The 72,089-nt window shown below is 33.7% G+C and overlaps 1 protein-coding gene across 1 annotated transcript; it reads right to left on the minus strand.

Moving 5' to 3' along the window:
* Positions 1-37,913: 37,913 nt before the first annotated feature.
* LOC105749560 (E3 ubiquitin-protein ligase Topors-like) lies at positions 37,914-41,396 on the minus strand. Its single transcript, XM_012543388.2, has 2 exons — positions 41,313-41,396; positions 37,914-40,474 (listed from the first exon to the last, which is right to left on the minus strand). The coding sequence occupies exon 2, from the start codon at positions 40,338-40,340 to the stop codon at positions 37,998-38,000; it is 2,343 nt and encodes a 780-aa protein (XP_012398842.1). The 5' UTR covers positions 40,341-40,474; positions 41,313-41,396; the 3' UTR covers positions 37,914-37,997.
* Positions 41,397-72,089: the final 30,693 nt, after the last annotated feature.

The following is a 72,089-nucleotide window of genomic DNA, read 5'->3' on the forward strand; positions in this document are numbered from 1 at the left end:
TTGATTGTTTTTTTTTCCTTTCTCTGATTTCTTTTTCCTTTTGATCTGACTTTTCTTATGCAGCATAATGGATATAGAAATATGTTTAGAAGAGCTGCACATATTTAGCCAATAGTGAATTGCTTGCTGTCTACAGGAAGTATAGAGGGCTGAAACTCCAAAAAGGTATGCTTGAATCAGACAACTGAGCACTTAAGGCTAATTACCTATTTGATGTGAGATAATGGCTCTATATACATATTTAGATGAGATGGTGATGTGATGGCTCCCCTCACCATTGGTACTTGCTGAATGTTTGGTGTTGAGATAATCATAGGCAAGGATTGGAGGTCTGGGAGAGAGAAGTCAGAGTCAGAGTCACTTGGTGGCAGGTGGCAGGAGGAAACAGGCTGGAGACTCTGGATTCCAGAATCCAGGATATATCTTTGACAAACCACATGGCAGCTTGCCTGCCTTCTTCATTTCTCCTCCTAAAGACCAAGGACTTTGATTTATCCTGACGCCGGTTGATCCTGAGGCCCTCCAGTGAGCTAGCCAATACTTTACAGGAAAGGATGGGAGGAGGGAGAAAAATTTGGAACACAAGTTTTTACAAAAGGGAATGTTGAAAACTATTTTTGCATGTATTTGGAAAAATAAAAACTATTAAAAATAAAGTGACCAAAAATATTCTATCAGTATTAGGAATATAGATAAAGATTAGATAATGAGATAAATATAGAGATGGAGATATATTTAAGCAATTCTTTTGTAGTGAAGAAAATAATATATTTTATAATAATAATAAATTTATATTATTATATATTGTGATATATTATGTTAATATAATATGTAATTATTATAATATAACATAATAACATATAGTAAATATACCAGATCTATATTATACATTGACTAGATTCTGAAGAAAGATCCCTTTTGAGGAGTCTCTTGACATGAGTCAATCTTAAACTCTCAAGTTTGTTGTTGTTCTTCCCCTTCCCTCAACAAATTCTGAGATGGTAGCATAATAAGTCAAAGAGTGTGAGAAAATTTGATCTCCTTGCTTTTTTACTGAGCTCTCACAAGACAGGATCCAGTCTCCATAAGTCCAGAACTAATGTCTTAGAGTAAGAGATGGTACATCTATTCTGTATTTGGGATGTTACATAAAAAGCTTAATAGTCAACAAATGTATTTTATATGTCACTTTCTCTGATGAGGGGACCTGAGATGGAAGGTGAGCCCCTTCCATGTGTAGGAAACATTCAGCCCCTAGACTTGATCTCCTACCATCCTATTCTTTAGTCCTTGGACACATTTTCTTGCCTTTGCCCCATCTCCTCTCACTTCCCGGAATTATAGTGGAGTCTCTGGGAGGTGAGGGCTTTTGCAATGTTTATTAAATTAACTAGAGATCTGCTTATTAGAACATGTTTCCCTTGTGATACAGTCAGGCAGCCCCACAAGCTCTGACTTGTCTCACTACAAAAAATAAAAAAGTCTTTTTGAAATAGTTTTCCATTTTCTTGTGCTGCTAGAATGGAAAACTGTAACTTAGAGAGAAAACTATTATAAAATATTGATATGGTTGGAGCCAAACGACATAAATGGGAACATCATAAATGGAAAACTACTTGTAACTGTCATTCATGCTCCTTGCAGGGTGATGCATGACAGTGGATTTGAAATGAGTATGACAAGGTACTAAGCATATGCCAAGCAATGCGGCTAATGGCTAAATAGCCTGCTTATTTTCCTCTGCAAAATAGTAACTGTTTTGAAGCTTAATTACAATGGGGAAAAAGACATAGGCTTTATATGTGTGCTTTGCTTTTTCAGTAAATAATGCTTTAGTCTAAAGAACCTTAAAAAGGAGCTGTTATTTAGCAGTGAACTTTATGGCATTGTATATGATAAAAGGCTTAGAAACAAGAACAACAAAAATATATGTTATTTCCCCCTCAAAAAAAAAAAAAAAGATTCAACAATTCTAGCCTTTTGCTGTAGCCAAATATTTTACTATTTACAGTATCTTTCTCTTTTTTGCTATGATTTAGTTATTGAACATGTAGGTTGTTTTTTTTTAAATTCATGTCCTGTTTCCTAAGAGAAATTGATAGGAAAAAGCTACTAAATACAACATTAGTTGCTCTTTAGAAGCATCAGCAATGGAGAGGTGGATGAAAGGAAATGTGTTTTCCCCAACTTAGTTTTGGAAAATAGGTATTCATTTGCTTTCAGCTCTGAGATTACTAGTCTCCTCTGCCTACTCCCTTCTCATTAAATTACTTAATTGATTGATTTATACATATGTAATACATAGCAGAAGAAACAACAAAAAAATGTTAAAATAGTATTCTTTTTTATTATAACTTTTTATTGACAGAACCCATGCCAGGGTAATTTTTTACAACATTATCCCTTGTACTCACTTCTGTTTTGACTTTTCCCTTGCCTCCCTCCACCTCCTCCCCTAGATGGCAAGCAGTCCTATACATGTTAAATATGTTACAGTATGTCCTAGATATAATATACGTGTGCAGAACCGAACAGTTCTCTTGTTGCACAGGAAGAATTGGATTCAGAAGTTAAAAATAACCAGGGAAGAAAAACAAAAATGCAAACAGTTTACATTCATTTCCCAGTGTTCCTTCTCTGAGTGTAGCTAATTCTGTCCATCATTGATCAATTGGAACTGAATTAAATTTTCTCTTTGTCGAAGAAATCCACTTCGATCAGACTACATCCTCATACAGTATCGTTGTTGAGGTATATGATGATCTCCTGGTTCTGCTCATTTCACTCAGTATCAGTTCATATAAGCCTTTCCAAGTCTCTCTGTATGCATCTTACAGAACAATAATATTCCATAACATTCATACGCCACAATTTACCCAACCATTGTCCAAATGATGGGCATCCATTCAGTTTCCAGTTTTTAGCCAGTACAAAAAGGGCTGCCACAAACATTTTGGCACATACAGGTTCCTTTCCCTTCTTGAGTATCTCTTTGGGGTATAAGCCCAGTAATAACACTGCTGGATCAAAGGGTATGCACAGTTTGATAACTTTTTGAGCATAGTTCCAAATCGCTCTCCAGAATGGCTGGATGTGTTCACAATTCCACCAACAATGCATCAGTGTCCCAGTTTTCCTACATCCCCTCCAACATTCATCATTATTTTTTCCTGTCATCTTAGCCAATCTGACAGGTAGGTAGTGGTATCTCAGAGATGCCTTAATTTGCATAAAATCGTATTCTTTGGTTTGCAGTCAGATCTCTGGATGTAGATAGCATTTTCCATCATGATGTTTTATTATATTTTTTTGCTTCCTTTGGTTCATTTTATTGATAAGAAAAGCTAAGCCAATCATAGTTGACCATTTCATAAGATTGCTTTTACTGTATACAGTATTCTGCATATAATTCTTTCCAGGTTTTTTCTAAATTCTGCCTACTTACCATTTTTTATTGCATAACAGTATTCCATTATATTCATATACCACAATTTGTTCAGACACTCCCCAATTGATGGACATCCCTTCAGTTTCCAATTTGTTACCACCATTAAAATAGTTGCTATAAATATTTTTGCACATGTAGGTCCTTCCCCTTTTTGATAGTATCTTTGGGATACAGACCTAGTAATGTTATTGCTGGGTTAAAAGGTATGCATAGTTTGCCCTTTGAGCATAGTTCCAATTGCTGAGCAGAATAGTTAGATCAGTTTACAGCTTTACCAACAATGCATTTTTTTCTTCTAAATTTATCTTTGTTTTTTTTTCTTTTTCTTTCACATTAGCCAATCTGATAGGTGTGATGTGATACCTCAGAAATGCTTTAATTTTCATTTCTTTAATCAATAGTAATTTAGAGCATTTCTCTTATGACCACAGATAGTTTCAACTTCTTCATTTAAAAATTGCCTGTTCATACCATTGATCAATTGGGAATGACTTGCAGTCTCATTGATTTGACTCAGTTCTCTACATATTTTTAAAATGTGGCCCTTATCAGGAATACTGCCTGGACAAAACAAATGTTTGCCAGTTTTCTGCTTTCGTTCTAATCTTCATTGCATTAGTTTTGTTTGTGTAAAACATTTTTTAATTTTAAATTTAAAGTAATCAATTTTTACCCATTTTTGCATTTCATAATGTTCTCTCTCTTATTTTGTCATATAGTTTCCCCTTATCTATATACAATACCTCAATTTGCTTATGGTATCACTCTTTATGTCTAAATTATATATCCATTTTTAACTTATCTTGGTATTCAGTGAGAGATGTGGATCTATACTTAGTTTCTGCCATACTATTTTCCAATTAGACCAGCAATTTTTATCTAATACTGAATTCTTCTCTCAAAGCAGGACTTTGGATTTTATCAAACAGTAGATAACTATAACCATTTGTTACTGTATCTTGCAAACCTAATCTATTTCATTCCTCTACCATCCTATTTCTTAGCCAGTACTACATAGTTTTAATGATCACCACTTTATGATTTCATATCTGGTATAGCTAGGCCACTTTACTTTGCATTTTTCTTGTTCATTAATTCCCTTTTTGTTCTTGAAATTTTATACTTCCAGATACATTTTGTTATGATTTTTTTCTACGTCCCTAAAATATTTTTGGTACTTTGATTTATATGACACTGAATAAGTAAATGTATTTAGATAGAATTGTCATTTTAATTATATTAACTCAACCTAACCATGGGCAGCTGAAATTTTTTGAATTGTTTATATCTGACTTTATTTATATAAATAGATTTTTGTGATTGTGTTCATATAGTTCCTGGGTTTGCTTGGCAGATAGACTTGCAAATTTTTTATATTTTCTAGTTATTTTATGTGAAATTTCTCTATTTCTTCTTATTGAGCTTTGTTGGTAATTTATAGCAATGCTGGTAGTGTGTTTTTATTTTATCTCTTACAACTTTGTAATTATTTCAAGTAATCTTTTAATTGATTCTCTAAAATACTCTAAGCATGCTATCATATCCTTTACAAAGAGTGATAGTTTTAAATTTTTGTTGCCTATTTTAATTCTTTCAAATTCTTTTTCTTCCCTTAAAGTTGAAGTTAATATTTTAGTACAATATTAAATAATAATGGCAATAATGAGCATCTTTGTTTCTCTCCTGATCATACTGGGAAGGCATTTGGCTTATCTCCTTTATAGATAATGCTTGTTGATGGTTTCATATAGATATTACTTATCATTTCATGGTAAACTTCATTTATTCTTATACTCTGTAGTGTTTTAATAGGAATGGATGCTCTATTTTGTCAAAATATTTTTTGCATCTATGACTTTAGTTGGTTTTTTCATTGATTTGATCAATTATGCTTATAATTTTCCCAATATTGAACCTACCCTACATTCCTAGTATAAATTCTACTTGGTCATAACGTATTATTGTCATGATAAATTGTACACTTTTTGTTAATATTTTGTTTTAAATTTTACATCAATATTCATTAGGAAAATTGCTCTTTAATTTTCCCTCTCTGATTTGGCTTTTTCTAGTTTATGTATCAGCACTATATTTGTGTCATAAAAAGGAATTTGGTAGAACTCTAGTTTTTAAAGTACTTTTTATGTTTATAAAGTCAGACTTAAACATTGGAAAAATATTAATTGCTTATGAATAGGCCAAGATAATATAATAAAAATGACAATTCTATCTAAATTAGTCTTCTTTAGTGTCATACTCCTTAAATAGCCCCAAACTTACTTTATAGAGCTAGAAAAAATTAATAACAAAATTCATCTGGAAGAACAAAAGGTCAAGAAAATCAAGGAAAGTAATGAAGACGAAATGAAGGTGGCCTAGCTGTAACAGACCTAAAGCCCTATTATAAAGTAGCAGTCATCAAGACTATATTGGCTAAGAAATAGAGAGGTGGATCAGTGGAATAGATTGGGTTCATGAGACACAAAGTTAATGACAACAGTAATCTAGTGTTTGATAAACCCAGACTTCAGTTTCTGAGATTAGAACTCACTCATTTGACAAAAATTATGAAATGTGGAAAATAGTATGGCAGAAACTAGGCATAGACCAACTTTTACCAAGATAACATCAAAATAGGTTCATTATTTAGGATGATACTATAAACAAATTAGGAGAGTAAGGGATAGTCTGTCTACCTATTGGATTTGTGAAGAAGGAAGGAATTTGTGGCCAAAGAAGAACTAGACAACATTATGAAATGCAAAATTGATAATTTGATGACATTAAATCAAAAAAGTTTTTGCACAGTCAATATACCTAAGATTAGAAGAGAAGCAGAAAGCTGGAAAAAATTAATTTACAGCCAGTATATCTGATAAAGGCCTCATTTCTAAATATATAGAAAAACAAGTCATTTCCTAATTGATAAATGGTCAAAGGATGTGAAAAGAAAATTTTCAGATGAAGAAATTAAAATTTTTTCTCATCATAAGAAAAAATGGTCTAAATAACTATTGATTAGAGAAATGAAAATTAAGACTGAGTTATCACCTCACACCTCTCAGATTGACTACAAGGACAGGAAAATATAACTGATACATTGTTAGTGGAGTTGTGAACTGATCCAATCATTCTGGAGAGCAACTTGGAACTGCACTCAAAGAGCTATAAAACTGTGCATACCCTTTGATCCATCAATCTCACTACTTGGTCTGTATCCCAAAGATATAATAAAAAAGGGACAAATATATACAAAAATGTTTGTACCAGCTCTTTTTGTAGTGGCAAGGAACTAGAAATTGAGTAGATGCCCATTAAACGGGGAATGGTTACATAGTTATGACAAATGAAGGTAATGAGATATTATCATCCTTAAGAAATGATGGGCAGGCTTATTTCAGAAAACCCAAAAAGACTTTTTTTTTTTTTTTTTTTTTTACTAATTTTACTAAATGAAGTGAGCAGAACCAGGAGAACTTTGTTCTTGGAGGAGTAGGGGTTGTCTAGATTTTTTTTTTATTAAAGTTTTTTTTTATTTTCAAAATATATGCATAGATAATTTTCAACATTCCCTTTTGCAAAACCTTGTGTTCCAAATTTTACTTTGTACCCAGTAACAATAAGATTATTATGATGAACTGTTAAGAATTTAGCTCTGCTCAACAATTCAGTGATTCAAGTCAATTATATTTAGAATGCAAATGCCAAAGATATCCAGAGATCCAGAGATATCAAGACTGAATATGGATCAAAGTATAGTATTTTCATATTTTGATTTTTCTTTCTCATATTTTTCCCCTTTGGTTTGTTTTTCTTGCCCAATATGACAAGTATAGAACCATGTTTAAAAGGACTGGATATATTTAACTGACATTAGATTGCTTGCTATCTTGGGGAGGGGGTGCATAAGGGAGGGAGTGAGAAAAGTTTACAACACAAAGTTTTACAAAAATGAATGTTAAAAAACATCTTTACATGTATTTGGACAAATTTAAAAAAATTGAAAAAAAGAAAAGGAAAGCAAAATAATAATAATCACATCAAAATGAGGAGTATTGTACTCTAGTACAGCCAGGTCCATACTAGCCTAGACCAAGCCACAGTAAACCAGGAAAAGTCCTCAAAGTTATTGAATTAATGACGATATTGGTGATTTCCAGACTCCTAAATCCATAGATGCTAAGGTGATCAGAAAATGGATCAGAAAGAGATTTATAATTGTTCTTTTGCTGGCACCAGGAATAAGACTCGTGTTGCTTCTACTAAGATCTGGGTTGCAGTCCTGGGTAGCAGTCCCAGAGTGAATAGGGCCATTAGCATATTAGTGTTTGTAACTACAATGGAACAAGAACACTGAGCACAGTTCCAAGGTAGAAAAGAATCAATCACAGTAGCAATAGTAAACACGTTTCTCCCAATGTCATATATTCCATATATCATACCATCTTGCAAGAGCCAAAACTTACAGGTCTCCTGAATTATCTTTGAAAACAGCTGCAGAAATCCCCTGAAGGTTGGGAAAGTAACCCCTGCACTTGGGAAGTATAGATGCATTTCAGCATAGAGTTAAAAGGAAGTAATAGGCTGGAAATAGCAAACAAAAAGAAAAAATTAATTCTGATCATAGAAAGTTCCTATCATGACAAAGAAAATCAAACACTGAAGAAAACAACAAAATCAAAGCTCCTACATCCAAAGCCTCAGAGGGAAGTATGAGTTGCTCTTGTGCTGTGGAAGAGCTCAAAAGGTAATTTAAAAATCAAGTAAGAAAGATAAAGCACAAATGGCAAAGAAAAATAAGAGTGATATAAAAAGTCCTTTGAAAAATTCAACAGTAAAGGAAACCCATACATACACAACCACACACACACACACACACACACACACACACACACACACACATACAAAAAAAAAAAAAAACCCTGAAGAAAATCATACTTAAAATAAAAAACAAACAAACGCAAAATGGTAAAAATGGGCAAAAATATCCAATGAAAAGTAGAATTCCTTGAAAAACAAAATTGGCTAAATTGGGGGAAGTGAAGATATGCAGATATGCAAAAATCACTGAAGGGAAGACCTCCTTAAAAATGACATTGGCTAAGTGGGACAGGAGGTACAAAAACTCACTGAAGAAAATAATTCCTTCAAAATTAAAACTGGGCAAATGGAAGCTAATGTCTTTATAAAACATCAATAAGTAATCAAACAAAATCAAAAGAATGAAAAATAGAAAAACAAATGACGTAGAAAAATAGATTCAGGAAAGATAACTTAGGAATTATCAGACAAACATGAAAATCATGATCATAAAAAGAACCTAAACATCATCTTTCAAGAAATTATTAAGAAAAACTGCTTAAATATGCTAGAACTAAGGGGAAAATTGAAATTGAAAGAATCCATCAATCACCTCTTGAAAGAGATACCAAAATCAAAATACTCAGAAAATTTATATCTAAATTCCAGACTCACAAATCAAGGAGAAAATATTACAATACACAAAAAAGAAACAACTTATAAGTATTGTGAACTCAGTCATGATAATACAAGATTTAGCATTTTCTATCTTAAAAGATCAAAGGGCTTGGAATATTATATTCCAAAGGGAAAAAGGAGCTAGGATTACAACCAAGAATTAGTTATCCAGTAAAACTGAGGAGAATTTTGGAAAGGGGAAGGAAGAGAAATATGACATTCAATGAATTTGAGGACTTTCAAATATTTCTGATGAAAATACCAGAGCTGAATAGAAAATTTAACTTTTGAATACAAGTTGCAAAGAAGCATTAAAAAGTTAAATGGGAAACAGAAATCATAATGTTTAAATTCCTACATGGAGAAATGATATTTATAACTCCTGAAAATTTTCTTATTCTTAGGACATTTAAAATGAGTATATATAGACAGAAAGCAGATGTGTGACTTAAATATGATGGCATGATTAGCTTTAAAAAAAAAAAAGAAAATTAAGAGATAAGAAAGAAGAATGCATTTGGATCAGCTGAAAGGGAGATGTAGAATGGGATAAATTATCTGAAATAAAAGGGGCCTAGAAGACATTTTACAGTAGAGGAGGAAATGGGAGAAGTTGAGAGGGGAACATATGTATCTTATTCTCATTGGAATTGGCTCAAAGATGACTAATATATACATTCAAATGAGTGTAGAAACCTATCTTGCCACACAGGAGAGTAGAAAAGGAAGGGAAAAACTGAAGGGAGAAGGAGGTACCTGATAGAGAGTAAGGTAGTTTTGGTGAGGTAAAAATTGTTGAGAATGGACAGGATAAAAGGAAAGAATTAGAGGGACAAATAGGGGGGAAAAGGAATACATGATTGGTAATTATCATTGTGAAAAATATTACAATGATTTGCTCTGATAAAGACTTCAGTTCTCAAATATATAGAAAACTGAATCAAATTTGTAGGAATAAGCACTATTTCTCAATTAATAAATGGTCAAACACTATGAAGAGGCAGTTTTCAGACTGAATCAAAGCTATTTATAGTCATATGGAAAAAATGCTCTAATTTTTGATAAAAGAAATGCAAATTAAAACAACTCTTAGGTACTACCTTTCACCTGCTAGATTGGCTAATAAGACAGAAAAAGAAAATAATAAATATTGAGGATATATGGGAAAACTAAAAGATCAATATGCTATGATTCACTATGGTGAAATCATATATTAATTCAATAATTCTGGAGAGCAATTTCGATCTATGCTCAAAAGACTATCTTTTGATATGCATACCCTTCGACCATATCCCAAAAAGAGAAAACACAAAAAGGAAAAGGGTCTATGTGTCCATAAATACTTATAGCAGCTCTTTTAGTGATGGCAAAGTATTGGAAATTGAGATGTCCATCAATTGGGAAATGACTGAACAAGTTGTTATATATGATTGTGATGGAATATTCTTCTCCTTTAAGAAATGATGAACAGGATATTCTCAGGAAAAATATGGAAAGATTTACATGAATTGATGAAAAATGAAGTAAATAGAACAAGGAAAACATTATGTACAATGTACAAAAAATTATGTACAATATTGAATGATGAATGTTGAATGATGAATAACAACTATTCTTAGCAATACAATGATTAAAAGCATTTCTTAAAATAAAAGGAGCTGTCCATCCCCAGAGAAAGAAGTGGTAGAGCCTAATATATATCAGAGATACTTTTTCTTTATTTTTCTTGTTTGCTTTTTTTCTGTTGTCTTTTGGAGAATGACTTATATGAAAATGATTTTGCATGTATACATGTATGACATGTCAAATTGTTTGCCTTCTCAATGAGGGGGTGGAAAAAATGGAGAGAATTTGGAACTAATTAAAAAATAATGTTAAAATTATTTTTACATGTAATTGGAAAAGAATAAAATGTGAAATAAGATTTTAACAAGAAGATATGTAAGTATAAGGAAATCCAGGAAATAGTAGGGAGTAGTAATAGAGGATGGGAACTGTGTGGAAGTCATTTGAATATGGCTCGAGGGAAAAGCAGACATAATGTTGTCATGAAAATACTAAAGACCAGTTGGAGAGAGGGGAAATTACATGGGGAGTTTGGGAAACATCACAAGTCTGGCATGGAAACATGATTTAATAGAGTTGTGGGACTTCAGTTCTCTGGACATCTGCTGGAATTCTCTCTTTGCCCAAAGTACTATTGTTGATAAATGTTTGACTTGCCTTGTATGTAGTATTTGGTACAGGTTTGATTAGATAATGAATGATAATTAAATACTTTGAAAAGTAAAACAAAAAACAAAAAGGAAACTGATATTCTAGATATCATTTTAACTGTGGGAATACAGCAAGCTAGGTTTTTCACTGGTCAAAATGTTGCATTAGAGTAGCTTGTTGTGCTGCTTACAAATATACATAAGAATAATAGGAATGTAGGCTAGGTAAAAACAGAAATGTCTTCCTTCACTTGTTTTTAATTGTAGTTTAGATTATGTTGTAAATTCTGAGAAAATTTTGCAAATTTAAACTTTAAATCAGATATATAACCAGACTTATGTTAACTGACCCTGGTTATGGCTTAAAGTGTCAGTTTGCCCTTCTGTGGGAATTTCTTTTTTCAATGATTACATGAGAATTCCAGTACTGAGATATATAGTAGGTGCCCTGAATACATGAAGCCAAGAAGTTATCAATCATGAGAACTCCTCCACAAAGACTAGCTGTGGTAGGAACAATGGTGAATAGGTAAGCCCAGTTGAAAGAGTAAGAGATGGAAAGCAGCAAAGGTATGACACTCTTTGGGGAAAAGACATAATGAAGATAAAGAATAATTAGAGAGAAGTAGTCAGGAAGCAAAAAAGAGCTAACAGAAATATGCTGGAATCATCCTGAATAGCCTAGGAGAGTCTTAATTACTGAATGGGCAAACTTCATACTAATTGAGATCTGGGAAAGACCTTTGCTTAAAAAGACCAAGGTCACCCATTGCATCTGGGGCCATCTCCAATTGTCCTAACATATGTCTTTCCATTTAACCCAGATGACTCTAAGTAAAGGATAAAACTGGTGACTTTGCACAGCCCTGTCTCACTTAAATCCTATTCACTTACAAATCAAGATATTATGTCCTGATGTCATTGGTCTTCTTTAAGAATGAAGGACAAACAAGAATCTGAGTAATTGTAGCTGCCCCACTGAGTAAAAAATTGTAGCTACCCCATTGAGTAATTGTAGCTAGTTTCAGTTAGGAAATGCTATTTCTCCCTCCCTCCCTTTCTTCCTTCCTTCCTTCCTCCCTTTCTTCCTTCCTTCCTTCCTTCCTTCCTTCCTTCCTTCCTTCCTTCCTTCCTTTCTTCCTTCCTTCCTTCCTTCCTTCTGTCCTTTCTTCCTTCCTTCCTTTCTTCCTTCCTTCCTTCTTTCCTCCCTCCCTCCCTTCCTCCTTTCCTCCTTTCTTCCCTCCCTCCTTTTCTTCTTCTCTCCCTCCCTCCTTTCCTTCCTTCCTTCCTTCCTTCTTTTCTTTCTTCCTTTTGAGTGATTCATACTGTAATGCATCTCAGTCTCAAGCTGCATTGAGTACACAATCATCTGTGAATAAAAAGTCACAGACCAACTCTCCCTCCACTTCAATCTTGGATTGTAGCCTTTTCAAATTAGCTTACTTCTATGTAGTAGCTGACTTTGATGCCATTTTTGTCCTTATTGAAGGTGTCTGACAGTATCACATAAAACATCACACTAAAAGCAAGGAAGTAAGCACATTCCTTCTTCACTCTGCTGGTGACTGGGAAAGCAAGAGAACATTATCCTTCATTCAGAACCCTCACAAATATGCCTGAAACTGGCATATAATACTTAGGAACTCTCTGAACTGCCAAATTTTACCATGATATTGTGCAAGCTCTCTGACTGACAATATCAAAGGCCTTAGGTAGATCAGAGAACATTGTGTATACACCAGGTTCTGCACTTGATATTTTTCCTGGAGTTATAGTGCAGAAAACACCACACCAATCATTCCTCAGCCCTACCTAAACTACATCTACTCTGGTAGATGATCATCTTCCAGGTGAAACATCAGGCTATCAAGGAGGACTCTGGAAAGAATCTGGACAGCATTGCCTAAGAGATAGATCCTCCTGTGACTGTCACAGGACAACATATTTCCTTTTCCTTTGCAGGGGTCCTCAAACTTTTAAAACAGGGGGCAGTTCACTGTCCCTCAGATTGTTGGAGGGCCGGACTATAGTAAAAACAAAAACTTTTTTTGTGGGCCTTTAAATAAAGAAACTTCATAGCCCTGGGTGAGGGGGATAAACGTCCTCAGCTGCCGCATCTGGCCAGTGGGCTGTAGTTTGAGGACCCCTGTTTTATAGGAATAGACAATGGAGAAATATATCATTGATCTCTTAACATGTAATCCAGACAAATTTAGTCAAATACCATATGAACTATGGACCCCTTGCCTTGTGGATCCCTGCTGGAATAGAATCAGCATCAAGTGTATTGCTGCTCAAAAAGATTCTAATGGCATTCAAAATCTGAAGTTCGGCTAGATAAGTATTGATTACCACTTGGGGCATATGGTCAATAGCTTCAACAGTCACAGTGTCATGAGAATACTATGAAAGCGTTCAGTCCACTTCTCCTGAATCATGCTTTATCATTGATCAATGTGGCTCCATCAGCACTGAATAGTTTACATGCACCAGAGGACTTTGAACCATAAATAGCCTTCAAAACATCATAAATTGTTTATTTGGATTGTTGCTATTGACATAAACTTAAATTTCATCTACCATTTTTTACTGATCCAGGAATCCTGAATCTCTCTAAGCTTCCTTTGTACTTTAAATTTGATGTAGTTAAATATTGTGCTTTTGGAGACAGATGAGGCATTTAGAAAATCCCAAAGAGTTCTCATTTCTCATTTAGCAGCTTTTGGACTTCATCATTTTCACTAAACTAAATATGATTCTTACAAGTGCTCCTTTCCAAATGAGCAAATGGGGTACTGCACCTCAAATTTCTGAAAGATCCTTTTTTGTTGTTTCACTACTGCTGTATACTGACTGAACTTTCCTTCCAGTTAGCAATGAACTGCCCATGCAGGCAGAAACATACTAATCTTTGGATGATGAGTCTCCTGATGTTTGTCTTTCTTTGGGGTCACCACTTTTGTTGAATAAATACAGTTAGCCTTGAGATGGTGAGTGTATGACTAGTCTAGCATTGCAGCACATATAACAGTTATTGCTCTCATATCCTATCTCATTTGACAATTATGTAATCTATTAAAATGTCAGTACTTGTTGTGTGGGTACCACCATAGTGTTTTATTGCATGTAGGTAAATGGAAGACTTAGTTGGTGATGAGAAGATTGTGAGATACACAAGTAATCAGTACTAAGTGATTGTTCTTGCAGCTGCATCTAACTCTTTTCCTCCCAAAGACTCCCTGTCATGGCTGAGGTCTGTGCCACTTTTGGCATTAAAGTCATCCAGAATTACAAGCTTGTCCTTTTTTAGCACACTAATGATGAGGGTCTCCAATTCTTCAGAAAATTTTCTTTGAATTCATCAGGTTCATTTTGGTGGGAACATATACACTGATAATAGTAGCATGGCTTTTCCCATAAGTAGCAGTCACATTGCATTGAGCCTTGACTCACTACTTTTCAGATACACAAAACTTGGGGATTTGGTTAGATCAGATTGTAAAACATGTCCAGCTTCATAGCACTCCTTATTACAGTGGCCACTTTTGAAAAAAATATATATCTGGCTTTGACTTTAATAATCTTCCCTTTATTTGACAATCTTATTTCACCTTGGTTTACTGTTTGAATGAAGTGTTTACTAATTTTTTTTCCAAAAGAGCTATAATTTGGTGCTGTTGTCTACTCTTTTTTTTCCTAAGAAGAAAAATGATTATAGGATGTCTTGACTTGTGCATGAATTGTAGTTAAATGAAGCAGAGTCTCACAAAACTGTCAGCCTAATTTTCTCTTCCAAAGTCATTAAAGTCCAGTTGCAGGATACAAGTCAACATAACTGATGATATCCTAGGATACAGATAATGACCTTGGCATCATTGATATGCAATGTCATGTGTAATTAAAACAGAAAAATGTCCTGGAGTGAAATTTTGAAGGTTAAGCTAAGTACTTAACATTTCATCTTAGAGGCAATAGGGAGCCAAAGAAAAATCATGAGTTGTTCCAGGGGCAGAGTCAAGATAGCAGAGTAAAGTCAGGAAGCTGCTTGAGCTCTCCCAGTTTCCCCCCAAAATCACATGAAACCCAGCCTCTGAACAGAGTCTAACAGAATGAAACTGCTCTCCAGCTCAAGACAGATTGGAACAACTTCACGAATGGGCAGTCTCACTGGGGTAAAATAGGTATTCAGCTCAGTCCGGGAAATCCAGTGACAGGGTCTTAATCATAGCAGACCAGCACCTAAAATCCTTGATACTGGCTCAGTAGAGGAGGAGATATAGATGGATGGATGGATGGATGGATAGATGGATGGATGGATAGATAGACAGATAGATACACAGATAGATGATTGATAGATATAGATAGATGGATGGATGGAGATTTTTTACATATAAATATATAGGTGTATGCATGTTTGTATTTATTTTATCTATATAAAGTATTTTGTAAACTTTACTATGTAAATGCCAATAGTTAAGATTGTGATTTTCATCAACAGTCTAAACAAGAGGTGATAAGGTTCTGAATTAATATGATGTTCATGGGAGTGAAGAGAACAGATGTAAGAGCTGTTGTGGAGGCAAATTGGCAGAACTTGGCAACTTCAACATCCCTAAAGCTTCCTTTCTAATTGAGCTAGTTCTCTCCTCCAGAACAACCTGACCCCAATTAGTTTTAATTATTTTCTATTGTGGAGTTTTTAAGTATATTGACTTAGTTAAAGCTGCTTTGAAGTGATGAGGGAAAAGTGCCTCTTATTTCCTTATTATAATACAGTACTGTGATAAATATGTCTTCATAGCCACTTGAAAAACTTCCTGAGGGATTTTTTTTGCCTGATAATTTAATTCTAGTAGAATATAAGCAGGTACCATGCTGGGGTGTCTTAGACCTGTAGCCATCTGCAGGCCAGAGGCTAAGGAATATAGCAACATCTCAGCCATTAGCTCCCTGAATAACACTTTCATGGGTGACAGTTTTATTGAACTGTGGGAAAGAAAAAAGAGTTGGAAGATTCACTTTGATAGTCTTTCAATAGTACATTTAAAAAAAAAATTTAAAACACAAATTTCTTTTCAGTTTTATTGAGGCTGGGCAGTTGTACTTATTTGTACATAAAGTGTTTTAGTGGCAAAGTTCTGGAAAGGCACAAACCTACTCAGACCACACTATAATATGGTTTACACTTCCCATGAACTCTCTCCAATAAACACTTCATTTAAATTTAATAAAGCAGTTCATAAAGCCATAAAGGTTAATTACTAGTTGAGAAAAAAATATGATTTCACTTTGGTAAGCATGTGAGAAATGAATCGACTTGCTTTTGTAGTTAACCCCAGATGATATAGGTGATAAAACCAGATTATGATTTCAATATATTAATTCTCAAAAGATAAAATGTTAATCTTCTGAAATATGTGATTTATCATTAATCTATTTGGTGTGAATCCAGACAGCACTAATCAAGGATTAAATCACTTGGTCATAATGTAGATGTGATCTATCACTCAAAATGAGATCAATGTGATTTTTCATTGAGGTAGAAGCATAAACACCTTACTGTAATATGAAAATTTGGGAAGAGGAAATTGAGGGGATCAATTAATCTGTATTCTGATTCTGACAAAATAAATGGGTTCTAATTTTACTTGATGATTCTGTCAAAAGCTAACCTTTACCAGTATTTTTATGTCAAAATTGCTGTCTAATATTATAATTCAACTTTTCTCAACAATCATGAAATCCCAGCATTGTAAGGGACCTCAGAAGTCTTCTAGTTCTGTCCATAAGTGAATCAAAATCCTCTGCCCCAAGCAATCTCTGACAAGCAATCATCCATTCATCTTTGAAGACTTTTTAAAAAGCCATAGAGAGACCATTATATTTTTGCAGATTTTTATTAGGAAATTTTATTTATATTGAGTATAAAACTTTCTTACTCCAATCATTACTTAGTACTCCCAATTTTTCTCTCCACAAACAAGCAGAATAAATCTTTTTTTTTTTTTTTTTTTTTTTTGCATGAAAACCTTTCAAATAACTGATGCTCAATTTATCTCTTCTCTGGACTGAATATGACTAGTTATTTCAGTTGATCCAAGATCCCCCTTACTATTCTAATCCCCCTTCTTTGGCCATGCTATAGCTTAATGATAATTCCATTTGTGAGACAACAATAACAACTTTTTTTGGTCCTTCTTACAAATAGATTTCAGGTATAAAGGATTCTGATTATTTCATCCAATTACATGTTTAGTATTTAAAAACAAAGAAAACTACTGAGTTTCTCAACTGAGATGCCCTTATGTTAACCAGTATAAAATAATTGTATTTAATAAGTTCTGATTTGTCATGTGGTTCTTTAAATATAATTATCTAGATTAAAAGAATAATATTGAATGAGAGAGACTAGGTTCAGTTATCATTTATCATCCTCTGATCAAATTGGCATTTCAGAGTACAAATAGATCACTGTTTATTTATTTTTTTTATTTATTTGTGAATAAATGAGATACCTGCTTACCTGATCACCCTGGGAGAACTGACAAAACCTCTGAGCAGTCACCATTAAACTTCTTGGGCTAGGGGGGTGGGGGGAGCTCCTTGAGAGCAGGGACTTCCTTTTTTTCTTGTAATCTTGTAACACAATTCCTGGCACATAGTGGATGCTTAATAAATCTTATTTACTGTCTTGAGTAGACCTGAGAAATAGTGAATCTGCAGAGATTTCACAAAGGTAATGCCTTCCCTAAAGGCTATCTTGAATAGCCAGAGATAGATGAATCTGCACCTATATTTCAGTTTCTTTCTCTTCCAAGAACATTTTAATAGCCACATGTACAGATTACCTTTTAAAACAGTTACAACAATTCTCAAAAAATGCTTTGTAAATGATTGTTGCAACTTGAGCACAAAATGAGGAAAGACATGAAAAAGATTTAGTACCCTGCTGTTTTTGTTTGACTATATCAGCAGTTTAACTATCACTTAAAGGTCTCAGCAGCTTAAATCAATTGATCAACAAATATAGCATCCCAGAATGTCAGGGCTGGCAGGAACCTTAGGGATCATCTATTTTAATTCCCTCCTAGGATTCTAGATTTAGAACTGAAGGGATCTATATAAGCTATCTACCAAACTCTTTCATTTTACAGAGGAATTGAGGCATAAAGAGGAATACCTTGTGTAACCCATTATACAAGTAATATGTGGGTAATATTTGGAAGACTGAGAATTTGAATCCAGGTCTTTTGATACCAAATCAAGGACACTTGCCACATCTTAATGTTATCTCATTTGTTCAGAGGAGGACAATGAGATGCAAAGAATAGAAGATGCTAGTCAAAGATTAGGCTATTGTTTAGAGTATTTTGAAGTAGAAATTGAAAGTAAAGTGAGTAGAAATGTTAAGAAGAAATAATTTCTGTGACTTGGTGCCTAATTGAAGATATAGCACAATGGGAACAAGTTATAGGATTCTCAGTGTGTATGACTGATCTAGTTTCAATAACAGAAAGCTGGAAAGAAGAAAGGGAGGAAGGGAAGAAAAGAGGGAAGTAAGGAGAGATTTTTGGTCCATACTTGCAGGATGATCACTGGGCTAAGCCTTAATTTCTTTATAAAACTATTCATGTTGGTGGGGTAAATTTCTTTCTCTTCTTCAAATTCCTTTTTTTTTAAATTACTACCTTATTTCCCTCAGTTATGTGTAAAAATAATTTTTAATATTAAAAAAATGTTCTACAATTTCTCCTGTCCTCCTTCCCCACTCCTCCTCATTGAGAAGAAAAGTAAGCTGATAGAAGTTATACATATAGTCACATAAAACATTTCCATAATTATCATGTTGTGAAATAAATTAAAAATACCCATTAAAATAATTCCATCAAGAAAATTAAAGTGAAAAAGTATGTTTCAATCTGTATTTAGACACAATAAGTTCTTTGAGTGAGGATGGATACCATTGTTCATCATAAGTCCTTCACTTGGATCATTGTATTGCTGAAAATAGCTACCTTTCACAGTTGATAATCACATAATGTTACTATTAATTTGTATTTAGTGCATTTCACTTTTCATGAGCTCATGGAAGTTTTTCCAGGTTTTTCTGAAAGTATCCTGTTCATCATTTCTTATAGCACAATAGTATCCCATCATGGTCACATACCACAATCTGTTTAGTTATTCTCCAATTGAGAGGCATCTAAAATTCTTTGCCCCCAGGAAAAAAAAATCTGCTATGAATATTTTTTCTACATGTAGATATTTATCCTTTTTTTAATTTTTTTTAATTTTTTTTTATTTTTTTATTTAATAGCCTTTTATTTACAGGTTATATACATGGGTAACTTTACAGCATTAACAATTGCCAAACCTCTTGATTCCATTTTCACCCTTACCCACCCCTCCCTAGATGGCAGGATGACTAGTAGATGTTAAATATATTAAAATATAAATTAGATACACAATAAGTATACATGACAAAACGTTATTTTGCTGTAGAAAAGAATCAGACTCTGAAATATTGTACAATTAGCTTGTGAAGGAAATCAAAATGCAGGTGTGCATAAATATAGGGATTAGAATTCAATGATAATGGTTTTAGTCATCTCCCAGAGTTCTTTTTCTGGGCATAGCTAGTTCAGTTCATTACTGCTCCATTAGAAATGATTTGGTTGATCTCTCGTTGCTGAGGAGGGCCTGATCCATCAGAACTGGTCATCATATAGTATTGTTGTTGAAGTATATAATGATCTCCTGGTCCTGCTCATTTCACTCAGCATCAGTTCATGTAAGTCTCTCAGGCCTTTCTGAAATTATCCTGTTGGTCATTTCTTACAGAACAGTAATATTCCATAATTTTCATATACCACAATTTATTCAACCATTCTCAACTGATGGACATCCATTCAGTTTCCAATTTTTAGCCACTACAAAAAGGGCTGCCACAAACATTCGTGCACATACAGGTCCCTTTCCCTTCTTTATAATCTCTTTGGGATATAATCCCAGTAGTAACACTGCTGGATCAAAGGGTATGCACAGTTTGATAACTTTTTGAGCATAGTTCCAAACTACTCTCCAAAATGGTTGGATTAGATTCACAACTCCACCAACAATGCATCAATGTCCCAGTTTTCCGCATCCCTCAACAATCATCATTATATTTTTCCTGTCATTTTAGCCAATCTGACAGGTGTGTAGATCAGTATCTTAGAGTTGTCTTAATTTGCATTTCTCTGATTAATAATGACTTGGAGCATCTTTTCATATGACTAGAAATAGTTTCAATTTCTTCATCTGAAATTGTCTGTTCATATCCTTTGACCATTTTTCAATTGGAGAATGGCTTGATTTTTTATAAATTAGAGTTAATTCTCTATATATTTTGGAAATGAGGCCTTTATCAGAACCTGTGACTGTAAAAATATTTTCCCAGTTTATTGCTTCCCTTCTAATCTTGTCTGCATTAGTTTTGTTTGTACAAAAACTTTTCAGTTTGGTATAATCGAAATTTTCTATTTTGTGATCAGTAATGATCTCTAGTTCTGCTTTGGTCATAAAGACCTTCCCCTTCCACAGGTCTGAGAGGTAAATTATCCTATGTTCCTCTAATTTATTAATAATTTCATTCTTTATGCCTAGGTCATGAACCCATTTTGACCTTATCTTGGTGTACGGCGTTAAGTATGGATCAATGCCTAGTTTCTGCCATATTAGTTTCCAATTTTCCCAGCAATTTTATCAAACAGTAAGTTCTTATCCCAAAAGCTGGGATCTTTGGGTTTGTCAAAGACTAGGTTGTTATATTTGTTGACTGTTTTAACCCTTGAACCTAATCTATTCCACTGATCAACTAATCTATTCCTTAGCCAATACCAAATAGTTTTGGTAACTGCTGCTCTATAATATAATTTTAGATCTGGTACAGCTAAGCCACCATCATTTGATTTTTTTTTTCATTAATTCCCTTGAAATTCTTGACCTTTTGTTTTTCCACATGAACTTTGTTGTTATTTTTTCTAGGTCATTAAAATAGTTTTTTGGGAGTCTGATTGGTATAGCGCTAAATAAATAGATTAGTTTAGGTAAAATTGTCATCTTTATTATATATTTGCTCGCCCTATCCAAGAGCATTTAATATTTTTCCAATTGGTTAGATCAGACTTAATTTGTGTGAAAAGTGGTCTGTAATTTTGCTCATAAAGTTTCTGATTTTCCCTTGGCAGATAGATTCCTAAATATTTTATATTATCAGTAGTTACTTTAAATGGAATTTCTCTTTGTAACTCCTGACTGTTGGATTTTGTTAGTGATATATAAGAATGCTGATGACTTATGTGGGTTTATTTTATAACCAGCAACTTTGCTAAAGTTGTGGATTATTTCTAATAACTTTTTAGCAGAATCTCTGGGGTTCTCTAAGTATACCATCATGTCATCGGCAAAGAGTGATAATTTGGCTTCCTCATTGCCTATTCTTATTCCTTTAATCTCTTTCTCAGCTCTTATTGCTATAGCTAGCGTTTCTAATACAATATTAAATAGTAACTTGGTGATAGTAGGCAACCTTGTTTCCCTCAGATCTTATTGAGGAATGGTTGCAGTTTGTCTCTATTACCATATGATGCTTACTGATGGTTTTTAAATAGATGCTGCTGATTATTTTAAGGAAAAGTCCATTTATTCCTATATTCTCAAGTGTTTTTAATAGTAATGGATGTTGGATTTTATCAAATGCTTTTTCTGCATCTATTGAGATGATCATATGGTTTTTGTTAATTTGGTTATTAACATGGCCAATTATATTGATAGTTTTCCTAATATTGAACCAGCCCTGCATTCCTGGTATAAATCCTACTTGATCATAGTGTATTATCTTGGAGATGATTTTCTGTAGTCTTTTTGCTAATATCTTATTTAAGATTTTACCATCAATATTCATTAGGGAGATTGGTCTATAATTTTCTTTCTCTGTTTTCAACCTACCTGGTTTAGGTATCAGTACCATGTCTGTGTCATAGAAGGAATTTGGTAGGACTCCTTCATTCCCTATTTTATCAAATAATTTATATAGCATTGGGGCCAATGATATTTTTCCTTTTAAAAAAATTTTTTTTTGGGGTATACAGACCTAGTCCTAGTATTTCTAGGTGAAAGGGTATCCAAGGTTTTATAACCCTTTGGGTATAATTTCCAATTGTTCTACAGAATGGTTGAATCAGTTCACAACTTCACCAACAGTACACTAATGTTTCATTTTTCACAAATCTCCTCTATCAATTGTCATTTTCCTTTTCTGTCCCATTAGCTAATCTAATAAGTATGAGATAGAACCTCAGAATTATTTAACTTTGCATTTCTCCAATAAATAGTGAGATTATTTTTTAATATGGCTATAGATACCTCTTTTATGCCCCGGCCTTTCAGGTAGTCTGATAATTTTTAAACTATCTCTCCTTGAATCATTTTTAGGTCAGTTGTTTTTCCAATAGGATATTTCACATTGCTTTCTATTTTTTTTCTTTTCATTTAGTTTTATTGTTTCTTGATTTCCCAGCTTCTGCCTTAGCATCATTTTGCTCAATTCTAATTTTTAAGGAATTGTTTCCACTAGTGAAGCTGTTCCATTTGGCCAATTCTGCTGTTTTGTTTTATTTTTTTCTTTAGTGCTTCTTTGTGCTTCTTTGTCTATTTGACCAATTCTATGCTTTTTAAGGTATATGGCAACTTCTTACCCTTTTGTACTCCCTTTCTCGTTTGGCATGGTCTATTTTTTTCCCTGAAGCAATAGGGGTTAAGTGACTTGCCCACATAACACACACAGAGAAAGTATTAAGTGTCTGAGCACACATTTGAACTCAGGTCCACTTGACTCCAGGCTTTGTGCTCTATCCACTGCACCACCTAGCTGTCCCTGGTCTATTTTTTAAGATGTTATTTTCTTCAGTATTTTTTGTGTGTTTCCTGTACCAAAATGTTGGCTTGTTTTTCATTATTTTCTTGCATTCCTTTCATTCCTCTTCTCAAGTTTTCCTCTATCTTTTTTACTTAATTTTCAAAATTCCTTTTGAGCTCTTCCATGGCCTGAGACCAATTCTTATTTTTCTTGGAGGCTTTACATATAGGAGCTTTAACTTTGTTCTTTCCTTCTAAATATGTTTCGATCTCCTTTGTCATCATTAACTTTCTATGATTTGAATTTTTTTCCTGTTTTTTCTTCATTTTCCTTATTTACTTTTGATTCTTTGTTAAAGCATGGCTTTGCTTTCAGGAAATCCCAAGCTTCAAGAGTTTTGTTGCCCTTCTTTTCAGAAATGCTTCTAGGGGCCTATAAGTTTTCAGTTCTTCCAAGGTGGTATGATTTAAGGAGAGGTATTTTCTCCTCGCCTAGCCTGTGATTTAGTCTGGGAGTGACCACAAGCACTTTTTTTTTTTTTTTTTTTTTTTTTTTTGGCACAGAACTGTGAGAAGGATCCCTGCTCCACTGTCTTCTCAAACTTGATGCACTAGTGCTTCTCTTCACTTTGGGAGTGTTTCTGCAGCCCAGATCTAAGTATGGGCAAAGCAGCATATTCATTTCGTGGGTTCAGCCATTACAGGATTTGTTTAGAATTATTATTTAAAGGCATTTGAAGGGGTTTGGGGAGAGCTTGGGGGAGTCCCTGTCTTTACCATGCCATCTTGGGTACTGCCCCTGCAGGGATCAATTTCTACACTAATAGCTCCATACAGCAATGAAAGCATAGGTTCAGAAGGGGAGCAATAGCCAGAATTAAATATAAACTCCTACCACTTAAGAATTTACCAGACTTCTCATCATTTTTCTTATCCCTATCAGCTTATTTCCTATCTAAGCTGGGCTCCGGGGAGTTTGTCAATTACCTAAGGTGTCCCAGAGTTTCAAGGTCATGACTGAAAAAGACAGTTTAGGTTTCCTGGATCCTTGTCTGCAGCTCCATCCATCACATCATTCTTAAAGGGAAAAATGTGTGTACTGAAGCATATATTGAAAATCAGTCACCTGCTTGCTCCCAGCTGGCATAGATGAGCCCCATCTGTATTGAAAGGGCAATTCAGGGTGAACATGTAAATGAGAAATTGTCTTCCCCTCCCTTTAAATAAAAATAGCTTCTTATCATATTATCTTTTATAGTTAGTTAAATTATCATCCTGACTTGGAAATTCATAGCACGATTAGTCAATAGATGAGGAACTAAGTTAACAATTAAGAGCAGGGAAGACATCTGTGTTAGATCTGAAAAATTCCTTAAAAATGGAGCATGCTATATGAATTCTAAGCATACCTACATCGCATTGCTCTCGTGTACAGCAAATTTCTGTGGAACTTGAAATGCTCTTAGAGTTTATATAATCCAATTGCTATTGGGCAGAATATAATAATACTTCCTTAACTTCAGAAAAGAAAGATGTCCTTGAAAGATATATTGAGTATTAGAGTAGTTCACCAGGAGAAAAGGACTGACTATGGAATAAGGAAAAAAGAGGAAATGGGGAAAGAAAGAAGGAAGGTTAAGAATTCGACAAAGAGAATGAAAACATGGATAAATAAAAGTAGGAGAAGAATGGTAAGGATGCATTTTTTTTTAAGTTAAATTTAAGTTTGATATTGGAATGGGAGATTCCTAATAATTAAAGATATTCAGTAAAATTACCTCCTCTTTACAGATATCTTCAAAGAGAAATTAAACAATAATTTGTTTGGTATATCATACCAGGGATTTTTTTCAGCTGTGCATTGTACTACATAATTGCTGCTGTCCTCTTTTAACTTTGAAGTTGTTATTCTAGGAGGTTTGTAAATTACTATTAAGGAAACTATAATGTGCCAGATTTTAAAATCAAAACCAAAGATAATCATGCCCTTTCTCAGAGAGTACAAGACTTAAATCCTTAATAAAAGACTACTGATTTATATGGCTTTGTTTCTCATCTCTTATGCAAATCTCCATGTTATTTCCCTACTTTTGATCAGAAGATAATTATCTACTTGGGAATGAAGGCCACACAGTGAAATAACCACAATTTCCTTTCTTTTCTTCATCCCCATTCTATTTTTCCCAGCATTCAGCCTCCATGATATCCTATCTTCCTTAATCTAATCTAATCTCTCATTTTTGGTCCCCTGATCTTTAAAATAATTGATTCAATGGGCAGGGTCTGCTTTCCCACTCAAGACAATGTTGTTTTTTATGGGCAAATTCAATTTTATATTTTAGAAGTATGGAAGGAATTTATTTTCATTGGTCACTTAGAGAAATAACTTCATTCAGGATATATGAACCAAAAAATCCAATGTTATGGACATATGTTTAACCTTTTTTAAATGTAAAATTGTAACATAGAAAATGAATAAAAGCTGTTTCAAGGGGAAAATGAGATAACACACACAAGAGGGTCTTGTACCATTACTAGTAAATTACTTCAACTACCCTCTAGTCAACTGATAGGTGCTTAACTCCCTCACTTTTAGAATAATAGCCCTGTTGAAGATAAATGAGTTTTCATGATAGGTATGCTGCTATTCTCTGAAATTTTTATTTGGAAACTCTCCCTATAGGCACTTGGTCCTCTGAATTTATTATTGTTCAGAAATTTGAGGGGACTCCCTATGGTGAATAGAACCAAAGGATGGGATGATATAGTTCTATATTTTTCATTTAAGAAAAAGTTTCATTTCTTTAGCTAAAAGATAGTTTGTTATATCCTATAGTCCAATCTTCTACCTTATCCACTGGTCCTCTAAGAATCTGAGGGGGCAATTAATCATGAAACTTGATGCCAAGTATAAATGAAATGAAAAAAATATATCAAAAACATTCTATAGCTTTTGGATGTGTCCAACAGAAATTAGTACATATTGTATGTGGATGAGGGGATAATTATAGTTTCTGAAAAGGCTTTATATAAGACAAAGACCATTGTTCCTTGCTTCAGAATGACAACTTAGAAATCCTAATTATCTCTTGTTCCAACCAAAAGATATTTGATTCATTCATACACATACACACACACACACACCCCTTAATGACATTATTTCTTGAAAACCCTTCACAAGGTAAGTTTCTTAAAGAAGGGCATCAGATTTTAATTTTTTTTCTTTGCTGAATATGCTGGTCTCCACTAATTATCTCTGATGGCTCATCATAATTTGAAAATGACTTCATATTCTTGAAGGTTTATAGCAGGGGGAGATATACTTCCAGGTCCCACAAAGTTAGAAATATTTCAGTAAAGGTTGTTGAGAAATGATGTCAATTGTCTGAGAATCTGCTTAGCTAATGGACTGTCATCACCAGAAACTTTTTTTTTTATTCTAGTAACACATGCCATATTACTTTCTACTGTTAACTGACAGAAAATATTTAATCTTTTAAGGATTTTCAAGTGAGATACTGCTGTATGATAGAAGATAGATGCAGTGTTCTTCATTAGTTTAAAATTTAGGTTTAAAAATGGCAATCCATTTTTTTGGTCTCTAATACAAACAATTATAATATGACTTAGGTTTATTACTTTTAGTCATTTGTTTTATCTCTAAAATCAAACATTCTATAAATTCTATAATGGATTAGCAGTGACAAGTGATAAGTGAGGAGGGAAGGGAGGAGATATTTATAGTCCTTTAAACTTGTATACTTCTTTCTATTTACATTATTCATTGCAAACTTTGTTTCACAAATCATCCAGTCATTCATAAGATTCTATTCAATCATCTAGCCTTCTGTTATCTCCTTTCTGTTCTCACTAAATTCTACCTTCCAAACTTAAATTCCAGGGATCTTTTCCTTTCTTCTCCCCATACCAATTACATTATAGGGAGTCAGTTTGGGTATTTAGCTCTGGAGCTAAACTATCCTAATTATTGTTTAGTGAAAATTCACCTAATGCATTCTCTTACCTGCACTAGACCATGCTTCATATTCCACCTGCTATCTATGACGACACTAAGGCCGAACCAATCGCAACATCTTGCCATTTGCCTTCCATGAGCCCCAGCCCCAGCTCCAGCAAAGCTAGAATGAACCTGGGGGCCTCTGATTCAGCACTAACACTGAGCCTTTCCAAACTCTCAGCCCAGAGACACAAAAGACCTTTTGCAAGATCAGCAGGAAAGATTTGTTCATAGGGTGAGAAGGCCTTGGGAAACTAGTCAACAAGAATCAACATCGGCAGTGGTGACAATGGTAGCATCTGGAGGTCTCAGCTCCCAGAAGGTCTCTTTCCTAGCACTGAGGGAGGACTCTTGCTTCACCACACTAGATCTTACAGCTTCAGTGGGGCAGGGACATTCCTAATAGCTTCAGGGCAATAAAGAATGCTTATGGTCAGACTCCTAGAAGGGCTTCTGAAAACAGCTCTCTGAGAGAGAGAGAGAGAGAATTGGGAGTAGTACATAAAGAAATGCAGAAAGGTAATAAGGGAAAGAATTCCTTAAAAAACAAAATTGGCCAAATGGCAAAGGAAGTACAAAAGCTCACTGGGAAAAATAATTCCTTAAAAATTAGAATTGAATAAATGGAAACTAATGACTTTATGAGAAATTAAGATACAATAAACAAAACCAAAAGAAAGAAAAATATTTTAAAAATATGAAATATCTCATTGGAAAAAACTGACCTGGGGGAAAAAAAAAAGATCCAGAGAAATATTTTTAAAATTATTGGTCTAATTGAAAATAATGAGCAAAAAAAGATCCTGGATATTATGGATATGATTTTTCAAGAAATTATGAAGGAAAACTATCCTGATATTCTAAAATCAGAGAGTAAAATAGAAATTAAGCAAATTCACTAATCACCTCCTAAGATCCCAAAATTAAAAACTCCTAGGAATATGATAGCCAAATTCCAGAACTCCCAGGTCAAGAAGAAAATATTGCAAACATCCAGAAAGAAAAAAATCAAGCATAGTGGAATTATAGTCAAGATGACACAAGATTGAACAGCTTCCATATTAAAGGACCATTAAAGGCTTGGAATATGATATTCTGAAGAGCAATGGATTTACGATTACAACCAAGAATCACCTCCCTAGAAAAAATGAATATAATCTTTCAGAGAAAAAAGTGGTCAGTCAATGAAATAGAGGAATTTTACTCATTTGTGATGGAAAGAACAGACAGAGCTAAATGGAAAATTAGATTTTTAAATATGGGACTCAGGAGAAGTATAAGGAGGTAATCAGGAAAGGATTATCATAAGGAACTTAGTAATGTTTATCTGTTTACATTCCTCCATGGAAAGATGATACTTATAACTCATGAGAACTTCTTATTGTGGCAGCTAGAAGAATCAGATACATAAATAGATGATATATAGATAGAGATAGATAAATAGATATAGATAGATATATAGATTATATAAAGATATCTCTATAGATAGAGCACTGATGTGAGTTAAATATGAAGGGATAATATCTATAAAAACAAAATTAAGGGGTGAGAGAGAAATGTCCTGGGAGAAAAGGAAAGGGAGAAGTAAAGAATGGTGTGAATTAATTACCATAAAAGAGTCAAGAAAAAGCTTATACAGTGGAGAAGAGGGGGAAGAAAGGTAGTCATGAATCTTACTCTCATCAGAATTGTCTTAAAGAGAAAATAACACACACACTCAATATGGATATAGAAATCTATCTTATTCTGCAGGGAAGTAGGAAGGGAAGGGAATATGAGAAGGGGAAAGGATGATGGAAGAGAGCATATTAAGGGAAGGAATGGCCAGTAGTAAAACACATTAAAGGACAGACAGGGTAAAAGGAGAGAGAGTAGAAGAGAGGGAAATACATTAGTAAGAGTAATTGTAAAAAGAATTTTGAAACAAGTTTCTCTGATAAGGTCTCATTTCTCAAACATATTTGGAACTAAGTCAAATTTGTAAAAAAATGATAGCCACAGTCCAATTGAGAAATGAAATGATCAGAAATTCTGAATGATGCCCCAAGGGCTATAAAATTATGCATATACTTTGACACAACAATGCTAGTATTAGCAAGAATTCCAAAAGAGATTTAAAAAAGAAAAGAAAAGAACCTATATAAATAAAAATATTTATAGTAGTTTTCTCCTCAAAGCAAAAACTCGGAAACTGATGGCATATACATCAATTGAGGAATAGTTGAGTAAATTGTGGTATGTGATTATAATGGCATATTGTTATTTTATGGGAAATAATGAGCAGGATGCTTTTATATAATCTGAAAAGTCCTCCATGAACTTATTAAACTAAGTGACATGTATGTACTGTGTACAAAGTAACAGCAATGTTATGGAATGATCACCTGTGATTGACTTTGCTATTCTCAGAAATACAATGATTTATGACTACTCTAAAAGACTTTTAATGAAAAAATCCTATCCATACCCAGAGAAAGAAAATTGTCTGAATACATATTAAAGCATTTTCAATCTCTCTATCTCTTTCCTCTCTACTTCCTTCCTTCTTTCTTCCTTTTTCCTTCCTTTTTCCTTCCTTCCTTTTTCCTTCCTTCCTTCTTTCCTTCCTTCCTTCCTTCCTTCCTTCCTTCCTTCCTTCCTTCCTTCCTTCCTTCCTTCCTTCCTTCCTTTATTTTCCTTGAGTTGTTTTTTTTTCCCCTTTGGCATGGGGACATATGTATTTCCTTTCACAGTATGACTTTTATAGAAATGTTTTGCATAACTTTATATATGCTTTCTTAATGAGGGATAGGGGTGAAGATAAGGGAGAGAATCTAGAACTCAAAGTATTAAAAACAAATGTAAAATTGTTTTAAATTGAATGGGAAAGATAACAATATTTAAAAGAAAGAATGAAAATGACTATCTACTGCCCTCTGTTTCTCTACAATCTCTCTAGATGGCCAAGTCCAAAACCCCCTCCCAGCCAATTACTCACTAGTACGTACTATATTTTCTTGTTAGATAAAATTTCAGCTCCTTAAAGGCAGAGTATCTCATATTAGTAATTATGTCTCCTGACACACAATGGGCACATAACAAAGGCTTTTTGATTTATTGATTTCAAGACAGCACTATTAGGAGTACAGATTAGGAGTTACAGATTCAATTCTTACATGTAATCCTTTCTTTGTGACCTTTGGTGTGGTACTACTGTCTGTAAATCTATAAAATGTGAGTAGTCATCCTAGATGTAACTGCTTTAAAGACCTGTTGTTGGAAAGTAAATTGTAAATCTTCCTTAAAACTATATGTAAATATGAGTTATGGGATCCCAGCTACAGAGCTATATAGGCCTGGGCAACTCACTTCCTCTTATTATATCTCAGTCTCCTCATCTGTGAAATGATTTCTAAGATCCCTTTTAGCTCTAAATCCTATTTTTTGTAATGTACTACAAGTCCTTTCTCAATAAGTGAGTCCTAAAACACACAAAGACATTGTGTCTTCTAGTTTTTAGTTTACATTTTCTTCTACATTAATAAACTACTTTTTAATTCCAAATCCAAGTCTTGTTATTCACACACACATAGCACATACACACACAAATATACATTTATATTTATTAATGTCTCTTTCTAAAAATCTGACTTTTACTTTGTTAAAAAATAAATATATGGTAAAAGAACTTAAAACATTCCTTACGCTAACACGTATGCAACACAAAGTTATAAAGGCATTGTCACATGTATATAGCTGTATAATTTGGTTTTATTTATTCCTACACATAAGTCTTTATCCTAGTTCTTTTCCTCTTGGTCTGAAAAATCAAATCTCTGCCCCACTTTGAATTTACTTGAATTTTGCTTTTCAATTTTTGATGTTTCACAGAACCAAAAGGCATCTTTTTTTTTTTTTTACTGGATTTTTACTGGAGCTAACTCCAGCAAAATATGACTTCAGTGGAGAATACTAATTTCCACTTTTCATAAAGAACAGCTCATTCTTTTTTTTTCTTTTCTTTTTTTAATAACAAAAGCTTTTTCTTTTTTAAAAATTTTTATAATTTTTCAAAATTAATCCTTTCAAAACCTTCTATTCCAATTTTTCCCCTGCCCAGATGTCAAGCATATATATTTATATTTATACAATTATCTTGCTGCATAAGAAAAATGAAATCAAAAAGAAAAAAAAAGAGAAAGAAAATAAAATGCAAAAACAACAGCAAAAAGAGTGAAAATGCTATGTTGTGAACCACATTCAGTTCCCACAGTCCTCTTTCTGGGTGTAGATGGCTCTCTTCATTACAAGATCATTGGAACTGGCCTGAGTCATCTCATTGTTGAGGAAAGCCATGTCCATCAGAACTGATTATCCTATAATTCTATTGTTGCTGTGTGCAGTGTTCTCATAGTTCTATTCACTTCACTTAGCATCAGTTCATGTAAGTCTCTCCAGGCCTTTCTGAATCATCCTGCTCATTGTTTCTTATAGAACAATAATATTCCATAACATTCATATACCACAATTTACCCAACCATTCTCCAAATGATGGGCATCCAGTCAGTTTCCAGTTTCTTGCCACTACAAAAAGGGCTGCCATAAACATTTTGCACATGTGGGACCCCTTTCTTCCTTTAAGATCTCTTTGGGGTATAATCTCAGTAGAGACTCACTGGATCAAAGGGTATGAACAGTTTGATAGCATAGTTCCAAATGAGCAGCTTATTCTTTAATCATCTCACTTTCAATTACCTAACCAAGAATTCCTGAATGCCTGGAAAAAGTTTCACTACATTTTAAAAAAGTTATTTAAGCTTGCAAAATGAGAGGAGCAGAACTAAGAAAACTTTGTATATAATAACAGTAACATTATTTAAAGACTTGACTGAGTTATATGAATATTCAAATCAACTGCAATGGACCTATGAAGGAAAATGCAACCTCCAGAGAAATAACTGATTAAGGAACTATATATTACATGATTTTAGATATATTTGATGAAGTTACAATGATGCAGTCAGACTCTCCCTATACCAGGCCACCAAAATGAAGAGGTTACCCACTAAAATGATGGAGTAATCGAGTATCCCAAAAGTATATTGAGGTTAAAGGCTAGTGTTAATGTCTCAAAATAATTTGTAGGCTTAGACCTCCTCCAAATCAAGGGGCAAATATTTTATATCATTAACAGCAAACCAAATCCATAAGGGTTTTTAGCAAAAAAAAAAAAAAAAAAAAAAAAAAAAAAGGAATTTTTAGCAATTAACAAGGAGAAAGACAAGTTTCCTAACAGAAATGTCATTAAGAGTGTGTCAAGTTGTGGATTACAGGTTAACCCTAAAGGAAATTAGGGTTCTATGAGGCATTAACTATATATAGCAAGCTAGTAACCAGAATAACCGCAAAAGGAGTTAGCAGGGGTAGGGGATTATGCCATTGACTGGCATTGAATAACTCTAGAGGGGATTTACCACCCCTAAAATGTTAGTAAGGGAAATATAGTGGGTAGATTTTTTTAATAGAAGAAATATAACCTTGGGGATTTGACATAATTTGGCTTTCTGATTGAATGTTGTAACTGTGGAGTTGCGATGATTTTGTCAATGTAAAGTATTTCTCCCAGAGACCTCTACTTCTGGTAGGGCTGTAATAGAGGTCCCCATGAATAAAAAGTTTCTTCTAAATCAAAAAGTCCACTTATAATCATATCAGGGTTCCTCTCTGATTGCCTCAGGAAGTAGCTTGTCTTCCAGATTGTAATACTTCAGATTCTCTGTGTCAACACCCATCTAGCTACCTAGTGTACCCCTCAAACAAAAGGAATCCTCAGTCTTTTGAGATGTGGGATAGAAGGTGCCTTCTGAAAACTGCTTCTCTTTGAGATTGAAAACTGCTCTAGCCTTAGAGGTCTCACTCGAAGGGGTGATGAGCTTGAAGATGAAGAGTTTGGTGGATGCAGAGTCCAGTGGGTGTTTTCTCTTAATCCAGTGTTGACCATAAATTGAAAATCTGCTGGTGCTTAGAGAAAGCATATCTACCAAGAAGGGGGAGTAGGCGATGATAGTGTTAAGGGTGATCAGGTGGCCAAAGGTACACATGCCAAATTTTTAAATATTGGGTGGAAAGGCTGCTAAGCTGAAGAGATTTCTAGTTGGCATGGAAACATGAGTAAAAAGTTGACTTTACTCCAATTATACATAAGTGCCTGAATTTTCCAAACCACATTGATAATAGGTAGTTAACTAGATCAAATATTCATTTACTTACTTGTTCAGGATATAATGACTACACATTTCAGATTGAAAACAGCAAGATCTCACATATTTGTTTTGTGCTCATATATTTTATTGACCACTTGCTCAGATTATAGAAATTTGCTATAAGAAGAAAAAGCAAAGAAGGAGAAAAGCATTTTTAACTGTTTGAGCTCAGATAAGAGTCACAGTTGACAAAAAAAATAGTCACCTCATAGTCAGACTCAGAAATAATTAGGTGGGAAATCAGAAAATGACTCAGGAGGATTCCCCATTAGGGCAAGCCTAAAGTTGTCCTCTCAGCTTCTGCCCAGATAGAAAATTCCACCTGTAAAAGCTCAGGATCACATTCCTTTGAGTGGCTTTTGGCATTTCTCTTAAATGGTAGGTTACTCACTTAATGATGTGTCAGAAAATCATACATACATACAAATTTTAAAAAGCAATCAGTACTAAGCCTAAGAAATTTTATCTCAAGTAGCATGTCTTACCAATCAGATTTCAGATGGGTTCAGATCTAAAGGATTAAAATAGGCTTGCAAATCCTTAGCAATCCAGGTTCATTGTTTAGGAACTCTATGACCTAAACTATCTCAAAACTGATGACCTTGCACATTCTCTGGTTTAAAGAAAACGGGCAAGTTTACAAAATTAAAGAGGAATGGATAGGAATCCCAGAGAAGGGGCTAAACCTGCAGCTTCTGTCTGTAGGTGTGGGGTATTTCTATGTTACCATCCCAACCCTGTGAAAGGGTGTGTGGAGGGGAATAGACTAATTCTGTGACACACTCACATGCCCTAAGATAGATTGCTTTGAATGGGCAGCCAAATTTAGCCAAATTGTCATAGCTATAATTTACAAGCAAAGGTAAAAGTATCTAATATCCTAAACAGCAGCTACAAAGCATCATATTAATAGGATCAGAGAGCCCTGTTATTGTTATTGAATTATCATTGAATTAAGTTTCCCTTTTAGGGAGAAAACAAGACAGAAGGGGAGAAAGAAACTTTCTTCTATTTGCCTTGAGACCTTTACCTATCATGTAATCTTAATTTAATTGAATGTTTTTCTAAATAACCTTACATAGAAAAGCATTCATTTCAACACTGGTAAAATAACTGTAATGTTCTTGCTGGTTTTCTTGAGGTCTTTGGGCAGCCTTCTTTTCAGTAGATTAATCACCACAAGAATAACCAGGTTTTAAAGTCCAAACCCTTTATTATCTCCTTCACAATCTCGTTTCCTTGCCTAGGGCCCAGGCCAGCTTTCTTGAGGCCTTCCAAAGTCTTGGTTTCAGTGGAGAAGTGCTGGAGGCAAGACCAGCCATGACAAGGCTGATGAAGATGGAAATGAATCTTTCTCCTTTGACTCGGAGAGCTTGAGCTCCGGCCTTCAGTCTGCTTGTCTTCTCTGGCTCTGAATCCCAGCTGGCTTATATGCTCTATTATAAGTATAAACCAATCATTATATCACTAGGAAACCATTATTTGTTATAAGATTAAATCAATCATACTGAATTTAGAGAAGTATTAATCCCCATGCTAAACTAGATAACCATTGTCTCATCAATTCTACTGAGTTAGCAGCTTGTAAGAATTCTTGTTTCAGAATTTGGGCCCATAACAAATAATCTTACATAAAAAAGTTTTCATCTCAACACTAGCAATATGTTAAAAATTGACCTTCTTTAATGTGGGATTGGGAAGGAGAAAACTCAAAATTCAAAATATGACAAAAATAAAAATAAAAATTATCCAGGCCAATAATATACAAAGTTTATTAGTGTTGTGGGAGTTTTTGTTTTGTTTTTAAGCCAAATTTCTTTTTTCCTGAAGCAGTTGTGGTTAAGTAGCTTGCTTAGGGTCACACAGCCAAGAAGTATTAGTGTTAAGTGTCTCAGGTCATATTTGAACTCAGGTCCTCCTGACTTCAGGCCTGGTACTCTACCTACTCCACCAATTAGCTTCCCCTTAAGCAGAATTTTTAACAAGAACTCTTATGTGAACAGGAATCTGGCTCACCACCCTCTACATTTTAAGCTTCTGCGTTTTAGGACTGTTTTTTGTCTCAATATTGAGAGGAGGAAGGGAAAGGAAATTGAATTCCAGCTTATATAATAAAACTCACATCCACTAAAACTTTAATTTTAACATTATGGAAGGAGTTAATTAACAGGTTTGCTAGTGCACTGAGAACTTTATTCAAGTTCTGAAGAATCCCTTTTTAGGACTCACATTGAGAAGACTGACATACAATACAACATACAAGAGTCATCATATTATAACAGTGCATTTGGGAGGGCTCAATTATATTTATGATACAGAAAATTGTGTTGAATCTTAACCAATTATATAAGAAATGCCTCTGGTCTACTGGTTCTTATATTTAGCTTTGAAATCAGAAGACCCTTCTATAAATTCTTCATTTTTTACTATCACCTCATAGAAAAGTTTATTAAAATGAAATAGAATTAAAATGAAAGATTAATAACCAACAAACAAGATTCTTCACTTTAGATTTCAATTGAAGGAATCTATAATTAATTTACAATAATATTTGAAGGAAAAAAATTCAAAATGTTTTTTCTTCCCTATCTATCTTTATAAATAAGGATTACTGGGATTTAATCTAGTTCTAGGTTACATCAGGTTTTGCCACTGCTTGCATGAAAACTATATTTTTACATTTTATAATATCTCTTTGGTCATGTGATTGATGTATTTCATCCTACAATGCATGCCTTTTGAGGGAGTATACCAAATATCTTATAGTCATATTTCTGGAGAAGTAATTTTGGGAAAGAAAGCCTATTTCAGTAGGCTTCAGCAAAATCACATCTCCTGTGGAGAGGGGGGAAACCTGGGCACACCTGCTCTACATAAAGCCAACACCTGCTACATTTATATTCTATGTTTCTATTTGTATATATGTGTGTATGTGTAAAGGTAGATCAAGAGATATATCTATCATATGTGGACATTAACATGAAAATGTCCTTAATCTTCTCTGGCAAATCTGAGGCAACCCTATAGGACTTTGTTTAAATTAACTGAAAATTGAAAATACTATGAAAGAAACATACTGTTAAATAATGCTAAAGGAAAGTGCCTTGATTTCTGATAAGCAGAACAAAATAATAAAAACATTTTAAGTAAGTTGTGAAATATTTTGGCAGCCATTCTCCAACTGATAATTAGCCAAAGGATATGAACACACAATTTTCAGATGAAGAAATTAAAATCATTTCTAGTCATATGAGAAGGTGCTCTAAATCACTCTTGATCAGAAAAATGCAAATTAAGACAACTCTGAGGTACCACTACACACCTCTGAGATTGGCTAAAATGACATAAAAAAATGACAAATGTTGGAGATTTGGAAAAACTGGAATACTAATAAAAAATTAAATTAAAAAATATAAATCACAACTTACTCCATGTCAGCTGACAATTATCCTTATCTTTGCTAGTATTGCTTGATAGTCCTCTGAAAGCAAGAATGGAACATAAGATGATTAATGGTACCAGGAATTATGATAATGGTATTGGAGGTATAAGGATAACCAAGAAAAAGTTTCAACTATTTTGCAAAATAGGTCAGATAGACATTGTCAAAAAACAAATCTGGTTATGGTCACCTGTCCTGGCATTTTTGATAAATCAGAAATCATCATATCTTTTTCAGAGAAAACAAAACTACTGGCATGTACCTCTCCTTAGAAATATCAGGGCAATTTATTTTTGAGTCCTTAACCATGTCCTTAATAGTAACAAGATGAACAGATATGTTCTTTTTGAGCCTAAAGAACAATTTAGTATAGAAATGCTATGTTTGAAAGGAGTTTGACAAAAGAGGCAGCCTGGCTTAGTGGATTGTTTTATTCCTTAGAATTAGGAAAACTAAGGTTTAAATATAATTTCTGACAATTGTTAGAGGTAATATCACTGAAACTTCTTGAATTTTGATGGAATAAAGATAATTGTTGGTGAAAAAAGACATAAAAAAGACTTAAAAATAAAGTTTTATATGTATCATCCATGATGATGATGATGATGATAGTGGTGAGATACAAAAGAATAAAAGTACTTCTAACTATACAAATAAACAACTTATGCTCAAGATCATATCTCCTTAACAAAAAGCCTTATATTCTACCATTATCATAGGATTTCCTTATTTCATTAGCTTGTGAGAAAAAATCATTTTACAAATTTTAAACATTATATAAATGTGAATTAATGTCCTCCTGACCATCATCCTTTTAGTTTTTCTTTTTTTCTCTTTTGCTTCCATTGAGGTTCAGATAGAAATAGTCCTGGGACAAAATGCCATCTTGCTATAATCCTCACAATATCATCACAATCTCCATGACCACAACCATATACTTCTCCTATCTTATTATATAGATGATCATGATTATTATTATATTGATTTATATAATTATAATTCTTATTTTAATAAGCCTATAATATAAAATTATTCAAGTTTTGTCTGGTTTTCTGTTTGGCAGCTAATAGTCCTATTAATTGAAGTAAAAAGACTTAGTCAACATATATTGTTTAATTCTCTAAGAATACTTTGACCAATTGAAAGTTTCAAATATACTGCACATATTGAAACAAGACACACGTTTTTATTTTTTATTGATGTATTTTTATAAAATGGGCTTAATTCCAATGACAAAATGATGTGTTAGGCCCTTTCAATCATTCTTAGTCTCTTCATTCATATGTTCTTTTTCTAAGAACTGTTTGCTACCAAATATTTTGCTACCAAAATAGTCTCTGCCTTCAACTTTCTGGTCGTATTTTTCTTGTCTCTTCCTAATATGATTCATGATATCTCTGGAAGCTTGAGCTGTAAGGCTGACAAATTGTTTAGAGAGGTCTTGTCTCTGGTAGGATGGAGACTGCTGGATTTGGCGCATCTGAACTGGAGTAGGGAATGAGTTAGGCATTGTTTCATTATTTTCCTTCTCTGAATGTTGGCTTTTAAATCTCCTTTTCTTACCCATCTTTTCATGGTGGGGTGGGATGCTTCCTATACACACTGTCCCTGACTTTTTCATACACTGACAGTTTGGTCTGTGATTCTCAGGATGGAGGCAGATGTTGGGGCTTTTTACTCTAAAAGCTTTTTCTCTGTTGCAAAGACGCTGGGCTCTCCCCCTAGTTCTAATAAAATCGGTTGTATTAGCTAGAACAACCCTCCTACAAGGTTGGTAATTATCATCTCCTTTATTACCTTCCTGAGCTTCACAGGTTATCGTCAATAAAGGTTCACTTAAATAGCTTCCTCTCAAGCTCCTGTCACTGTGATCTCTGCTTCTTGACCTTCTCTTTCTAGGGCGATGGGACAAATGTGGTTTGTCCTCAGTGCTCTGAGGTAGCTCTTGTTTAAGACAATTATTATAGTCCCTGATATGTAAACTTTTCAGCCTTCTGTAGGGATGTGAATTTAGTTCTCCATCTTGACAGGATGGTTGACATTTCAACCTCTCCTTCCTGAAGGCACGTTCTCTCTGGCCTTTCTGAATGTGTCTTCTATGAGAATATACGTTCTCTGAATAGCATCTCCAAGTCTGGTCTTTTGTTTGGGATGAATTTCCAAACAAAGTCTGTTGTATTTCCTTCATCATCATGGGAGGACTTCTTGGAAAGAACTTACCAAAGGAATCTGGATTTTTGTTCTTTTCTAATTCTTCTTCCCGGGTCTTCACTGGCTGACAAAGGGTCAACAATTTTTTTTCTCTTGGGCTAGAAGAATTTGAGGTGGTTGAAATATCTGAGGCAGAGTAATTAGCTCTATTATCTCCTAAACACTTATCCTCTTCAAGCTGCAGCTTCCTCCCTTCTGGTTTTGCTTCAGAAGTGTATCTACTGCTGTCAGATGCTGGTTCTAGCAATTCTATGTAATCTCCCATTGATTTAAGATGAGCAATGTGGCTGCAACTCTGGGATGAAATCACACCTTTGCTGTCTCCTGATTCTGACATGGTTTGTCTCGTAAGGTGATTTTTACTTTTGGTCTTACTAGACTCTTCTGGATTTCCTTTCTGCGACACAGAAGATGACTCATATGTCATATTATGCTTTGAGCTTGAACGAGGCAATACCTCTTTATTCCAAGGATCATGAATGGTTTTAGCCATCTCTGTATAATTTTCCAAAGCTGGTAAAGCCCATTTGTCATTAATAGGTGAGATAGTGAACAGGTTCCCTCTCCCGTTTGAAGAAGGACATTCATAAATGGCTCGCTGATCATATGTTTTCATGCTAAAAGGTGACCGGGCAAAACTGATGAACTCATGTAAGAAGTGTTTGGTGTATTTTAAGAGATAGGGTTCCAAGATTTCAGAAAAGCTCTGGCTGTCTAGATCATAATCTGTCATGTTTTGAAGGATGATAGTGAGGATATTTTTCCCTGTGTATCCATAGTCACCATAAATAGCTATCAATTCACGTTTCAGCCATGGGATTAATCGCTGTAGACAATTTGGGTTTCTAAGGAAGTAATCTGCTGAAATATGCCTATAGAATCCACCGCCTCTGACATATAATACCCGAAGCCCAGTAAAATAAAGAGCTCTTCTGAATTTAATAACTATCTGTTCCTTAAAGAATCCTGAAGACACTTCATGGAGATGATCTTGTTTGTTCCCAGAAAACTGTTTGAGTAATTCTTGGACAGCTTGATATCTCAGAGGATTGGTCTGGCTAGAAGTATCATCAGACAATACACCATCCTCGGATCCAGGCTGACAGCTTGGAAAAGAATCAACATAACTGTTATTCTCTTCAGGCAATCCAGTGTTGTCATTCCCTACATGATAGAGTTCTTGCTTCTTCATGTCACTCACAAGTCTAGAAGATTGGGAGAAAGGATGGCAAGCTTCTCCATAGTGGGGATGTCGGGTTTTCTTTGCAAATCTCTCATGAGGACAGTCACTGACAAACCTGGGTGTGGAAGGATTCAGATCAGCCCCATTCTGACTTCCATTCAAGTAGATGGGACATTGACAATGTGGTAAACGTCCTATTGGCATTGTTTTTCAAAAAATCCTTCATCCAGTTCTCTGTGAGAGGGTTTAATCATTGACTTGTCACTTGTTAAAGCCAGGATCTATTGAAAGCAGCCAACAGAAATATATGTAATACATATTTTTTTTCCAGGGTACATCTGAAGGAAAGAAAAATACCAAATTTAAAGCAATAGACTGAGCTTTAAAACTTCATTATGTTAACTTTTAGTCTGCTGTGTATTCTATATGGGCATAAAGTACTTTAATGAGTGTTGATGAGTATTTTTCATAAAGGCTTCCCAATACTTATCCCTGTAGATTGCACTATATTTTATAGATTCATGCATTCTAAGAACTAGAAAGGACTTTAAAAGGGCCATCCAGACCTATCCTCCTGATTTTTGAATTTTCTTCAACATTCTATGACTGTTGACCAACTTGTCTTTACCTGACTGCCACTAGTGACAAAAGCAAACAAACAAACAAATCCAGCTGTTTCACAAAGCAGTTCAAACAATTCCACTCTAGATGTTAGAAGGGTTCTTCTTGGTTTACACTGAATTAAAATCTGTCTCTCTGTGAGTTTAACCCATTGATCGTATTAGCCCATGTAGAAGCACAGAATAAATAATTATTTCTCCATATAACAATCCTTCTGATACTTGAAGACAATTATCATGTACCTTTTTAGCTCTCTCTTCAATAAACTAAATATCTCATTTTCTTTAACATTACCTCTTATAACATTGTCTCCAATTCTGATAGCATATTAAATATTTGGATAAAACATTTTGAAATCACATTTAATCTGCAAATCATTCACACCAAAAGACTTATTAAACTAACTAATAAAATAAACTCTAAATATTTTATCTTTTCTCAATCTTCTGTGCCTCTGTTTATGACATATTTAATTATTATCATCTATTAGAATTATATTCCTTTTCAGCCTTCCATTACAGAACAAAGGGATAAAGCAAATATTTTATAATTTACCATTATCCTAGAAGCTTATACACTCATGTAAGTTTAAGCAGCTGAAGCAGTTAGGTTGTGTTAGTTTCTGTCTCTTGTGTCTTCCATAGCGATGGAATCTAGAATATGTCATATTCTGGAGTCTTCTTATTAGGAAGCGAAACTTCTTTCTTGATATATTGCCTTCCCTCTTAACATGCCCTACTAAAGAGCTAAGATTTAGAATGTGAAAGTTCAAAGTTAAATGATCCTTTTGTATGGATGATACTATCCACCACGGTGTTACTGGATTTAATTGATCCTGTGTAACATTTTAGCTATGGAAAAGGGAATATAACATAGAAAGTTGTTGTTCATGTTGTTTTATCATTTCAGTTGTGTCTGGCTGTCCATGAATCTAATTGGAATTTTCTCAGAAAATATACTGGAGTGGTTTGCCATTGCCTTATCCACCTGATTTTATAAATGAGCAACAGAAGTAATCAGGATTAAGTGAATTGTCCAGAGTCACACAGCTAGTAAGTAGATACCCAGTTCTCTCCCACCAAAGAAAGTATAATCTCTGGATTATTTGAGATCCAGAAAGATAAAGCAATCACAGCATGTGCATCTTAGTAAAAAAAAAAATGAGAAATGCAATTTGAAACTAGACTGCAATGTATTTCAAATCTATAATGAAATAAAAAAGTGATAATTCCCAATAAAACCTCAAAAATGCTTTTAAAGAACCTCCACAATCTAAGTGTAGCCTACTTCTGCTGTGGTAAGTAAATGGTTTCTTATTACTATGGCCTCTTGGAAGTTTAATTTTTCATACTTGGGAATGGGTATGTGTAAAACTCTGATGTTGTATGTCATTGATTTATGAGAGTTAACAACAAGCCAGTTGATGATTCTCCCTTCTTCTCCCCCCATAATCAATCAGTTGTCATCTTATCATTCTTCCTATTTAATACATTGCACAATTTTTCAATGTGAGTAGAGAACCTAGTTATGAATCTGCCTGAAAATCCTTTCTGCCTTAGAATACAGTGGTTTCCTTCAAAATTTACCACAGACATCATCTTCTCTATGTAGTCTTTCCTCAAAATATTTTCCCTGAAAAATGTCATTATATTTATTTTATATATATTTATATATGTAGGTGTTGTCTCTCCCAACTGGAAAGTAAATTCCTTGAGGGCTGGGACTATTTGTGTGTGTGTGTGTGTGTGTGTGTGTCCTTAATACCTAAAAAAATGCCTGACTCTGGTAGGAGGGGCTTGATAATTACTTGTTTATTGATGGTTTGAAAGTCCAGGGTCCTCATCCATCACCTCTTTCCAGATTATTACACTTACTTCTTAATTAGTATCTCTGCTTCTAATTTCTTCCCTTTTTAAATGTCACTCTCCATCACCACTGCTATAACGATAGCTGCAAATTAATATTCCTAAAACACAGGCCTAATCATGTCATGCTCCTGATCAGAAATTTTTAATGGCTCCCTATTATATCTTTTAAAATACAAACTTTTAATCTTAGTATTTAAAGGACTCCTTAATCTAACATCCATCTATCTTTCCAGGCTTATTTCTTTTTCAACATTATGTAGTTTATTTTTCAATCAAACTGGGCCAACTAGATGTTCCCTATCAGTGAGACTCTATTTCCCACTATGTTTTTATACAGGATGTTCCCCATTCCTGGAATATATTTCTTCCTCTCTCCTCACCTCTCCATTACTTCACTTCTGCCTTTCATAATTCCTAGATTTTTTGCTTCTTTAAAAAATATTTTATTTTATTTTCAGTTCTATTTTCCCCATCTTTTTTCTTCTTTCACCCACTGAAGCATAATGCATAATCTATTACAAATATATATAGTTATACAAAAAAATTCCATATTAGCCATGTTGAAAAAACTTTTTAAATAATCAAGAAAACAACAAAAATAAAAAACAAAACAAGACAAAATGTCTCAGTTTTAATTTTTCCATCTAGAAAAGGATAGCATGTTTTCTCATAAGCATTTTAGAATTGTGGTTGGTCACTGCATTGATCAGAATCCCTAAAAGTCTTTCAAAGTTGACCATCTTTACAATATTGTTATTACTGAATAAATTTTTCTCCTGATCCTGGCTACTTTGTTTTTACTCAGTTCATACAAATCTTCCCAGTTTCTTTCTTTTCTCTGAAGCCATGGTTATCATCATTTTTTATAACACAATAGTATTTTATTGCCTTTATATACCATAACTTATTCAGGCACTACCCAATTGATGAGCATCTCCTCAGCTTCCAATTCTTTGCAACCAGATGTTTTTATATATATAAGCCTTTTGCTTTTTTGTTTTATGTCCTCATGGTATAGATCTAATTGGAATATTACTGCATCAAAGGGTATACATAATTTTATACTTTTTTCAATATAGCTTCAAGTTGCTTTCCAAAATGATTGAACTATTTTACAGCTCCATCTACAGAATATTAGCAAGTATATCTATTTTCCCACAGTTCCTCCTGTATATTCATTTTAGTTTCTTGTGTGAAATTAACCAATCTGATAGGTTTAAGGTTACTTATTGTTTCAATTAGTTTTTTTTTTTTTAAGTTGACACTCTATGTTTATTTAAATAAACCATCATATCATCTAAAAAGGGGGGGGGAAGCTTGTTTCCTTTTTGCTTATTCTTATTCCTTTATTTTCTTTTTTTTATTACTATAGGTAGTATATCTATTACAAGATTAAATAGTGATAGTAATGTATATCTGTGCTTCATTCAGTCTTACTGCAAAGGCATTAAGCTTGTCTCCATTATACATACATAATGTTGCCTCTTGGTTTTAGATACTAACTAATTAAATTTCACTATTTTCTTCAAAGGCCTTTTATTAAATGTAATTTCACTAATTGCATTGTTATATGAAATATGTCTATTTCTGCCTTTCTGCATTTTTGTGAGGATTATGCTTTATTAGATGGTTACTTTTTGTGAAGGTGTCATGCAAAGATGATAAATAGATAAAATTTCTATTCATATTCAATTTTCTCCAGAATTATCGCAAGGTCAACTTTTTTAAAAATTCTTTTCATTTCCTCATTTTTTAATAATTTATTTTATAGTTAGATTTATCTGGATTTGAAAGGAAATAAATTGAGGTCTTTTAATTTGTTACATGTGTATTACCTCATATCATTTAAATTTCCCCTTAAGAATTTAGATATCATGTTATTAGTGCATATATCTTCAGTTTTAGTATTAATTCATTGTCTATGAAATCTCTTAGTAAACTGTAGCCTCCATTTATCCTTTTTATTTAGGTGTATTTTTGCTTTATTTAAAATCAGTGATTCATAGTTGTTAGTTCTTCATTAAGCAAAGTATACTAATATATCAAAATAATTCTAAAATTGTTTATCATTTCTGTCTGATAGAAGAGATAACTTCATTTGTTGAATTTATTTTTAGCAGCATTTCTAGGAAGAGCATTACATTATTATTTTTATTAAATAGAATAGCTTTAAACTTATCTGTCAATCAAATCTTCAACTTGAGGTTGATAGTTTCTACCGCTAACATTTCAGTTTTCCAAAGCTTTGATGTTAACATTTCATTAATTTTTGTACTTCCTGAATGTTAATTTATCTTAAATATTATATAGTTGAAAGTGATTAAAATTATTCAAGGTCAATTTTAAATTAAAGTTTTGAAACAAAGTAAAATTAAATAATATTTTCCACATCAGAAAAGGAAGAAGAAAGAAAAATGCATATGTAATACAGAATATGTTTATTATACAGGAATAGAAGTTAATAAATTATGACCCCCATACTAGTCCCAGGATTTGAACAATTTTAATGATTCCAGTTTCATTTTCTAATAGTTTATAGCTTAGTTTGATGTTTGTTATATTTGTGATAAAAAGAATACATTTTATCCAAAATATTTTAAAGGGTCATACAGCCAGGGTGCTTTAGAGGCAGAACTGGAACCACATATTCTTGACTATAAAGCCAATCTTCTATCTACAGTACTAGGTTGCCTCTCAGATTTTATACACACACACACACACACACACACACACAAATGTGTGTGTAAATGAATATCATATATTCCAGTGATCTGTGATTTCCTCCCTTTAAATACTTTCATCAACTCAAATAGTGACTCTTTTGATTTTAATTTTTGAGAATTGAATTGAATAAGAAAAAAAAAAAGAATCCTTTCCTTGAAGTCAATCTGATGCTTATTCTCTCCAAATTAACTTGGCTAGTCTGTCACAGGCTCATCATGGAGGTCTTTTTAAATCAGTAAGACTCCTCCTTGATTTTGCTTCACTGGTAGAATTTTTGAGAAGAAAGGATTATCTTTATATCATGAAATGTTGAATAAATAAGCCCTTTAAAATTCTAAAGTACTGTGCACACAGGACTGAACATTCTTCCATCTTTGTATTCTCTTTCTGCCTGGTCTAACAAAGGAATTTATTGACAGAAAAGAATTCAATTAATTAGAACAAACTCCAGTAAAGATGAAACACTTCAATTACACTGATTGACAATGCTAGGAGATGAAGACCCATCTAAAATATTAAAATAGTCATAGGTTAACTAGAATTAAAAGGTGACTTGTAGTCATTTGTGAGTGATCACAATGAAGAAGCCTATTTTGGATGTCACTCCACTCATAAGTTACCACTCAGCTTTCCCCTGGGATTCAAATAATTTTGTTCTAAACTTAGGCAGTAGGCTCCATATGAATAAATTTTGATGAAAATGCTACTGAATAATCCATGGTAATTTTTTTTTTCCCTAGGATACAAGATGAAACGAACTTACTAACACTCATGTAAGCATCCAGGTAGTAATTTAAATTATTCAGACTGTTTCAGTCATATAATCAGTATCCAATTCTAAGAGCAGCTTAGTACATATTTTTTCTACTTTTTTTCTTTTAAATCTGAAAATCCTTTTCCAGATGACAAACTGAGCAGATTTCATAATGTTAGGAAAGAAAGATCCCTGGTAAAAATCTTTTTTTTTTTTTTTTTTTATTTAATAGCCTTTAATTTACCCCTGGTAAAAATCATTCCTTTCTTTGTTTGTTTGTTTGGAAGAGAAGGGATAGGAGTGAGGATCAAAGTAAGCAAAAAAAATTGAATTAGATTGAAAATGTCCTGTCAATAATAGTAGCAAAAAATTTTATAGAGCTTTATGGCTGACAGATCTGGAGATGGAGTCAGAGATTTCAGGCTATTATCCTTTCTCAGCCGGTCAGCTGCTTGACCTTGAACAAATAATTTATTCTACATGAACCTCAGTTTCCTCATCTTAAACTGAATTGTTCTCATCAGAAGGCCTCCTAAGCTTCCTTCCAGTTCTAAGGCAATGATCTATCAAAATAACTTTTCAAAGATACTGGTCTATATATATCATTCCCTTGCTCAAAACATTCCATGATTATCTCTGATGAAACAGCAATTCTTTCAACCTGTTGTTTAAGCCCCATAGTCTGACTGTGCCCATTTTTCCAGACTTATTTCATAGCACTCTCATTCCTTCACCCTGTTATGCCAAACTAGTTCATAAGCTGCTTTGGAGGCCCAGCATTCCATGGCTAATCTCACTGGCTGTATAGAGGTTGCCCGACAAGCCTAGAATGAATCTCCTCTCAACTCTGCCTCTTAGAATTTTATTATGCATTTATTTGTAGTGTATATACTTGCATATATACATGTTATCTCTCCCAGTAAAATGTAACCTCTTCAAGAGTATAGAGTTTTTTCCTCTCTGTATCCTCAGTGTCCAGTATAGTGCTTGCATCTATTAAGTTTTATGCTACATAACTGTTTATTGATTTATCAATATAATGTGCAAATCACTAGATTACTAGCTTGGGACTAAAAAAAATGACTCATGATATCAGTGTTCGGGGTATAATTCAAAGTTAATTTAACATCTAAGTTTAACTTTGAAAGGAGAGATGAAGAGGAATTGGTTTCTTCCCAAGGGGATGATTTCTGTTAAATATAGAAAGGAATATATAATAATGAGAAGTTTACAGTAAGAAATTCAGTTTGGAATGGGGAGTACATGAAGCAGGGTAATGGGATATAAAATAGGAAATTATGTTAGAGCCAGATTTTGAAGCATTGTATTTGCCAAGCTACAAAATTTTTATTTTACATTCGAGTCCATATGGAACCTCTGAAGGCTTTTGAACAAGAGAGTGGCAGGGTCAGGCTTGAGCTTTAGTAAGATTAATTTGGCAGCTCTGATAGATCGGAAGGGGAAGAAGGTGGAAACAGAGAGACCAATTAGGTGGTTGTTAACAGTACTCCAAGTCAGAGGTCATAAGTACTTGGACTAAGCTGGCTGTCATGTGAGTGGAGATGTGGATGTGATGATCTATGTTGTGGAGACCTCATCTACTAATTGAAAATAGTGGGGAGGGGGAAGTCAAGAGAAGCGCCAAGGGTGATTCCAAGGTTGCTATTTGTTAATAGATTTTAAAGGGAGAGACAACGTATACACATATAAATAAATAGAATTTAAGTAAAGGTATGTTCATAATAAATGTGAGGTAAAAAGGATGAGGGAGCACTTGGCAGCTGGAGGAATCAGGAATAAGTGAAGGAAACAAAGGAAGGGAATCATAGAAGTTGAAAGAAAAAGAATGTTCAGGTGCAGGGAATGGCTCACATTCTCAAAAAGAACTTGGAACTGAGCAGAGACCTTTCTTCGCTTAAGCCAATAGGGAAGAATGAAAGAATGGCAAAAGACACAAACTAAAGGAATGAAGAGGAGGAATGTTGAGGAAGCTCACAATTGTTAAGCTGACCTTCCCCACAAAGTATAGAATAAGGTCATCTGGAGAATAAGGATTGTAAACTGAGGTGAAAGAGGAAGAGTGATTAAGGAGAGCAGAAAATGTGTGAGAATAGTAATAAATCCTTACTGGCTGATGAGAGATAGAAAGAGACTATTGTTTGTAGTATCTAATGCTAATAATCTTAATTTAAAAAAAATATGCAATTACCCAATGTCTTAGTGCTCTTTGTGAACAATGTTAGTCTATTTTATTAAGACTGAATGATGTTCCTCACTCCCCAGGTAGAGGTATACTTAGTCCTGTAATGGGTTGACAGATAGGTATGACATAAAATAAAATAACCTTTCAGGGAATACAAACAAATACAATTTAAAGGAATTTTGAATGATGATAATTCTTTTCCTGAAGGTTTCAAGTATATAGGTGTGTATGCATGTATAGGTATAGGCAGAGATTTACATATATGAAGATGTGTGTATGTATGTGTATTTTTTGAGAGAAACAGAGAGACAGAGATAAAGATAAAGAGAGAAAAATAAAGACAGAAAGAGGGAGACAGGCAGAGATAGAAAGACAGAGACACAGAGAGAGACAAAGACAGAGACAGAGTCCAAGAGGTACAGAGAGAGAAAGACAGAAAGACAGAGAGAAAGATAGAAAGACAAAGAGAAAAATAGAAGAAAGAGAGGGAGAGACAGGGAGAGATGAGAGAGACAAAAGGAAATTAAGACAGAGAAGGAGAGAAAGAGACAAAGAGACACAAATGGAGACAGAGACAAAAATTGAGAGAAAGAGTCTGACAGAGAAAGACACAAAGAGAAACAAACACAAAGAGAGTGAGACAGAGACACAGAGATAGACAGACAGAGATACAGAAAGAGAGGGGAAGAGAGAGACAGAAATAATGAGAGATAGAGAAACAGATGGAGATACATAAAGTGAGGGAGAAAAAAGAGAGACAGAAACAGAGAGAGAGAGAAAGAGGGATAGAGAAACAGAAAGGAAGAGAAAAAGGGAAGGAAGGAGGGAGAGAGGGAGTGAGAGAGAGAAAGAAAGAGAGAGAGAGAGAGATGAGAAAGAAACAGAGAAAGAGGGAGAGACAAAAAGGGAGAGATGGACAGAGAGACAGAGACATTATTGAATATTTATTGATTCTTTCTTACAAATTTGGACAAATCATTTTTTCCATTTCAGCATCAATTTCCTCCTCTATAAAGTGGAATTAAATGAGAGATGACCTTTAAGGCCTTTCTAAACTCTAAATCTATTATTCAAAGATCCATTGGTCCTAAAATGAACCCCAAACTCTTCTAGTTCATTTCTTCTATTAATCACCATCTTGGTAATACTATACTAAACTTAAGGATGTAAGATCCAAGTTAATGTAGATGAGAAACAACAACAACAACAAAAAACAAAAATACTGGTCTAGGTCCAAGAAATCTTGGATTCAAACGTTCTGCCTTTGCTTCTATTACCTTGTAAGCTAAACAAGTCTCTCACTCCCTTTCATCAGTAAGATGCAGTATGAAAAATATGATCTCTGCGCTCCCTTCCAACCCTAATAATAACTGTACTTTTACTGGAATCTCTTGTGGATAAAAATTGGGCTGTCACAAGCTTCTCTTTGAGTAGGCCTTAAATTTCCTAAATGATAGAGTAAGAATCATTTTGTCCTGTATATACCAATCCAAGATGCTTAGTCTTATTTTCATATTGACTGGTCATTTAAAGTAAATTTCTAAAAACTCAAATCTTGAAGAAATATTTCTCTACAGAAAAAAGTTCTGTGTAGAAATTGCGTGTGTGTGTGGGGGTAACAGATCTGGCACAAGGCCTAGACTATCATTTCATTAATTACTAAGCCAAATGACTATAGTCATAATGGAATCCTTCAAAACCAAATTGTGGCAATAATTAGTATTTGTCACACTTGGATAAGGCACTCTCCTATAAATTCAGCTCAAATAGGGCTACCCTAGAAATCATAAAATAGCTAGGCCTACAAAAGCAATGAGAGCCCTTTAAGTAAAGGGAATCATCTGCCTGACTATGATGGATCGTCCTAGTTACAGATTATAGCCTTGTCACACTTAAACTAATCTTGCTTCTTATTGCCAGACCCTCTTCATTTCCTGGGACAGCAATCATCAATTTACATGAAGGGGCACCTAGAGAAATACACAGTCCATTTATCAACCTTGTTCATAGTATACAAACAGCTCCTTCAAACTGAGTGTGGAGTCACATTTCAATTGCCCCTCAACCCTTCAGAAAAATAAAGGACCCCAAGACATATCCTCTCTACAACATCTCATTAAGGAGAGGAGTAGTCAAGATGGTGGGAAAAAAGACAATAATTTGCCTGAGTAAAGTATTCCCAACAGCTTTAAATAATGCCATAAAACTATTCCTGGGGCACCAAGACCTACAAAAAGACAGGGTGAAATAATTTTCCAGTCAAAAACAACTTAGAAGGTCAGCAGGAAAGGTCCATCACATTCAGGTGAAATTGGGGCACTGTCCAGCTCTGTGGCCTGAACAGCATAAAGATAGTCTTCTGGAAACCAGGGGCTGGACTTGGAAGTCATGAATCAACAGCAGGAGCAGATGTTTCTGGGTCACTCAGACTGCAGAGGATAAAGGAGCTGAGTGACTAGAAAGAAGAAAGTTATCTTTTTTATGCATCTATATTTATACAATTATCTTGCTGCACAAAAATATCAAATCAAACCAGAAAAAAATGAAAAAGAAAATAAAATGCAAGCAAATAACAACAAAAGAGTAAAAATGCTATGTTGTGATCCACACTCAGTTCCCACAGTACTCTCTGGGTGTAAATGCATCTCTCCATCACAAGATCATTGGAACTGGTCTGAATCATCTCATTGTTGAAAAGAGCCACATCTATCAGAATTGATCATCATATAATCTTATTGATGCCATGTATAATGATCTCCTGGTCCTGCTCATTTCACTTAGCATCAGTTCATGTAAGTCTCTCCAGGCCTCTCTGAAAGCATTCTTTCTGTTGGTCGTTTCATACTGAATAATAATATTCCATAATATTCATATACCACAATTTATTCAGCCATTCTCCAACTGACGGCCATCTATTCAGTTTCCAGTTGAAGAAGATTATCTTAAAGGGTGAGAAGGATCACTGTCACATTAGAGCTTCAGGACACAGTAAAGCAGGGACTCTCCTCACAGTTCTATGGCAAGAAAGAGTGCTTGGGGTCACTCACAAACCAGAGCACCTGCCAGAAGAGTTGTAAACACTTCTCCTTAAATCATACCATCTTGGAAGAACTGAAAAATTACAGGTCCGAGAAGTACTAGTGAAAATAGTTGCACAAATACCCTGGAGCTTGGGACAGTGCACCCTCCATCTTGGAAGGCATGTCCTGCTTTTAAAAAAATTGAAAATGAAAATAGTATGAGAAGATAAGCAAATAATGGGGGAAAAAAACTGATTACAACAAGTTAATCTAGTGACAAGGAAGATCAAAATACACATCCACATGAAGAAAACAGAGTCAAAGCTCCTATATCCAAAGCCTACAGGAAAAAGATGATTTGGTCTCAGCCCATGAAAAAGCTTAAAAAGGATTTTAAAAATCAAGAAAGAAAGATAATTATGAAACATACCAAAACTTAAAGCATGTGGCCAAAGCAGTTCTTAGGGGAAATTTCACATCTATAAATATTTGTATGCATAAAAACCAAAAGGAGAAATCAATGAATTGGCCATGCAAATGAAAAAGCTAGAAAAACAACAATTTGAATACCAAATTAGAAATTCTGAAATCAAAGAATGCATTATTAAAATTGAGAGTAACAAAATATTAAATAAATAAATAAAACAAGAGCTGGATTAATGGGGAAAATTAATAGGGAAATTTATGGGAGGAAAACCCAATAAAATAAATTGATTAAAAAAGAAAGAATATCACCAATTACCAGTATTAAAAATGAAAAGAATGAATTCACCACCAATGAAGGAGAAATTAAGGCAATAATTAGAAGCTATTTTGGCCAACTGCATGGCAATAAAACCAACAATCTAAGTGAAATGGATGAATACTTAGAAAAATGTAAATTGTCCAGATTTACAGAAGAGGAAATAAAACATACAAATAAACCTATTTTAGAAAAAAAAAGACATTGAACACATCATCAATAAATTCTCTAAGAAAAATTCTCCAGGGCCAGTTGTATTTACCAGTGAATTCTGCCAAACATTTATAGTATTAAGTTTAAAAAAAAATAGAAAGAAAAAAAAAGAAAAATTCACCAGTCTCCTAAAAAAGAAATCAAAATGAAAACTCCTAGGAATATTCTAGCCAAATTATAGAGCTATCAGGTCAAGGAGTAAATATTACATACAGTGAGAAAGAAACAATTCAAGTATCATGGAACCGCAATCAGGATAATACAAAATTTAGTAACTTCTGTTTTAATGGATCCGAGGGCTTGCTATATGATATTCCAGAGGAAAAAGAGCTAGGAATGCAACCAAGAATCAATTACCCAGCAAAACTGAGTATACTATTTAGGGTGAAAAATGGATAGTCAATGAAATAGAAGACTTTTAATTATCTTTGATCTACCAGAGTTGAATAGAAAATTTGAGTTTTAAATACAAGACTCAAGATAAGCATAAAAATATCAAACAGAAAAGGGAAATCATAAAAGAGTTAATAATGTTATACTGTTGACATGCCTATACTTGTAACTCACAAGAACATTTTCATTGCAGGGAAATTAGAAGAAATACATACTAAAGGGAGAGGGGGACACAGGTGTGAGTGAATATGAAGTGATATGAATGGAAGATGATATCTAAAAACTTAAATTAAAGGATGTGAGAGAAAAGTCTGGGAAAAAAGGAAAGGAAGAGGTAGAATGGGGTAAATTATCTTACCTAAAAGAGTCAAGAAAAAGCTTTACAATGGAGGGGGAAAAAAGAGGGTGAAGGGGAGTAAGTAAACCTTACTTCATCAAAATTGACTAAGAAGGAATTACATACACACTCCATTGGATATTGAAATCTGTCTTACCCTACAAGAAATTGGCATAGAAGATGAAGAGGGATGAGGCAGATTAGGAAAGGGATCATAATCAGGAAAACACGTTTGAGGAATAACAAGGTAAAAGAAAAGTGGGAACAGAATAAAAATGGGGAGAACAGGATGGAATAATTACAATTAGCGATTGTGACTATGAAAAAAATAAAGTAAGTTTCTCTGATAAAGTCTTCATTTCTCCAACATTTAGAGAATGGAGTCAAATTTATAAAATAAATGGTCATAGCCTGTGTCGATTTACATCTCCATAGTTGTTTCCCTGTATGCAAATGGAATTTTCTATCCAAAATTTATGGGGGTTGCCTTAGATTACTGAAGCACTGAAGCAAGCCTTTCACAATTGACCACTGCACATCCTTGCTGTTACTGTGTACAATGTGTTCCTGGTTCTGCTTGTTTTACTCAGCATCAATTTGTATAAATCTTTCCAGTTCTTCCTAAAATCAGCTTATTTATCATGTTTTATAGAACAATAATATTCCATTATCTTCATATACCATAACTTATTCAGCCATTCCCCAACTGATGGAAATCTACTTATTTTCTAATTCTTTGTTGAGACTAAAAGAGCTGCTATAAACATTTTAGCACATGTGGGTCTTTTCCCCCTTTTTATGTTCTCTTTGGGATATAAACGTAGTAATGGCACTGCTAGGTCAAAAGATCCTTTGGGCATAGTTCCAAATTTCTCTGAAGAATCAATAGATCATTTCACAACTCCACCAACAATGTTTTAGTGTCCCAGTTTTCCCATATCCTCTCCAACATTTTTCATTTTCTTTTCCTGTTATCTTAGTGAATCTGAGAAGTATGAAGTGATACTCAGAGCTGTTTTAATTTGCCCTTCTCTAATCAAAGTGAGTTTGGGCAATTTTTAATGTGACTATAGATAGCATTAATTTCATCACCTGAAAATTGTGTGTTCATATCTTTTGACCATTTATCAACTGGGGAAAAAAATGTCAAATTTTGGAGTAGATTTGGAAAAAACACAAAAATCCTGAAGAAGTGATAATAGAAAAATAAAAGGGAGGATTTTGTATCTAAAACTTATGTTCAGAATCGGAATTAGATTTTATTCTCATTTCTAACCAAATGGTTCATCCCCAGAAATTTACCATTCTAAAATATAAAATCAATTTGATAACTGACCAGACCTCAGAGCACCCTCCTCCACTGATTTTCACTCTCCCTATAATTAGAGGGGTTAGGGAATGGTTCTTCCTTTCTTTCTTTCCTCCTTTCCTTCTTTCTTCCTTTCTATTTTCCTCTTCTTTCCTTCCTTCTTTCCTTCCTTCCTTTCTTCCTTCCTTCCTTCCTTCTTTCCTTCCTTCCTTAGCTTTTTCAATATGAAAGATATAACTGACATATGTTTGCTTGGAGGGTTTTTGTTAGTGATTGATGTGTTTGTTTTTCAGAAGGCCCTTCTTTCCCAACTCTGTTTTCCCCCACTGTCACAGTAATTTTTTTCTGTAAAAAGGAAGAAAGTAATAGAGTAATTGGATTTTAAAAAATTATAAAAAAAACTAGTTGATTAAAAAGTCCTCTAGAATGATTCCTGAGGCCTAATTTTTCTTAATTGGAAGGCTATCAATTTCCAAAATAATAATCCTGATCTGAAACTCCTCTGACAGCAGAAACTCCCACTTGGTATTACTAGTGAAATTTATATGCCTGAAAGTAAAAGGCATTCTTTGCTCTTGCCAATCATGTTTAATTTATTTGAAAACTTTCCTAAGCCTATTAAATCATCTTATGAATTGAAGAGACCTAGAAAAGCAATCTTTTCTCTCATGTCACAATACCAAACATTCAGAAAATGAGCCAGCTTGCGCTGCTGCTGCTGCAACAAGTAATTAAAAAAGTTTTACCTTATTCAAAGGAAAAAAAAAAAAAACCCTGCTCACTGAGAGATGGAATACATCTAGATTTGGGGTCAGGAGACAGCAGTGTTTGACTTTTGCGTCTGACATATTACAGAAATTTTAAGTGTTTCAGAGTTTGTAAAATGCTATTGAGAAGTATAGTCTCATCTCAACCTTAACATATAGCATTCATGTGAAGTAATTATTATGGGTATTATTTTTTAGAAGATAAAACTGGGGCTCAGACAATCTGAATGTTTTGCTTGAGGTCATGCACTTCATGAAACTTATTCTACTGATGTTCTACATTGCCTTATTTGTTATTTTACTGACAAAGGATAATTCTTAGTTCAGAAGTTTTTTTGCCTCTAGACAATTATAATTATATGGAGAATGACAGGCTAAGAGTAAACTTTGTGCTTGTCTTATTATCTTGGCATGCCCCATCAGCTATAAACCAGAGGGAAATAATGATATAAGAATATATACTCCATCAATACTCCTTGTCAGATTCCATCTCCATAATTTCTTCCTATTCTTATACTTTAATACATTTAATGTTTGTCTGTGTTTTCATTTTATTGAGGTGGTTACTCCCCCAAAAAGGACAGAGCATAAACCATCCAGTCTTTATCTTTCTATTCTAGCAATGAGAGGATATTGGACCTTGAAAAGACCTTAAAAGCCAGATCGTGGGTCTCTTTCATTTCAGAACATAGAAAGCCAAAGGCAACTCATTCAGTGACACTCAACTTTGAGGAAGAGCCAAGAATAGAATTCAGGCCTTCTAACTCTTATTCAACAGGTTCTTCTTCTCTACATCATTCTCTTTGTCAAGACTTAACTTCTTTATCAAAGAAATCCAGAAAAATAAGGCCAAATGCTCTGGAAATTTAGAGACCATGAAACTAGATAAGATTGTCAATTTATTTCACTAAAGCAAACAAAGTATTTTGAAAACACAGGATATGGAGAAATAGAAGAAATTTGAGGAGAAAGAGAAGTAGAGAATTTCTCAATCATTTTAAAAATGAGAAAACAAAAAGAAAACATGGGTGCTGGATTATAATAGGAAGACAAAGGGAGAAATTAAGTTTTTTAGAAGCGGCTTTTTATTTCCCACCACCAGAATAATCTGGTTCCCATGTCCGGAAGAAATTCATACTTCATCTCTATTCTGGAAAATAGCAAGATTCCTTTAAGATATAGCTCAGTTGCCATTTTTAGCTCTGGCCTTTTCTGAATCCCCAAGTTGCTGGTGTCCTTTTCCTCTTAAAATTACTTTGTATTGTATTGTATATATTCTGCTTGTTCTTATCTGGAGATGTTGTCTATCTCAGATTGAATATAAACTCTTTAAAGATAGGAACCTTTTTCCCCCTTTAAATTTGTATCTGCAGTATCATGAATGTATCTTCTTGACATGTATTTCTTGGAATTGAATTTGTACTTTAGAAAAATTATTAAAAAAAAACAGTTGTGACTTTACTGTTTGGATTGAATGCACCCCAAGAAAGGCAGAGGCATGAATTTCCAATGTGAGCTTTCTCATAAATTTTGCAAAGACTACATAATACTGGACTGGCACTGGAAAACTTTCTGGCTCCTCATTTTCATTCTTTTACCTGAAGTGAACCAGTAAATTATAGGTAGATTCTTAGGTACATCAGCTTCTTCCAGGACACAATAGCAAGCCATGGATCCAAGCAATTAAAGTTCTATTGGGAAGCCCTTCATCCCCTAGAAAGGAAAGGAAAAAAACTTCATGTTTTCTTCCCATTATATGTCTTCAGTAATTTCTCTCTGATTCCTGATTCAGTAACTTAGGTGGAAACTTTTCTTTTTCTTTAATGTAGAATGTGAGCCAATAATTCTGAATGAAAATTTATGGCATCCGTGTTTTGAATGTAATCCCTTTAAAAAAAGATTCAGAATCACAGTTGCTTAGATTTTAATATTGAAGGTCACATCTCTAGTTACTGTCACCGAAATCTTGGGCCTGAAGATTAAATATATATCTATATAATGAAGAGAGAGTGAGTGTATATGTGTATGTAATTATATATTCATAAATGATATATATATATATATATATATATATATATATACACACATACAATTTTGTGGTGTAAGAATTTATGATTTCATCCCTCTGAGAAATTTTCTGGTATTAAAACTCACTCTACTAATGCAAATTATCAATTTGACCACAATTTTAAATCTCAACATACTGAATGTTTACATGAATAATCCATGGTCATATAGCTGGTATTTCATATGAAGAACAGCCTTCTTTAATCTGTTTATACCTCTATTTATTCCATTCTGCCACTCATGAACAAATTATGTATGTGTATATATGTATAAACACACACATATATATGTTTATATATATATTAAACAGGTATATATATATGAATGTGTGTAAGTATGTATATATGTATATATATATTTATATTTATATATTTGTCCAAAAAATGGACCACAAGGGAGTTTTTGTTTTTGTTTGGTTTGGTTTTTAGGAGTATCAATGTTACATGACTGAAACTTAGATTTCATTCATTTAGTTATTTTAATTGAAGAACTATATACAAAGAAATATGGCTATTTATTGAGGACAGAAGACTTCCTTTTAGAGGCATAAGTTTTGTATCTCAGAGAGTTATGACTTACACTTTTTGGATAATCAAGAAACTGTTAAAACATAAAAGTTCTACTCATGCTAAATAAGGATAGTCCTAGGGCTCTTTTTAAAGTCACACAGTAGCAACCAGAGCTATACTAAAGTGTTTTCCTCTGTTCCTATCATTCCCTGTACTCAAATCAGGTTTTGGTTCATGTAGCCAGTAATGGAGTATATCAGTTTTCACTCAAGGCAGCAAACTAATCCAGAGTGATTATTTTGTGAAAACAGACACTTTTGAAAATGTTTGAGCAGAATCCTATTTATAAGGGAAAGAACTGCAGCAGATACCAAAAATAATAATAACAGTAAGGATGCCAGTACTCACATCAAGCTAATTAACAGCTTGAAATGTCTAACATCGAAAGCATCACATTATTATCTCACTCCAAAGTCTCGGTCATCAACAATTTTGTAATGAAGTTGGCATGAAAACAGTCATACATATAACTTCAGGCAAAAGGCTAATTGAGAAAGACACAAATACCACCAGACCAGCTTGAAAATGGCCATTAAAAACAAACATAATTAGACCTTTCATTATGAAAAAAAATGTAACTGTGTCCACTCAAGAGTGAAGCAATTAAGACATTTTGTTTGTGTTTTGGAATAAAAACCTGCTGCCTTCTCTAGTTTGTTTGCATTTACTTATTGTTAGGCTAAAGTTTTATCCAGTCAAAACATGTCTGAAAGCTCTGAAGAAAGGAAGGAAGGAAGCATTCATGAAGCATCCCCTATGAGCCAGTCATTACTAAGCACTTTACAAATATTATCTCATTTCATCCTCATAACAGCCCTGGGATATCAGTGCTATTATTACCCTCATTTTACAATTAAGGGAACTGAAGCAAGTAAAGGTTAAGTGACTTGCCCAACATCACAGAGTAAGTAAGTATCCAAGGTCATATCAGAATTCAAATAACTAGTTTCAGCACTCTATCCACTCACCAGAATATTGTCTTTTTAATGCCATTAAGAATTTTGAAATGAAATATTTTGTCAATCTAAAGTTGTTCAGTTTACACGGTCCCCAAATAGTCAACCTGGATTCTTTGTGGAATATATTTTCAGGAGAAGATTGTGCTAAATGCAGCCATACCTCTACCTATTCTTCTGGGGCAAAAAGCAATGAGCAAAGGTGGATCTTGTAAACACAAGCTGGGAGAAGACTCTCTGGTATTTAGGCCTAAGAAGTAACTTTGAGGATTTACTTTTTTTCTTGAACTTTTAACCTTTGGGTCTCAAAAGTTGCTCATTTGTTTTTTGTTGTTGTTGTTTTTTCAGAAATATTTTGTGCTATATTCCTGCAAGGAATCTCAGCATATACGGGCTCATGCCCTACATACATATTCATATATTTTCTGGGTTAATGCTATAAATAGGAAAAAAAGCCTCTGACTTATGTATTGGACACATATATAGTACCATGAATTGGAATCTGTTATTCAATGAGCAGTACTGGATACTAGGAAGCATTTGATATGAGGAAAACTCAGAAACTCATTTGTTGGAGAACTTTGTATGGGTCTTTCTTTTATCTCATCCCATCTGGGAGCAGGTTTCTTGGGGGGCTTCTGAAAGCAGCCTTCATTTCAGTTCAGTGTAATCACCCCAAATGCATCCAGGAGTTAAAGTTCAAATCTGTTATTTTCTCCTTCAAAGTCTTGTCTCTTTTCCTGGGGCCCGGTTAGCCTATCTCTCTCCTTGATTCTGAGAGCTTAAGCTGCCTTCTCTGGCTTGTGAATCTCCTCGACTGAATCCTGGCTGAGGTTCAGAGCTTCTAGTGGGCTTGTCCTTTAGTGGGCTTGTCCTCCTGGCCCTGAAGCTTCTTGCTTATATGCTGTACACTGAGTATATATCAATAGTTATATCATTAGGATACCATTATTTGTTGTAGGATTAAATCAATGCTAAACTAGATTTTCACTGTCTCCTCAATTCCACTTACTTAGCACCTTGTAAGAATCCTAACAATAGCAGTCAAACAATCTTCCTCTGCTTGTTTCTCCTACCTAGTTTTCCAAGCTTTCTTTAATTCCCTTATAAAGCAACTCTGTTATAAAGCTCCTAGAAAATCTTACTTCTTTCCCTCAATTTAAATGCCATCTTTTAAGCAAGACTTTTCTTGATCTTGCTAGTATATTTCATTTTAATAATCACATATTAATTGCCTACTATGTGACAGGTACTGTGTTCTCACAATGTTCAAAATGACTACATTTTAACTTATCTCTAGTCAAGTAGAACTTATACTTTATGTACTAAACACTCTCTGATTTTTTCCCTTTTCTCCCTGCCTCACACTCCTACCTTCCCCTCCTTCTTCCCTCCATCTTCCCTTTTTTTTCTTTTTCCTTTCTCCCATTGTTTCTCTATTTCTCCCTCCCTCTTATAGGTTATGTGATGATCCACTGTGAAGAACTTGACTCTTTTCAACAATGTTGTGATTCAAGGTAATTTCAATAGGGATAGAAAATGCTGTTTGCATTCAGAAAGAAAACTATGGGGACTGAATGTGGATCAAAACATAGTATTTTTACCTTTTTGTTGTTGTTTGCTTGTTTGTTTGTTGTCTTCCTTTCTTATGATGTTTAACTTCTCTCAGATTTCTTGTTGTCATGGGAAAGAATAAAAGAAAAAAACTTTGGAACACTAGGTTTTGCAAAGTGAATGTTGAAAACTGTCTTATAAAATACTACTGAGGAAAAAAGAATGGGTAATGAAAATACTATTACCTCCATTTTACAAATAAGGAAACAGACTCAGAAAGGTAACGTGACTTATAAAAGATCATTGGTTCTTGAATGATAGAATCCAGATTAAAACAAATCTCCTGGCTCTAGTGCTATTGGTCTTTCCTTTGGATGACATTACCTTTGTCCCAAGCAGGTAAACAAGATTTTTTAAAAGTAGGCTCTATTTGACACTTCCTAGCTGTGTGACCCTGGGCAAGTCACTTAACCCTAATTGCCTCAGCAAAAAAAAAGTAGACTCTCAATAGTCAGTCATTTGCCTTCCTGAAATAGATTTCATATTGAGCACAAAGTTTTGCAAGTGTGAGTATTGGAAACTATCTTTGCATGTATTTTGAAAAAAAAAAACTATTGTTTTGGAAAAAATCACATAGGTGTGAGCACATATGTATGCATGCGTATATACAGGTGTGTATGCACATGTGTATATATGTATGTGATGAATCTTTATTCATGCATATAAATGGATATATATATATATATATATATATTCAAATTACTCTATATTACCAGAACTTATAACAATGAAAAGATAGAGCTGGTTTTAATAATCCAAGATTTATTAGTTCAATTAATTCCTTCACAAAATCTTTTGTGAAAAACAAATCTGATATTGTCTGTTTTTATATTGCCTTAAATTTCTCCTATATTGTCATCCCATCAAAAGCTATCACAATGAGATTTTTTTGTAATTATTTAAAAAGAAAAAGAAAAAAAGAAAAGTACTATCTTTAAAAAAAAAAAAAAAAAGAGAGAGATTTAAGTATTATCTCTAGTTCCTTTCTCCCTCCCAGAAACATAGCTATCAATAGAATGCTGACATCAAGAAAACCTGAACTCAATGTTAACTTAAACGAGCTGTTATCAATTACCAAACCTGGAGACACTTGTAAACTCATCATACAATAATGAATCTGGTTAACTGCATCCATTTTTGTTGGAAATAACTGAACCACGGAGCCTGGGGCAAAGCAATTATTTGGAAGTTTTCATTTTTGGAAATTTTAATTACAAAAAGAAACCACATGAACATTATGTCTACATGGTGCTGTGAATTTAATTTAAAAGAATGCATGAGATGCTAACTTAGAATAACAATCACAAGGGCATCTTATAAGAAAAATGATAAAAAAAAAGCAACTATGCTTTCCTTTATGACCAATGTATGAATGTATTTTATAACTTAAACAAACAAAATACTGTATTTAATCTTTATCACATTCATGTAAAGTAATAAAAACCACATCCATGGAATAAGCCCAATGGTCTTGAAGTTAAAAGAGCTGGATTTGATTTCTTTGTGCAGATATAGTCAAATTGCTTCATGTCTCCTACTATTAATTTTCTTGCCTATAATCACAGCTTATATTTATATAGAGATTTAAATTTTTTATGAAGGGCTTTTTATGTTTTATTTCAATCTTAGTAGCCAATTTTCAATAACCAATGGTTTCAGCATCATTCTGCAGATGAAAGAACAGAGACATAGAGTAACTTTTTGCCCTGAATCAAAAAGTTATTAAGAGTCGGAGAAGTCAGGTGTCATAGCAGACAGAATTCCAAGCATGAAGTCAGGAAAACTTCAGACAGTAACTAGCTTTGTGATCTTGGGAAATTTGCCTCAATTTCCTCATGCAAAATGAGCTGAAGAAGGAAATGGCAAACCAATAGATATTAGTTATTCCCAGCACAACCTTAAATGGGAATTTGAAGAGTTAGACAAGGCTGAAAAATGACTGAATAACAGCAACAAACTCCCTGATGCTAAGACAACCTCTCTTCCTATTTATTATACATGAAGGGACTGAATTAAGATCAGTACTTCCAAATCTGAGGATCACAAGGAGTTAAAGTAAGAAATTTGTGAATTTTATGCACATTAAGAATTGATGCAATAAATAGAGGTATCCTTTAGATACAATAACATTTTTAACTATTGTCTGAAGTTATGTTTTTATGATTAATAAAGCCAATTAAAAGAGCTACCAACATAGTAACTTTTGTCATCCTATATATTCTTAATCAATGGATAATAATAGTAGAAATCCTCTTTTACGGAGGTTCCAGGAAAAAATTGTCAAAAACATATCTTCATGTTAAGAATGTTGAGAAATACTAGAACAGATCATGGCAGAATGAGAAGAACTCCAAATTTGGACTCAGAGAACATAACCTTGAATCTTGCCTGTGATATGATCTTTGTGACTTTTAGCAAGACATGTAACATTCTTGTGCAGAATTTTTCACATTTTTAAAAGGATAGAGTTAGAATATGAACCCTTTCAGCTCTATATTTTTGGTTTCATGATCCTATTTGTATTACTGACCAAAACACTAAATAAACTTTCTTTTAATTTTTAGAATGTTAATTTTTAAAATTGGTAGGTTGGACTAAATTGCTAGTAGTTTCTCTTCCAGTTCACCATCTATAATATTATTACCTTCAATGATATCTGATATCCCTTCTATCTTTAAAATTTTATAATTTTTCATGATTGCTTTCGGGTACTGACACTGAAATCACAACTTCATTGTTTGGGAAGCCTCCACACCATTTCTCCAAGTCTCCCTGGTCTTCTCTCATGTACCCCAGAATCCAGCTTCTTAAACTGTTATTTGAGAAGGCCTGTATAAAGGCCTCATAATTGAATGTAAGGGTTATGAAATTATGATTCATGATCAGTTAAATATTTGATTGGCACACTAATTTTATACATTTACATACTTGGGGTTGCATAAAAAAAAATTATGCAACAAAAAGAGGTTGAGGGGGGAAAAAGGTGTAAGAAGCCCTGCCCCAGAAAATCTTAGTAACATAGCTCCCAATGAACCTCTACTCCTCATTTCCTGCTTCTCACTCTTTTGGAAAAGGGTAAAGTAACATGAATATTACATTTAAAAGGTACTGGTACATAATATTAGACCCATAATGATGAAATATTTAGAGCTGAAAGGGACTTCACAGGTCATATGGACAAAATCATGATTGAAGAAATGTTGGGTTGGAATATTTTTTGTTTGTTTTCTGCCTCAAGGATATAGATTTTTCACAGATCTTATAAAAGTTATGATGAATCCTCATACAGGAAACATATTCACGCAAGTTTTCTTTAGTGTGGAAAAAAAATCATTTACTACAGATGGCAAAGATTGTTCAGGTACAGATAATTTACAAATCAGGTAATATAGACATATTCTATTTGCATATTTTAGTACACTGGAGAAGTTTAATTATTTTTAAATAATAGTTTTTATTTCCAAAGTTCATTCAAAGATAGTTTTCCACATTCACCCTTGTATAACCTTATGTTTCAAATTTTTTCCATTCATTTTCCCCCAACCTCTCCCTTAGATGGCAAATAATCCAATATTTGTTAAACATATATAATTCTTCTATACATATTTCCACAATTATCATGTTGCACAGGAAAAATCAGATCAAAAAGGAAAAAAATATTGGAAAGGAAACAAAAAGCAAAGAAACAACAATAAAAAGTGAAAAGGTTATATTATAAATCACACTCAGTTCCCACAGTTCTCTCTTTAGGTGCAGATGGCTCCCTTCATCACAAGATCATTGGAACTGGCCTGAATAATCTCATTGTTGAAGAGAGTCACATCCATCAGAATTGATCGTCGTATAGTCTTGTTGCTGTGCACAATGATCTTCTGGTTTTCCTCAGCAGTAGTTCATATCAATTGAAAGAAAAGAAAATGAGCAAGAAAAAGAAAAGAGCCTTGACCATATAAAGCTTCTATGGTGAAAGGAAAGTCCAAAACAAAAACTCAGAGAGGACAGAATGTTCACAGAACAAATCTCAAAGAGTAAAATAAATAGGTCTCAAGCCCAAAGAGACTTCTTGGAAAGGCTCATAAAAGATTTTAAAAGGTAAATATGAAAGGTAAAAGAAAAAAATGAGAAAGGAAATGAGAAGTATAGATGAGAGAATCAACAGTTTGGAAAAGGAAAGAAAAAAATTGTCTGAAGAAAACAACTCCTTAAACTTTAAAATTAACGAAATTGAAAATGATATACAAATATCTGAAGAATAAACAAATTAGGAGAAGAAGGGATAATTTGCCTATCAGATACTTGGAGAATGGAAAAATTTATGACCAAAGAATCATGAAAGGAAAAATGGACAAATTTGATTACATTGAATTAAAAAGGGTTTGCACAAACAAAACAACAGAAACAAGATTAAAAAGGAAATATAAAACTGGGAAAAATCTTTCCAGACAGTATTTCTGATAGTTTCTAAATTATTTCTTTTCTAAAATATATAAAGAACCATGTCAAATTAATATGAATATGTCATTCCCCAATTGATAAATGGTTAAAAGATATGAACAGACAATTTTCAGATGATGGAATTAAAGCCATTTATAGTTATATGGAAAAATGGTCTAAATCATTATTGATTATAGAAATGAAAATTAAAGCAACTCTGAGATATCACCTCACACCTCTCAGATTGGCTAAGCTGACAGAAGACGAAAATGACATACGAAAAGGAATATGAGAAAACTAAAACACTAAAGCATTGTTATTGGAGTTGTGAATTGATCCAATCCTTCTGGAGGACAATTTGGAACTATGCCTAAAAGGTTATAAAACTGTGCGTACTCTTTGATCCAGCAGTGTCTCTACTGGTTCTGTATCCCAAAGAGATCATAAAAATGGGGAAAGGACCCACATATGCAAACATGTTTGTGGCAGCCCTTTTTGTAGTGGCAAAAAAAGTGAAAACCGAGTGAGTGGCCATCACTTGGAGAATGGCTGAATAAATTATGGTAGATTAATGTTATGGAATATTATTGTTCTATAAGAAATAATCAGGAATATAATTTCAGAAAAACCTGGAGAAACTTTATATATTTTAGAAAAGATATAATTTAGAAACTATCATGTTACTCTTTTTCACTTTTATGGTGAGCTCTGCTCCTGGGGTACAGGGGGGTGCTTCCCCAAGCTTCCTGTGCAACTCTGAGCCTTGGTTTGTGTTTGAAGGGGCAGCTTTGCCTGCTCTGTTCAGGAAACAGCCTGGTTTCCCAGGGTTTGCCTACTGAATTGGGACTGGAAGTTCCCCACTGATCTGCTCCTCTTCTGACCCAGGACTATGTATCTCAGTTGCTGATTTGCTGTGATTAAGACCCTCTCACTATTCAAATTTATAAGAATACAAGCCATTCTCCAATTCATAAATGGTCAAAGGATATAAATAGACATTTTCAGATGAAGAAAGTAAAGCATATGAAAAAATTCTCTAAGTCCCTATTGATTAGAGAAATGAAAATTAAGACAGCTCTGAGGTACCCTTCACACTTTTCAGATTGGCTGGGATGACAATAAAATAATAATGATGAATGTTGAAAGGGATGTAGGAAAACTGGGATACAAATGCATTGTTGATGGAGTTGTGAAATGATCAGTTTTGGAGAGCAATTTAGAACCATGCCCAAAGGGCTATCAACATGTGCATACCCTTTGATCCAGCAGTGTTTCTTCTGGACCTATATCCCAGAGATCATAAAGAAGGGAAAAGGACCCATCTGTGCAGAAATGTTTGTGGCAGCCCTCTTTGTAGTGACAAGAAACTGGAAACTGAGTGGATGCCCATCAGTTGGAGAATGGCTGAGTAAGTTATGGCATATGAATGTTATGGAATATTATTGTTCTATAAGAAATGAGGAGCAGGCTGATTTCAGAAAAGGTTGGAGAGACTTACACGAACTAATGCTAAGTGGAGTGAGCAGAACCAAGAGAACAGTATATACAGAAACAACAAGATTACATGATGATTGGTGCAGCTAGGTGATGCAGTGGATAGAGCACCAGCCCTGAAGTCAGAAGGATCTGAGTTCAAATCTGATCTCAAACACTTAATACTTCCAACTGTGTGACCCTGGGCAAGTCACTTAATCCCAATTGCCTCAGGGGAAAAATCAATTCTGATGGATGTGGTTCTTTTTCAACAAAAAATTCAAGGCATTTCCTATAGGCTTGTGATGGAAAGAGCCATCCACATGCAGAGAGAACTATGGAAACTGAATGTGGATCAAAACACAGTATTTTAACCTTGTTTGTTTGTTTGCTTGTTTTTTTTTTTTTCTTTCTCATAGTGGTTTTTTTTTTTCCCCCTTTTGATCTGATTTTCCTTGCACAGCATTACAAATACAGAAATATGGAATATAGAAATTTTAGAAGAAATACACATTTTTAACTTATATCAGATTGCTTCAGTTCCAGTAATGTTTATTTAGGTACTATCTTTTATCATTATTAGCAAAAATGTATCCAAGAAGCTCTATCATCTCACATTTTAGAGAACATCTTGCTAGGGTAGCTGTCTTATTCTTTCGGTTTGTCATTCAACAAGCCTTCATGAAGCACTTATCTTGTCCCAGGACCCATACTGCTATTCTGTTCTGGGCTACAAAAATATTCCTAAGAAGGGAAAAAAAACCAACAAACCCAATAACCCCTTATCTCAAAGCAATTATATGTAAATAGCCAAATGAGAGGAAGATAACACAAAAAAAGAAAGCTATAAAAATGATGTTGTATTTTTTTGTTTGTTTGTTTGTTTTTTTTATTTGGGAAGGAGTTGTTTTGTTTTGGAGGGCATGATAGCTAAGTACAGAAAATAAATAATAGCTTGTTTGGGCCTTCCTTCTTTTAGCTATCACTTCTTCAAGGCTAGAATCTGTTTTGCTCATGATTAATCCCTCTCTGAACCTACCCTTCCTTACCTGCTTTCTCTATCACTCTTGAGTTAAATATTTGTACAGAAGCCTCTGTATGTGATTTCTGTTCTCTTTCAACCCATTTAAATCAAAGTGAAGTTCAAGCCTGTGTCATATATTCCCCTCATGTTTCTATATATTTCTACTTGTGCCTCCAATGTATCTTCTTTCCATTTCTCCCAACATAACCTTCTATCTTTTTATTTCTTATTATAGTATTGTCAAAACATAACAAAATTATTTATGTCTTCTGTCTTATCTATTTCTGGAACCCCACCCCTCCTTGGGTCATTAGAATTCTGAAAGAATTATAAAGCCCTTTCTGGGTTTTTTTTTTGTTTTTGTTTTTGTTTTTTTTTTTTGTTGTTGTTGTTCTTTATATTTAGTGCTTCACGTTTCTCTTGACTCCTATTTTTGTATTTTTAAAAATTTTATTAATTTTATTTTTTGCATATTTGTATTTCAAAGTTTCTTTTTACCTCTAATCTTTTCCTAAGGAATGTTTAAAGACAACTTTTTATTTAAATTACTTTTTTTTTAATTGTAAGATTATATTCAGTTTAGCTGGATAAGTTATTCTTTGTTAAAGACTTTTTTGTTTTTTAAAATATAATATTACATGCTTATAGCAATACCTAATCTTACATTTCTGACTACTGTGCCTCACTATTTGAATACTTTCTTATTGCTTGTTTGCAACATCATTTTTTCTTTCCAGAGAAGATTACTAGATTAGTTCTAATTTGCCTTTGCACTCTTATTATAATATTTTTGGGAAATTTTCTTTAAAGACATCTTAAAATGTCCTATTTTGATGATTTCATGTATTCCAAAGATTCTATCATTTATCTTTGATATATTTTCTAGATTGGTTGTTTTTGATATGCAGTATATTAAAATTTCCTCTATTTTTTTCAATCATTTGACTTTTTAAAATAATTTTTGTTAATTTTATAATGTTTATTTTATAATTCTTATTATCTAATTTAATGGACTCTGGTACTTGTGGAGGGTTTTGTATTTTTTGTATTAAGAGGTTGATTCTTTTTATGTCTTTTCTTCATACCTCTCAGTCTTTTCTTATATCATTTTTAAATTTTTTAAATGTGCCATTTCTTCAAAGAATTTTAATTCTTCTTTTGAGCAAACTGAGCTTTTTGGTTTGTTTTGATTGTAGATGCTATTGATCTATTTTCCTCTTCTGAGTTCTTTTCTGGCATCATAGAGGTTCTTTTTTGCTTGTTTATTCATTTTTGTTGCTGAAGCCTCAGAAGATGGGTTCTTGGTCTTCCCTATTCGAGAAACAGATGAAGATAATGATTTTCCTGTGTTCTGGACATTATTTAAATCAGATTCTCCCTTTCCTTGAGGGTCAGACTAAGATGGAATTTTGACGTGTGCTTTTTCCTTCACTACAGACACCAAGATTCTCATTTCCTGTTATTGTCCCTGGTTAAAGCCCTTTCCTTTAGAGCAAAGTTTCTTTGAATTTTTTTTTTCATTTCACAAATTCTATTTTTCAATGAATTGGTTTCTTTTTCATATCTATTTTGTATGGAGTTTTACACTTTTTCCATTTCATCAAATCTATTTTAAGGAGTTTTCTTCACATAATTTCTGTTTTTCCTTTTCTATACCCTTTTGCAAAGATCTCATTTCCTTTCCCAATTTTTCTTCTCTCTTTTAAGATTTTTTTTTTTAATTCTTCCAAGAGAGCCTTGTGAAATGGGGACCAAATCACGTCTCCCTTTTGGGCTTCATCTGGAGCTGATTTGCCTTTAGGATCCTCAAGGTCTGAGGATTGTTCTTTTCATTCTCCATAAAAGCTGTCTATGATCAGAGTTCTTTTTTAATTTTAATTTTATTTTTTGCTGATTTTTTTAAAGGTTGAGGAGTGCTCTTAAGGCAAAGGGGCGACAGCTGCTTTAGTTTACCCTGGGGCCAGTTCTGCTGACTGACTTCCAGTGCTGGGTAATCATGGCTAGGTCCCAGTATTTCTGAGGTTTAGAGGCTCACAATTTGCCTTTTGTATTTACTTTGAGTGTCTCACAGCTAATCTGCTGGACCACTGACTCGTAACCAGGAAATAGTAACCTAAGAATCTCACAGGAGATTCCCGAGCTGGACTCTTTGACTCCTGCCCCAGCTCCCTGCCCCAGACTCCCTCTGCTGTGGTCTGGGCTTGGCAGACTATCCCCTCCCATTTGAAACGGACCTGTTCTGATCTTCCAAGGTGTCTTCTTCTGGAAACGTTTTGTACTCCAGATATTTGTGGGTTCTGTCACTCCAAACCTAGTTCTGAGGCTCAATCTGCTGATAATTTGAGGGAAGCTTGAAGGAGCTCAGATAGAGGCCTGTCTTCTCTCCGCCATCTTGACTCCGCTGATCCACTAGAGCAAAGTTTCTTTCTGTGGGTGATGTAGGTATCACATAATTGATTTGAGGGTTGCAAAATTATGATATTATCTATAAATATTTCATTTGCATACATATTTTACATACTATATAACCAGGGTTGTGTAAAAATTTCTTAGGTGAAAAGAGATTTAAGTGGGAAAAGTTTAAGTAGCCCTGCTTTAGAGTGGGAAAGAAAGAGGTCATTTCTTTGGGAGTCCTTTTCTTCCATATCCAATTAAGTTCTTCTCCACTCATACCACTCTTTCTTTCTTTTTTTTTTTTTTAATTTTCTAAAAATAGAAGCTTGTATTGAGACTTTCCATTACATTTTTCCTCTCATGTTGAAGCTGTTGTTGTTGTTGTTGTTTTTAATTTCCAAAGATTTTAACTTTTATTTTCACTTTTGTCCTTCAGAAGATTTGAATCATATGTTGTTTGGGGGAAGGGGATGGGAATGAGGATGATTTGTGCAATAATCAGATTGTTCTTTAGTGCTGAACTCTATTATTCTCTTTTACTCTACCCTCTTGGTCCCAACTTTTTATTCATATCTAGCTAAGGTCTGTTATTATAAAAATTCGTTTTTCCTGCTTGGAAGAAGTCAATATTATTAATTGTCAGAACACATATTCAACATTTAAAAAGTGGAATGAGAATCAAAATCCCCACTATTATGAAGATTTATACTCCTTACTAATTCTGAATACTGATCTGAGAGTTAAATGACCTGGGTCAAGAGTGGTATTGCAGAAGATGAAGTGGACTCTAATTCAAATTATTACATTAGTACCTACTTAACCACAAGCAACACATTTCATCTCTTTGAGTTCCTATTCTGTCAGCTATAAATTAGATTTAATAACATTTGCACTTCTTTCTTCTCAAGATAATTTGTAAGGCAAGTATTTTATAAACCTTAAAGTGTCATCAAAATAGGTTTTATTATTAGGTCAACTATGATTAGGGTGACTATACAACTCTGATTTTTTTCTCCCTAATTTTTTCTGTCATAATTCCCATAAATAATAAAATATTCTGGAAATTTCACTATTTTGGTTAAGTTAGATAATACATCAAATAATAAGCATTGCAACAAAACTACACATATAACAAAAGAGGAAAAATCTTGCAGACTAAAAGATTTAAGTACCAACTGCTTGTTTAAAAGTACACTGATAAAGGAATTCCTATTAGATGATGAAATTGTCCAAATGATATTCTTTGTATCCAAAGATATTATGACATTATGGCAATTGTGTAAAGTCTCAGAATGCTACAGAATCTCCTCAGTGAAGACTGCTTTTGTAATATTTTCATGTAAGATGGGGAAAAGTCAATGAAAAATATATACTCCTCAGAACATAATATGGCACATAGATAGTCAATGAAATGAACCCAAAATTGAATAGAAGGAAGCAAATGTATTTGATTAGATTTAGAGATTTATAGGAGGATTTTAATTATCCCTATCTTTTCTATGGCAATTAATTCTATTTTTTTGTCCAAAATTCTCCATGTGATATTATATGATTGCAAATTGCAATGTGCCATGGTCTCTGAAGAACCAAAATTATAGGAAATCTGAAAGGAAATAAAATGATATATATTGTGTCTAAATTGACATTATTTTATCAATGATTTTTGTATTTAAAATAAACCATATTGTTAAAGAAATATATATAGTTGAAGAAAAATTGACTGACCACACTGAAAATGAAGGGCTTCAGGGGGACAGTAGAAATGCTTCATTGCCACATATAGCAAATTAAACTGACAACATTAATTTATCAATGATTTTTTTATTTAAGATTAACAATATTGTCAAAGAAACATATATAACTGAAAAAAATGTACTATTTAGTAAAAATGAAAGTCTACAGGGGGCACTCAAAATGCTTCATTGCCACATATAGTATATTAAAAAAAACTAGTAGAATTTTATAGGCAATACAATATAGAGAATTTATGGAAGGATATGGGCGAGAATCACCCAGGAAAAGAAGGCCTTCAATTCAATTCAATAAACATTGACTAATCATGTATGTGCAAAGAAATATGTTAAGTTTGAATTCTAAAAAACAAACAAACAAAAAAAACAGCAAATAGTCCCTATTCTCAAGGATCTACTTTGCATTTTCCTATGTAATAAGACATACAGAGGAAAATAAATGCAAGGTATTTAAAATGCAAAGATAAATCAATTTCAGGATAGGGGAATACTAATAGCTAGAATAAGGAAATACTTTATTGTATATTAAAGGTGGTACCTGAACTGAACCTTGGAAAAATGGCATGGATTCTAAACTTCCAAAATTAAGGAGGGAGCTCTTCATAGACATGAGAAATTGCCTACACAAAAATGTGGAAGGTGAAATGTCATTATCAGAGATTTTTGCCACGAAAATAAGACATATGAAGAAGTAGTTTAGAGGCAGAGAAGGAAGGGCTC

This window comes from Sarcophilus harrisii, chromosome 1 (assembly GCF_902635505.1).
Source record: "Sarcophilus harrisii chromosome 1, mSarHar1.11, whole genome shotgun sequence".
Lineage (NCBI taxonomy): Eukaryota > Metazoa > Chordata > Mammalia > Dasyuromorphia > Dasyuridae > Sarcophilus > Sarcophilus harrisii.

What these genes read in the sequence shown, in the direction of transcription:
- LOC105749560 (XM_012543388.2), bottom strand. Translation starts at nt 40,340, where the DNA reads ATGCCAATAGGACGTTTACCACATTGTCAATGTCCCATCTACTTGAAT.